Source organism: Astatotilapia calliptera, chromosome 3 (genome assembly GCF_964374335.1).
Source record: "Astatotilapia calliptera chromosome 3, fAstCal68.1, whole genome shotgun sequence".
In the NCBI taxonomy this organism is placed as follows: Eukaryota; Metazoa; Chordata; class Actinopteri; order Cichliformes; family Cichlidae; genus Astatotilapia; species Astatotilapia calliptera.
The window spans coordinates 48,789,061-48,849,081 of record NC_137424.1 but is presented as its reverse complement, the minus strand read 5'-3'; the positions used below and the strand labels follow the sequence as shown (position 1 = coordinate 48,849,081).

The window sequence follows — 60,021 nt, the reverse complement described above, 5'->3', positions numbered from 1 at the left end:
ATCTGGAGAAATAAAATGATGTGAAGAATCATACTTTAACACATATCTGAAATAAACATGTTTTTTTTTTCTTGGAGAGAAACACGGTCATATTCAGTGTTGGAATTGGAGGGAATTCACCATTTGGGCCCTTTAACACAGACGTAACTATGATCTACGATCACACATTTGTAAATATTGGAAATGCCTACAGCCCAGTTACAGGTAAGATTCTTCTTCACAGTTTTGTGTTAGTGAAGTAAATAAAGCCAAAAAAATGTGTCATGTGATGATGCATGTTTACATTCAGTAATAACATTTGCAGATTCGTAATACTGAAACTTTTTTGATAATTTGGAAAAAATGAAAGAGATTTAAAGATATTACAAGTGTTCAACTGAGGTGTTTCTTGCATTTATACGTGTAAAACTTGCTTCTTCAGAAAATGACAAAAAATTAAAGGAGTTTACTTTTTTTTTCTCCAGGTGTCTTTACAGCACCTGTTTCAGGTGTGTACTTCTTTACCATTTTCTCTCTTTCTGGAGGTGAACATGCTATAAAGCTGCTGTTATACAAGAACAATGAGGTGATCTTACACATCCATGATCACCGGTCAACTGACATAGCTGATAATGGAGGAAATGCAGGATTCTATCAGCTGCAGCAGGGTGATACAGTGTATGTGCGTTTAAAGCAGGGTACACATGTCTATAAATCCAGAACAGGAACAACTTTCAGTGGATTTTTGGTCAAGCAAAACAGTTAAAAAGAGATGTACATTTCTTTGAAATTGTGTTTGGCTGCAGTGGTTCTTGTGTGTGCTCCAATAAAACACATTTAAATCATACCTACAGCTGAATATGGGGTTTACTTTTACTTTTGTGTTGTTAAACGATTTAGTGCTTATCAAACTAGTAAAAGACTCTTTAAATGTGGTGTGGAAATGCTAGTAAACTTGTTTTTGATGTATTTGTAACTAGTAGATGAACAATATTATGTTTGGAAACAGTTCACGGGGAATATTCAACATTCAATATTCAAGCCAACTGAGACATTTTTTCTACCAGTCTTTGAAACCAGGATTGAACTGAAACATTATTTTGTTCATCTCCGTCTCAGAGAAAACCAGCAACAACAACTTTGTACAACTCAAAGTTGAAACTCACACAGAAGCGAGGGAACTTCAGTGCAGTGTTACATGCAAATTTAACTTTGTATCTATAACCAGACCTCAACAAAAAAATTTAAATTTGTTTGTATAAATATGTTTTACAAACACAAATCTTTTTTTACAGACACACAAATTCTCATCTTTAGATGCACAAACATAAAATTTTCAAATATTTTGGTTTATAAGGTTGCAAAACAATTCACAACTATGCAGTCTGATTTACAAGTACAACATTTTTATGACCACAATTTGAGAGCATACACAATTGACTCTTGTGTTGTGAAATGCATTCTTGGATACCTTGCTGCCCCAAGTCTACACTACCACCAGTTCATAGCAGTCGGTTATCTAGGACCGACCTGTCTTGACTTACTTTGCACAATAACCAATCAGATGTTAGACAATCTGTAGTGGCAGTGTTAATCCCCCCCCCCCCCCCCCCCCCCCCGCTCTGAATTTGATGGGTGAGGCTGACAGATACAGGGTATTCATAAAGACAGCCGCAGGGACAAGTTCATTTTATTTAAATCACTGAATGACTGAAATGTGGGAAAAATCCACTACAGACAAGTCAATGCTGACAGGTTTTAATCATCCAGTCAGAAAAGATTAATCTAAAAGTCATCAACTGACTCCAACTGCCCTGATCTGATTTTAAAAAAGTTAAAAAAGTATTTTTTGGTGTTGAGAAAAACTTCGGACTGAAAATAAAATGTATTTCTATGGGTCAGTTAGAAGGTACTCACTCTACTTGGATTCACACGGTTCAAAAAGTTTAGGGTAGCATATTAGTTTGGATCACACACCCCCAACGTTCTGTAATGTTACTGATCAGCTCCACATTTATTGTGTATAGTTTTAGTTGCATGTTTTCAGCAGTAAAGTGTTTACTTAAATTCAGTGCACATATCAAGATGGTGCTGTTTACACCATTCTTTTGGAGCATTTGAGATGTATTTTTTAGCATTCATTTTAAAACAGGTTTCACAAGAAAGTTGACTATGTCTATGACAGTGGAATATGTTGATTCTCTTTGTCTATCTGATAACGGAACACATATTAAGAATATGTGAGATATGTTTGGAAAAGCTATGTACACAGTTGTAATACTGTAGAGTAACAAAACTCCTAAACACAAATTTAACAATATAGTGTATGCTGTAAAGCACAGGTGTCAAACTCAAGGCCCACGGGCCACATCTAGCTCGGCATACATTTATATCCAGCTCGCGAGATCATTTTATATAGATGTATTATTATTGTTATGCATGGCCCGGCGATATGAGGCGCTAATAACACACAAACTACAGATCCCATAATGCAGCCCTGCAGCCTCCTTGCCAAACGCTAGGCTGCCTGGGAATATTCCTGCGTCAGTCAAGTCAAACTTCTGTTATTGCAAAACTAGCCCCTCACAATGGCAAAGAGAAAAGTTGAGTCTGAAAACAGAGCCTTTCAGCACCACTGGGAGACTGAAAATAAGTTTACAGACATTGATGGTAAACCCGTGTGTCTTATTAGTGGAGCTAATGTGGCTGTAATTAAGGAATTTAATTTAAGATGGCACTACGAGACAAAACATCACGATAAGCTGAAAAACCTAAATGCAGAGCAAAAACTACAGAAAGTGGAAGAGCTAAAGAACAATCTAACATTTCAGCAGACGTTTTTCACCAGGGCAAAGTCACAAAGTGAAGCTGTTGTGAAAGCTGAAGAGCTGCATGATGAAGCTGTGCGACGTCTTGTGTCCAGACCAAACACGGATTTTGGCAAATGTGAGGCTGAGCAGAAACGTATGTCAAAGTGTAACCGACATGAAACTACTCCCATGGGGCTTAAATTTTGGACTCTCCACCATTTGACCCTAGAACTGAAGAAGCTTCTCCGATGAGAGGTGAAACATCTTCAACGAACTTAAACAAGTCCAGATGCTTTTCTTTCCAAGCTCCATAAACTACGATGACCTGGATGTCTGAGAACCTTCATGTTACATTTGTTGCAATTTCTGCTCCCCTCATTGTCAGAGCACTCTTAAAAAACAATGTCAATGAGACTTTTTAATTAGATAAATAAAGGATATATGAAAGTCACTTCATCAAAATACTGATTGAGGCTTCAGCCTTGTGACAGGAAGGTTACTTGTGGCCCAAGAAACAGGTGTGTCAGCTACAGCCTTGAGAAAACAACTCTGCCTGGAGGTGGGCCCATGCAGCGGGAACAGCCAGCCCACGACTACACCAGTAGAGAGAAAGCACGAGACTTAATTTAGATGAGGAGGGGAACTCCCGGAAGTCCTGTGAACTTAAATATTCATTAACTTTAAAGTTGCCAATGAAACAGAAGCACACCTTATTAATAACAATATAAACCACTACCGTAACCAACAACAATAGTAATAAAAATCTTAAATCTTATTTTTAAGACTTCATAGCTTAACAGACAACCTTCCAACTGTGTGTCATCTACCTAGACATGTAAATGCATTCCTTCACTGCATTCAGCCAAATTATGAAGTCTGGTTCTTCTAGTTTTTTGTCATGGTCCTGCGTCCATGACTCACTGATTTGTGTTTGTGTTCTTTATTGTTATTATTTTCATTATTATTCGTGGGCTGTTTTGGGATGGTTTGTGTTTTGGGATTTTAGATACTGGGTTCTGGGTTTGTGCTCCCTCTATTGGTCCCTGGTGTTAGTGTTCCCCTGTCCCGTCAGGATAATCACGTCCAGCTGTGTCTCCCACCTGTGTGTGATTTCCCAGTGTCTCTCTGTGTACTTATAGTGTGTGTTTGCCTCTGTTCCTCGTCGCGTCGTCTGTGTTCATACCCTGTGAAATTCCCTGCGTGCTCTCCCTGCTGTTCTCCCTTCATGTTCAGGGCCCTATTTCAGGAAGCCGGTTTAGAAAACTCAGAGTGAAAAACGATACTCAGGGTTGAGTAACCCCGAACTGTCCAACTCGGAATATTCGGTTTCAGAAAGGCTGATAACAAGTAGTTCAATCAACGCGGAGTTGCTTTAACCCCAAGTTAAGCGCGCGCACGAGGATACATAAAGCCCTGATTAGTGGAGCACAGATTAAGTGAGTCACCATGGAGACGGAGGGAAAGAAGGCGTGGTCAATGTATTTTACAGCGCTTGACGCCGAAATTCTGATGGCAGCATATGCCGATAACATGCAAATTTTGCGGGAAAAAAGTAACACAGCCTCAGCTGCAAAAGAAAGGGAGCATGCATGGCAAAACATAGCCGACAGAGTCAATGCGTGAGTGCTAATTTAAACATTGATCTAGGGATTTCCACCCATTTAACACGTTATTTTATTATATTTTATTTTATTTTGTATTTTATACATTTTATTTTGTGATGTGATTTGAGCGCAGGTGCAACCCAACAGGCCCCAAACGTTCCTGGCAGCAAGTAAAAATGAAATATAAAAATATAGTCCAAACAGGTAAGGTGTAATTGTATTATGAGCCATAGTGCTTGGTCTGTTTGTCCAATGTAAATCAATTGCAGTTAGAGGCTACATTAATTTTCTTTCTGTAAGCACTTATTGAAATTATCTGAGCACATTACAAGTACATATCTGCTTACTCTGTATGCTCAAATGTGACCCGTTATGGCCACTAGAAAAAAAAACGGAGGCCCGAAAAACAGGTGGGGGTCCTCCACCACCACCACTCACAGAGGCTGAGCAGTTGGCTTCCACATTTGTGATAATGTTGGCAGCATCACATATGATCTTCACAGTGCAGAGAACACAAATTAGCATCCATTACTATAATGAAATGATTTGTTAGTTTGAAATGCTACAGGGAACTATGTACCTGTACATTAATGCTGTGGAAAGACTTCCTGTTCACATAGTCTCCTTCATTTACTGAAGGAGCAATGATTGGAATGTGAGTGCCATCTATACAGCCAATCACGCCTGGGAACCCTGAAAATAAATGTAAAATTTAAGTAGTAGTTCAAATATCACCACATCATGAATTAAGTTTCGTTCATCCTGATACCTGCAATTTTGTGGCATCCCTCTTTGATAAATCTTGTGGGTCTATGACCGGGGAACACCACAGACGAGTACAGGAGACGTTTCAGTGCAACTGTAACATTCCTGACTGCCCGACAGACGGTAGCCTTGGAAACGTGCTCAGCGTCATCAATATTATACAGAAAGCTCCCGTTTGCAAAAAACTGAAGTGCAATACAAATAATATGTACAGAACTGAGAGAATGTCCGCGATGTGTCACATGAGCAATATTAGGCCTGAGGATGTTATTCAAATAAATTAGAGATTGTGCTGAAAAACGGTAACGTTCACACAGAAAATCATCAGGAAATGATAAAATGTCCAAACGCGCTCTAATCACTCTCTACCGGCGGAGAGCTCTGCGGAGAATTTGGGCTTCAACATCTACTGGCTCTTCAAGGAAGGGGCACGCCATGTCTGACACTTCCTACAGTCAGGTTTCCGCTTTGGTTTCCCCAGATTCCGGGACTTTGTTTTCTGGGGCTATTCAGAGCGGGATGGGAGACTGTATGGATCGCTTACCTACCTTCGTGGTAACGGATCCCTTCCAAGTGGGCGTCTACAAACCCTCTGCAAAACTGACAGACTGTGTCTCTGCCGCTCCTTCTGAGCCAGGACTTTATCGCCATTCTCCGGCTCAGTTCTGTGTCCAGCCACAAGCTTCCCAGTCTGTAGCTCAACCGTTAGCCTCCCTAAGGGCACAATTACCTGTTCTGCCGCCGCTCCAGTTAGCCACTCAGCCACCACCACCGCTAGCATCGCTACAACCCATAGTTCAGTTAATGGCTGAGTCACAATTTTCACACTGCTTTTCCACCGCTGTTTCTGAGCAGGGAGACAAACTGTTTCACAACGGACCTGTTCCTCAAAAGCTGGCAACATTAGAGACTGTTGCTCACTCCGGGGCTTCCCCAGAGGCAGGGTTACAGCCCTCAGCTTACTTTGGACCCCTGGAGGCCAAGATGCCAGCTGTGAATTGCACCGGGCTGTCACTGCCTGAGCAGGGTCAGGGCTCTGCACAGCTGCGGCCCTCCTTCTGTGTGCCAGAGGCCCATGTGCCTACTGGTATTGTTTCACGCGTGCCAGAGGCCCGCGAGCCTGCTGGTTTTGTTTTGGGTGTGCCAGGGGCCCCGGTGCCCGCTGGTTCTGCGGCTGTTTTCGCTGGGGGGCCCGAGGAGCCCGTCCAGCCTCCTGCTTCGCCGGCTGGGGGGCCCGAGGAGCCTGTCCAGCCTCATGCCACGTCGGCTGCCACGTCGGCTGGGGGGCCCGAGGAGCCCGTCCAGCCACCTGTGGCTGCTTGACCACCTGTGGCTGCTTCACCACCTGTGGCTGACCACTGACCTGAGCCGTGACATTTTTATCTTTTATTCTTTTAAATCACACGTCAACTACACGAAGTGTAGGTAAGTAAGTAAGTAAGTAAAATTTATTTATATAGCGCTTTTCACAGATAAAAATCTATGGTAACCAAGGTGTTGGTTACGGTAAAGCATGTGACAATAGAAGCTGAGCATATATCATATTCTTTTTCAAAGGTGAGAAACAAAGATTGATTTTTCTTCAAAAGATTTTTTTTCTCATTAAATACACTCAACAAAAATATAAACGCAACACCTTTGTTACTGCTCCCATTCCCCATGGGATGGACGTAGAGACTTAAAATTCATTCCAGATACACAATATAACCATCCCTCCCACACAGTGGTCACAAATCAGTCCAAATGTGTGGTAGTGGGCACATCTGCTATATTGAGATAATCCATCCCACCTCACAGGTGTGCCACCTCACAGGTGTGCCACATCAGGATGCTGATCTGCAGCTGTCGTTTCAAGCTCCATCCCCTAGAGGGAGCGACAAAATGGCCACCAGCACAGCATACAGTAAGTAACCCACACAACCCTGTAGTTCATGCCGCCCTGCCCAGGGAAGGCCCGGAGGGCTAACGGGGGAGGGGCCAAAGGCAACTACACCCGCCATGCACGGCAGCATCCAACTGCGGGCAAGGGGTCAAAAATGCCGGGAGGCAGGGCTCATTTACTCACTGCCTGCAACCAGGCCAACCAGGCAGCAGCAGCACCTTAACTGCTGAGGCTGCATGATAGCAACAACCTTGAGGTCCACTCTACTAGATGGGACCTTAGGAAGGGCTAATTCCCACACCCGGCATGCTCCAATCACCAACAGGTAGCCGGCACTAGACACAACTTGAATTCCCCCTTCACTGTTTCTAAGCTTCTGCGTCACAGTGCTGACAGGTAAAAGAATATGCTTGGAACTCTGACACATCTCCCCAATGTAGCCGAGCTACGAGCCAAGCCCTGCTGGTCACGTTAACCCGCAAGCTGCGGGCGACACGCCAGACAGGCTAACCGGTTGGATTAACGATAGGCCGGCACAAACCGTAGCCTGTCTATTATGTTTATTCCCCACAATGTTAAGCAGGCCAACAGCGAACACTTGGAACGCTGAAGCCGTATCCCTGGTGTGTGAACACACATAGCAGCCGAGCTGCACACTCACACACACACACAACACAAGTGGAGATCAAACGATCACCCGCGTCACGTCTGCACAGCTGTTTTATATGTAAGCTGTGGGGTGTAGCCGGGTGTGCCGGAGTGTCTTAAAGAAATATCCACACGCCACGACCAAGAGGGGTCGTTCCCCGTACATATGGAATATGTAACGGTGTGGAGAGATAGTCTCCATATGCTAGAGAAGATCAGCAAACACACAAACTGTGTGTGATACTTTTTTAAAGCAGGAACGTTTTCCAACATGTCCAGATATGTAACTTACATCTTTATGATTCATTTTAGAGTTTCTAAAATCAGATCGTGGATCAGTGAGTGTGCTGCTGATAATTCTGTGTTTTCCAAAAGTTTCATGAAAGTATCAGATTAGTTGAGGTTAAACTGGTTAGTTTGCAGGGCTGTGGTGAAGGTTACAGAGGTGCTCGGTGCAGAGTGTGGTCAGTGTTAGAGTGCACCAAGGTTAGCAGACGTCAAAGTCAATTTATGCCGATCCTTAAGTTCTCTTTTGAATGCTGGAGTTACAGAGTGCAGGCTTTGGATATCAGCCAAAGAGCTCATGTAACATCTGTTTATATGTTGTTGAACTGAGTGGTGACTGTGACGTGACATCAGCTGATCACAGCTGCAAAGGAAACTCCCAAAACAAATGACTGTGTGACTGAGTCTTTCCTAGGGCTGGGTATCGTCACTGATTTCTAGAATCGATTCAATTCCGATTCACAAGGTCCCGAATCGATTCGATCCACGATTCGATTCGATTCGATTTAAATCTGGGAAATTTTGACAGTCAGAAATATTATAGTTCAGATCAGTACATTTACATATTTTTGTATCAATAAAAAGGAAGCTGACACACGCAAGACTTTATCAAAGGTGTGAGCATTACAGCAGATGCCTTTGTGTCAAAGCAGCTGAAGATAAAACACAGAAAAACATGAAGGTGATTTTCCTGGCCTGGGATTTTATAAAAATATTCTGCAGTACATCAAAAACGAAAGAAAACCATTAATCAACATATGAACATTACCTCTGACGTTACAGCGATTTTATTAGAGACACGGTTAAGCGTTTTGCATTTTGAATAATTTTAAAAAGTTTAAATTTGTTACTGTCATATTCCCATATATCATTGTGATGTTGTTTATTCTATTACTCTTGTTCTCTTCTGCTTGTTTTCTTTTTTTCTTTCTCAACAGGTGATCGATATATGCATTTTTTTTCCTGCCCATTCTGTTGGTTTTTGTTTTTTGCCCTTCTCCCCCGTCCCTCTTCTCAGCTGTTTCTCTTTCCCTCTTTCTTTCTCCCCTTCTTTCCTCCAGTCAAGTCTGTCCCGTATTCAGCAAGTGAAAATAAAATAAACAAAAGGTGAATCAAATGGACCATTATGGCAAGGCTGGGATGGTCAATTTGGTAAAGTAAATCCGTTGGGCATCTTTCTTTGCCTTTAGACAACAATTCTGATGGCAAAAGAGCCAAACGGGACAGGCAAAAAAAAAAAAAATTGTTCAGTATTGAACAGCAGAAATGAGGTTTTCTTTTCGGAAGAATGTAAAAGGGAAAAAAAACAGTGGCCGACAGCACTGTAAGCAACAGTAGACTTGTGCGTAACAAGCAAGCGAATAATGAAGAAAGGGAAACTGTTCTTGAAGTTCAGAGAGAGAGAGAGAGTAAGAGAGAGGGAGAGAGAGAGAGCTGTGCATCATGGTCGAAGCAAAACAGTAAAAGTCAGAGTGAATTCATGACGATGTTTATGTGAAGCGTTTGGATCTTCTTTTGCTCTTGGTTCGGTCAATATTGTTTGGAGAGACATCAAACTAACAGCTTTAGAATCAGCGCATAAAGGGCGTGAACACAAAGCGCGGACCCGCCGACAGATCAGAATCAGCGAGCTGTCGGCTTTCAGCCCCGACCGTGAGAAAGGCGACATCTAACTGATTCTGATCCGCAGGTCGCGCTGTGTGTTTAAGTCTATGTGCAGAATCCCTGTACCTGCTCTCATTTAATGTCTTAACTGTTTGGTGGTTCTTGAAATTTTGTGAGATGTCACCAGAGATTCTGGCATTTCGGGCAAAATAAATTTATATTAAAAAAATCGATTCTGGATTTTAATGAATCGATTTTACGTTATCCAAGCCAGAATCGATTTTAATCGATGAATCGATTATAAAAACCCACCCCTAGTCTTTCCCATCATGTGTTCATTAATGAGCCTTACAGAGGTGCGTAGTTGTATTTATTAGCAGCAGGTTCCCCGTTTAAAGTCTTTATGCTAAGCTAACCATCTTCTGACATGAATGGACAGAATAAGGTCAATATTTTCATGTGACAGCAAATCTTTGACAAATCAATGCCCCCAAAGAACGATGACTTTATACTCTTGGATGAAATTAAATTACTGTGATATCTGGTTTGATTGTTGTGCAGAAAACTCTGTACTTTGCAGTTCAGCAATTTGTGCAACAGCTTGTTGTTTTTAAATGTTAAAATAAGTGAGGAAATATTTAAAAATATCTCTAGTGCACATAAATATTACACTTCACCTTCATCATCATATTACGCCTCAACAAAGTATAAACTTGCAGCAGTGACTCACTCTGATACAGAGGATGCAGCTGTCAGCACCCACTGGTCGGTGATCAGAGACCCTGCAGAAAAAGTGTCTACAGCAGTGAACCAGGGCCAACTTCCTGGTGCAGCATCACAAACTCCTGTGATGCTGCTGCTGTTCACAGCACTGCTGCCACATGCTGACAAAGAAGAGAGAGCACAGCTAAACAGATCAGCCAGCACATTAAAACCACTCAGATAGATAAAACTAATCAACACTCTGCTGGGAGATCCTGAGCAGTGACATTCATGTAGATGTTATTTTAACATTAGACTGTGGTTTACATGTGATCCACAGATGTTCCTCCTCTGTCTCAGAAAACTGGACGATTTTACAGAACAAAATCACAGTTTACAGAGAAAACAGAGTCTGAAACAAATGTGGACATCAGAGTTTTATATGTGCTCATTACTGTACAGCTTACAGAAGGAAGACAAGGTTCAAATGTCTTTGGATGCTTACTGGGCTGCTGTGAGTGACAACCTGAAAATGAAAAAACACAGATAAACCTGTTAAACCTGTGAAAGTAAGCACTGATTGTTTTTTCCAACTCGAAGAACCTATCATGCTAAACACAACACTTTTAAGGGGGAGAGGATTGTAGATCTTTAGGTTTAGTTTCTATATTTAAAGCAGCTTTTAAGAAAATCTGCATCTTTGCTGAGACAAAATCCAACTCTGTCATTGATGATGTTGATAATTTTGACAGAAAACCTTTAAACATTATCCTACAAGTTCATCTTCAAGTGACATGTCTTTGCTTTAAAGAAAGAAAACAACCAATCAAACCATTTTCTCACCTTTGCAGAAGAAAATGATCACCACAGTGAAGCAGCACAAACTGTTGGAGAGCCATGGTTAACTGCACCTGTTTCAGGTCATCTTAGTTATTATACCAAGCTAAACGTGAGTGTCTTCAGTTTGCGCACAGCTGCTTAACATTACTAGCACAGTCACCAGTGACCAGTTAGTTAAGTTAAAGCCACGAGTGAGACCGCAAACATGCCCACGTTTGCAGCAGAGGATCAGTGGACCGTCGTCGGACGACGTAAAGACCGGAGAGGAGGCCGCGACTTCACGAGCGACCGGAGAGGAGGCCGCGACTTCACGAGCGGCCGGAGATCACCCCGACGGACCAGCTACCCGTCCCGCAATAGACGCCGGACCTACGCATCGGTGGTCAGAGGACGTGACCACCGTGAGGATGAGAGAGAAATCTCTCACACATGGCAACGGAACCGGGTGAGAGAGCGGAGATCACCCCGACGGACTAGCTACCCGTCCCGCAACGGACGCCGGACCTACGCATCGGTGATCGGAGGACGTGACCACCGTGATGAGAGAGAAATCCCCCACACATGGCAACGGAATCGGGTGAGAGAGCGGAGATCACCCCGACGGACTAGCTACCCGTCCCGCAACGGATGCCGGACCTACGCATCGGTGATCGGAGGACGTGACCACCGTGATGAGAGAGAAATCCCCCACACATGGCAACGGAATCGGGTGAGAGAGCGGAGATCACCCCGACGGACCAGCTACCCATCCCGCAATGGACGCCGGACCTACGCATCAGTGGTCAGAGGACGTGACCACCGTGAGGATGAGAGAGAAATCCCTCACACATGGCAACGGAACCGGGGGAGAGAACGGCCGGCTGCGGACCGCTATGCTGTCCGTCACCGAGATCGGACTGAACGAGAGCGGCGGTTTGAACGGAGTCCAGCCCAGGACAGACGGTATGTAAAACACGCCAGATCCGAACGATCTGAGCCTCCCAAAAACAAAATACCGTCTGATGACCCGGATTTTTCTAACAAAGTCCGGATTATTCATAGACTCATTAAATCAGTCCACCACCTTAAAAATGTCTCAAGAGACGCATATCCGCCCTCTTTGAACAAAATAGCCCAGAACTTGATGACTGTTATTAAGCCAGCTGTCCCCAGTAAACGGACACAGACCCTTATTGAGGAGAATGCTGATAACTGGGCGCACACTACGGTTTCAATCCTCCGGGAACATTATTCTGAGGCCATGGAGAAGGAGTTAAAAAGCCTTTTTGAGTTCCCCAAGCAGGACTGGAGAGGACCCTTTGAAGTGGCGACATCCTAGGCCAAACGTAACCTGGGCCGCCGCCTCCAGCCTGAGTCGTTAGAACAGACCGAGGCAGTCATCGTGGCGAGACTGGCAGACACCAGATCGGCAGGGCGGGGCCATACAGCCGGCGAGCCGAGACGACAACCAGAGGCGAGTGAGGACCTGATACAGCTCGACCCTGTCGAACCTCCGGTGGAGGTGTTGCAGCCAGCTCCTTCCCACACGCGACCTGCCGCACCACAGCCCAGCACCAGCCGGGCCATTAAAGTTGCTGCGCAGATCCATGCTCCACCTGCAGCGAGCGCTGTAACCGTGGTGACAGCGACGACCATGACGGACCCCATCAGAGGTGACTGGTCACCCCTCATAGAGAGGCTGGTGGAGGAGGACGGTGACCTGAGGCCCACCACCACCCCTCAGGAAGATTCTCCTGAACCAGAACCCGAACCAACGTCACCTAAAGACCAGAGAGTGAGAAGGGTCCTCGACGCTCTCCACGTGACCTCCACTGGGGAGAAGTCACCTCCACCCACTCAGCCTCCACAGCCTTCGGAGGACATGGAGATCGAGGTAATGGACCTCACACAGGGGGAATTCACCCCCACCAAATCCAAGGGAGGTAGAAGAACAGCGCCCAAACCCCCGACAGCTTCACACTCCAGCCTGCCACGCACCACTCAGGATAGACTGAAATCCTGCGTGCAGACCCGCCTCCAAACGAGGAGAATTGAGGAATCCTCCTTGTCTCCTCCCTCTTCACCAGGTTCACCTATTCAGCAAACGCACCCTCCAACGAGACACCCGAACACGCAGAAGAAACTGCAAGACTGGAGTCTTCACATCAGAGAAACATCACTCATCATGGGTGACTCGAATGTGAGCATACTCCCATCCTTTTCAGCACCAGGAATACAAATTGACAGTTTTCCCGGGGCGAAATGGTGCCACACACAAGCCCTTTTGGAAAAAGCGACCTGCGACGAAGATTTGGAAACACTGGTGTTATCTTTTGGCCTAAACAATAGGTCACAAAGAGACAAAGACACACCGGTCACAGAGCTGAAAAAGGCACTGCAGACAGCCCAGGAAAGATTTCATGAGGCTGACATCTACATTCCAGCTATTAACTTCTCCTCAGCTCTGCCCCGGAATGAGCAGGAAACACTGCTGCACTTGAACACTTTTATTGCAGGTCTGGACGAACACATACCTACTCTTCCTGCTTCAATGTTCCACACAGAAAAGGACAATATCCACTGGACTGATAAGACAGCGAAGTGTATGTTGGAGCATTGGAGTAACTATGTAAATGTGGTGTCCCCATGAACCCAGCCAACAGGGAGGGGGTAAGTTGTGACAATTGCAACAGTGTCATTAATTTATCTAAACACTTTCAGCCTTCCACTGCTCAGCGGACCCTTTTAAGTAGGGGCCTTAATTTTATTCCCACAAAAGGTCACAATAAAAATTTCCTATTACAATGTAGATACGACATTCAACAATACCACAGAAGGGTCAAATTGGCTATACATTATGGGGATAAGTCTGATACAGAACCCCAACCCTTCACTCCCAAATCTGATTGGTCTCCTCCCTTGGGCCAGCTTCCACATGAGGTGTCCACCTTGGTGAAAGCTGATTATGAATATTTTGATAATCATTTCCATATTGACCGCATCAAACCTAACTTAAAGGGAGAAGAAACCAAAGCTCTAAAAGAACTAAGCGAAAACAAACAAATAATTATAAAACCGGCAGACAAAGGAAGTGCTGTGGTCATCCTGGACAGAGATCAATATTTACAGGAGGGCTACAGACAACTAAATGATACAACATACTACTCAAAATTGAAGAAACCCATCTATTTGGACACACTGCCTATTGTGGAGAAAATAATTAATAATCTTTATCAAAAGAAATTCATTAATATGAAACAAAAAAACTATGAGCCAAGAGGAAGGCTGTTTTATTTGCTACCCAAAATCCACAAAGACCCGGCAAAGTGGTCTGTACCATTCCAGGTGCCCCCCGGGCGTCCCATCGTATCTGACTGTGAAAGTGAAACATACCACACAGCAGAATACCTGGACTTTTTCCTAAATCCCTTGTCCACAAAGCATGACAGTTATATTAAAGATACATATGACTTTGTGGAGAAGGTGAAACAGGCAGAGGTACCCCCAGACTCATTTCTCTTCTCGATTGACATTGACAGCCTTTACACCAATATTGACATTAAGGAGGGAATGAACTCCATTAGGAATATTTTCCATAAATATCCAGAAAAGAAAAGGCCAGAAAAAGAATTATTACAATTATTGGAAATCAATCTCACGAGAAATGACTTTGAGTTCAACGGGGACTTCTTTTTACAAATAAAAGGGACAGCCATGGGCAAGAAATTTGCCCCAGCATATGCCAACATATTCATGGCTGAATGGGAAACTGCAGCCCTGGCAAAATGTATTAAAAAACCACTGTATTACTACAGGTTTCTTGACGACATTTGGGGAGTATGGCCTCATTCTGAACAAGATTTTGAAACGTTTCTAAGCACCCTGAATGATCACAATGACTCAATTAAACTTAAATCCACAATTAGCAACTCCACAATTGACTTCTTGGACACAACCACTTTTAAAGGCCCAAATTTTTCACAGACCCACAAATTGGACATCAAAGTATTTTTCAAACCTACGGACACACATGCATTGTTGTTTAAAACAAGCTTCCACCCGAAACATACCTTTGCTGGTCTAATTAAGTCCCAATTATTGCGGTTTCACAGAATTTGCACCCAGCGGATTGATTTCAGAGCAGCGACCAAAATTCTATTTGCTGCTCTCGCCACTAGAGGGTACTGTTGCTCTTTCCTTAGGAAATGCTTTAAATCATTCCTACAGACTAAACCCATTGATTTAACCCCCATTCTACCAGTTATTTTGACATATGCCCCATCAACGTGCAAACTAATCAGAGTGATTAAGAACAACTTTCAAGATCTTGTCCAGAAAACCCAATTACTGGGTGATTATAAGGTGATAGCTGCCTTTAGGAGGAATAAAAACCTGAGGGATTTCCTCATTAAGGCAAAACTTTCACCTCTCTCTGAGCCCAAACTCAGAGACCAGGGACAATTTTTTAAGCACCAAACATGGTTGCGCAGCTTCTCAAATGGAAATGTATTCCACTCACAATGTAACGGTACTCCACGCTCCAGGAACTGTATTTATGTGATTACTTGCAGCGAATGTGGCATCCAATATGTTGGTGAGACAGGCAACACACTTCTGACCAGATTCACCCAGCACAGGTATAATGTGTTAAGGAAAAAGAACACACACACATATTTGGTGAAACACTTCACCCATGCTCTTAGCATTGTGGAGGACAAAGGATTCAAAAGATTTGTTAAATCATTAAATTCTAGCTATGTTCTCCCCACTAAAAGGTCATAAAAGCAGTGAAAATTTAGTTTTTACAGAATAAAATGTGAACAGGCAGGACTGAGGCTCAAAGCCTCAGTGTGTAGCTGTCCATACCTCAACGTTACAAAAGCACAACCACTGTCCACACCCCAACCACACCTCACCTCACAGTAAATGATCATTTCCATTTTAAGCATTTCCAAACGATCATTTCCCATACTGCCACTATAAATATACACAGTATACTGCCATCACTACAATATACATGTTTTACACACTCCTTTTGTTGTTGACATTTACAGGCTGTGTGCAAAAGGCCACACTCTTCAAATTCATGCCAGCTATTATTTTTACGTCCAGTAGGTGTCCTGCTAGAGCAAATGAAGCTTCATGAAGCTTCGCGTTGGGGTGAACCAATTGGATGAAAAGCTTCAGTGCTTCATGGGGCTTCATCTGCCCATCACTAATTAGAACCATTAGAGCAGGGGTGTCGAACTCCGGGCCTCGAGGGCCGGTGTCCTGCAGGTTTTAGATCTCACCCTGGGTCATCACACCTGAGTTCATTACCAGGCCTCTGCAAGACATGTTGAGGAGGTCATTTAGCCCTTTAAATCAGCTGTGTTGGATTAAGGACACATCTAAAACCTGCAGGACACCGGCCCTCGAGGCCTGGAGTTCGACACCTGTGCATTAGAGCATGCTGTATGTTACAGGTCCTGCCAACCTCACTCACAACCATTCAGGGTGCTCACCAGCTCCTGTGCTGGCCTCACTGGCTTTTAAATTTCTTATGTTTGTTTTTAAATGCCTTCACAATCTGTGTAAACGTTATAAAAATGCATTTTGGGTCCATCTACACATACTAGCCTCCGGGTTCGACAGACACAAGCTGCAAAGAGGCGTGTAGGACTGCAACTCTTCTTCACTGTCACAAATTTGCTTGAAAGCCACAAAGGAGCAACGCTGCTTTCAGTTAATACAGCTACAGATGCTCAGGCAAGAATTTTATTCATTGATTTGACTTTAAAACAATGAGGACATACATTTTATTGCAGTAATTAATTATTAACTGGATCCGAGACTTTCTTACTGATCATCCACAGAAGTCAGTTTGTATGAATCATGTTTTATCTGATGAAATCCTTGTTAGTACTGCAGCGTGTGTTAAGGGTGTGTCTAATTAACAAGTTGAGCTTTATTAAAACTTGAGGGTACTAACAAAGATCACAAGAGGAAACAAGAAGTTATCAATAGGTTTTCAATGAAATTTGCTACACAGATCAGCAAAAACACCACTGTGTGTTAGAACAGGAACAGGAAGTGATACTGTACCACAGAGAGAGCCAACACCAAGTGACAGCACCATCCACTTTTTCCATGTGCTCTGGTGGAATACTGACCTAATGAGGTCCCTGCCAGTGTGGTCAGACTGGACTTCCATCCGGCTAATAAAATTGGACCAGTAGTAGGGTGACCATATTTTGTTTTTTTTAAAAAGAGGACACTTAGGGGGGGGGTAATAAAGATAATAATAAAGAACGATTAGACTGCTAGCATAATTGACAGGTTTTTGACAGGGCTCCCACACAAATGCAAACCAGAGGATGAAGCATCGCCAAAGACTAGAAAATGTGGTAAAGCATTTCTTCCCTTTAGCTTCAACTGCACAACTGCCAAATCTGGGTGTAACAGATCATTGTTTACAACTAGCCCTGTTACAGAAACCAGTTTCTGTCATGGTCCCTGTGTTTTCCCGGCCAGCCCTGCTAGGCTACATATGTTTTTGTTTTGTTTTCATTTTCCCTTCCTCCTGCTCCTGCAGCAGTCGGCCGGGGCGGAGCTCTCTTTGGGCTCCTGGCATGCGCACCTGCCACTATTCAATCACCTGTAGCTTATCACCACTCTCCTGTTTCCTCGCAATCTGGGGAATTGAGCGTGAGTGAGCTGCGAGCAAGAGCAGAGTGTGAGGAGCGGCTGAGACCCCGTGTGTTTGGACCTGTGGAAGCCCTTCCCCAATCCCTCACTTTTGTAAATAGCACCTGGTGTTTAATAAAATGAAAAGACTGAACGCAACCCGCTGCCTGCGCTTGAGTCCAACCCGCTAGCCCCGACAGTTTCAGCTTAAACAGTTTTTTCCCTCCCATAAAAAGATCTCAAAACTTTAACCGTTGTAAAAGCTGGTCCTCACTCAGCAGGTTTCCTCCCACTCGAAGCACCAGACTCTTTGTTCCACTGACTGAAGTGTGGAGTCATCCTGCAGCCGCTCTTCTCTCACCTGTTGGGACTCGTCCTGAATTATTATAGCTTTTATCCCACAGTTTCACTCACACTGCATATCTCACACATACGCGTGAATGTTGTGAACAACCTGTTCAGCACTCTGAGAGTCACCTCACACATTTTTAAAGCTGCCTTTCCTTCGCGTTTCTCTGTTTATGTGTGTTTGTGTGTGTTTTATTTTTACCTTTGTTGCGATCCTACGGACTCTTTCTCAAACCTCCACAACACGGCCCGCCACAGTTTTCCAACCCAATTCTCATGTGTTCTCACATTAACAACAACAGCCTTCATTTTTCCTCCATGCTCTCTTCTCCCCACTACTCACAGCTTCTGTCTCTCTCCTGCGGTTCACAGTTGTGGGATGTCAGAGTCCAGTGGGCCGTTCTTCTTTGCCTTTTGTCTTTCACTTTCACTCTTTCCAGTCTCTTCCTTTGCCATTTCAACTCCCAGTATGGCAAATGTGAAACTCACAGTCTTCTCAAGCCCATTCACACACAATGATGTCGCAGGTGAACCTCCCAGCTTGTGATCAGGAGCGCATGCTTCCATGGTATTTATACATGATGCTGAACCCTTTAGGGTGTAGCCTAGCAGGGTTTAGGGTTTAGGGCAGTGTTGCTGTCTGTTCACCTTGTTGACTCTTGATGTTGACGCTGTTGCTCTCGAACTGCATTTGGTCTTCAGGAAGAGATTGATTGTGCTCGAAGCTTGTTCTTCAGGTTAAGATGTAAATGGAGTGAAGCTGTGTAATATTCAGCCAAAACACGGCTGGATGCGGTTCCAATTATGTTAAGCTATCATTTTGCTCCGGCCGCTGTGCTTGTGGAGGACATTGATCCAGTTCTGTAGCCACCTGTACAAACACACTAAAACATTTATTTAATATCATTTTCATCACTACTTATTATCACTTTCCCTCTCTTATTTTCTATCCACATTTTAACACATCACTCTCTGTTATACACACACCCACGGCATGTCTAATCACCCACACTTCTCTTCACTGCATTCCTCAGTTTCTACACACTTCATTCTGCATGTATTCTTTCCCACATTTCTGAAAGAAAATAAACAAATAAATAAAAAAAAATCATACAATCAAAACCTGGATTTGCCTGGACCACCTGGAGGGATGCCTCCCACGGCCTCACTGGCTGTACTGCTGGGTTCAGCTTTGTGGACAAGCGCGTTCACTGTCCGGCCTTTTCCTTCTGGTGCAAAAGTGTTAAACACCATAAACTAAGGACAGAGTCCTTCCCACAACAGTCCTGAAATCAGATGTTGTATTCCTGAGGTTTCCCTCCCAGTGGCCCATCCAAAACAAAAAACAAAACTAAACAAAACAAAAAAACTACAAACAAAAAGCTCTTATCCATGTCAACATCTCTTTCTATCACACAACCATCTTCCACACACTTGGAGTTTTCAACCAGACCACGTAGAGGAATGCCTCCCACAGCTCCAGTAACCGTTTTGCTGAGTTCAGCATCCTTTGTACGAACAAGCGTGTCCGCTGTTCAGCCTTTCTGCCTTTTTTCACTGGTGCAAAAGTGCTAAAATACCGTACACTAGAACGCCCAAATTATTGAACTTCTAAGATCCTGCACTTACTACCGCAACAAGGTGCAATTTCTCAGATTAGGATATCCAAATTCGTTGAGTTTCTAGGACCCTGCATCTACTTGTTGCAATAATAAGGAACCGAGACTTTTCCCGTCGGTCTGGTTAAAAATCCTGCCCAAATCAAAGCAGCTCACCATTGCAAATCCTTTGCAGTCCATCTCTTGGTTCTCTTAAAAATTCCTGAATGTGTGAGTCGCCGAAACACACCCCGCAGTTCCCCCTTTTTGAAAACAACGGTGGGACTGAGGCAATTTTACCTCAGGATGGCCAGTCACAGCGTGCTCATGATTCAGCGAAACTCACCGGAGGAACCCTGCTCGACAACGCCAAATTGTTGTGGAAAATTTAACAATAACCTGCAACACAGCCAGTGAGCTTAATTTGAAGTGGGTTTAATAAACACTGCAATGTGGAGAGAGCATCCCAGTGAAACACCAGGACCATCTCTAAATTGTGGCTACCGCCCTTACATCTTATATACAGACACACAGACAAAGAACATAGCACAAACTCACATGTTGGCCCCTCTCACACGGGGGCTATACCTTCTCCCTCACAGAGAGAATTATGACCTTGTTTTCTGCTTAGCCGTCACCTAAGGATTTACATCCCTGATAAGCAGAAGGAGTCCCACTATCTGTGTCTCCCATTACAATGGCCTCACTGTCTTAACTTTCCACATGCATGTAAACTGGTCTCAGGAGCGCTCTTACTATGGTAAAGTGAGAAAGTGATATTACTTTAACTAATGTGATATGATTAAATATGTGATTAATACATGACAAAAGAAATCTGCCACCACATTCCCTAAACGACAGCCAATCAGAACAGTCCAAGGGAAGGCAGACGTATATAAGACAAAAGACATTAAGACTAGCTTTAAAGGAAATATTTAAAAATATGTATATAAATGCTGCTCATCCAAGTTTTAGTTGTGGCTGTCATGGTCCTGGGTCGGTGACCCAGCGCTTTTAGTTTATTATCATTTTCTAGTTTATTATTATGATGATGATGATTATTATTGTTTGAGTTCTATGTGTTATATTCGGTCTGCCTTTGAGTCTGCGTCTGTGTCTCTGTCTGTCTATGGTGTCAACCCATCTGTTTGTGAAGCTGTCTGTTTAGTTCTGTGTCTTGTTTGGTTCCCCGTGTTTGAGTTTCCTGCTTTATTGTGAAGGTCTCTGTCTGATGTGAGTGTGTTCACTTTACATTTCCCCTGTCCCGTCAGCTCCGATTCCTCCCAGCTGTGTTGCCCTCCTGTCTCTCATCCCCTGATTACTGGTGTGTGTATTTAAGTGTGTTCTCCTGCCTGTTGCCGGTTCGTCTGTGTTACTCCGTGTCCTGCTCGTCGTCTGCCTCTCTGCGTCTCATCCCTTTGTCGTATGCTCCCAGGTCTGTTATTTTAGTTCTCCCAGTTTAGGTGTTTTCAGTTATTTGTTATACCCCACTGCTTGTTTGCCACTACACCTTTGTAAATAAACCTCACCAGCATTTCATCCACTGCCTGCATCTTGGGTCCTTCATCCAACTCCACACGGCTCGCCTCGGCAGCCGTGACAGTGACAGTGTTTCCCAGATGTTTTTGTTTTGTTTCTTTGTCTTTTGTTTGTTTGTTTGTTTGTTTCTTTGGGGGGGTGGGGAGGGGTGTTCGTTTGTTGTTAAATTGGAAGGAATGGTTGTGCTACAGACCATAAGCTGATTATTGATAGATGATGTATCTTCTTTGGAAAAAAAAACAAAACAAAAACAACAGAGCGACGGTAGAGAAATAATAGCTACAGATTATAGATAGAATGATTTCTCATGATCAAACTGACTTTTTCGGGTCCTTAAAAAGTTATTTTAAAAAAAAAAAAAGTTATATTTTGTCCATTTGCCATTATAGGCATAAAAAAGTACCTAATTCAAAGGATGAATCAGTGTAGTGTCTACACCAGGGGTGGGGAACTCCAGGCCTCATGGGCCGGTGTCCTGCAGGTTTTGGATCTCACCCTGGGTCAGCACACCTGAATCAGATGATTAGTTCATTACCTGGAGAACTTCAAGACATGTTGAGGAGATTATTCAGCCATTTAAAATCAACTGTGTTGGATCAAAGATGCATCTAAAACCTGGAGGACAGTGACCTTTGAGAACTAACGTTCCCCCACCCCTGGTGGACACATACCAAAAACAGATGAAATCTTTGGTGCCCGCTTTGTAACTTTCAGTACTATGGAGATCATTTAAAGATTATGGGAGGCTTCATACAATTCACACTAACAGCTAATATTACAACAAAGAACCAATTTAAAAATTTATCTTAAACAAAAGATAGCTGTGCTGTGTTGGATTTAAAGTAAAGAACAGTGTAGGTTACAGTGTAGCAGAGGTCAATGTGAAATAAAGCTGATGATACTTAAAAGAAAGTGTATGGATATTTAAAGTAACAGCAATGGTTCACATTCCTGTATAATAAAGACTAACAGGATGTTCATAATTATTAAGTGGTCTGCCATGCTGTCCCAACGTGTGACATGTCCTAAACAAGTTTGGTGCCTCAAAAGTGAAACTGAAAGGTTAAAGAAAGAGAGACAAATAGAAAAGCATCCTTTATAATTTACTTAAGCATGTAACACAGCTTATAACAGAGGAAAATGCAGTGTTCCTGCAGCTGCAGCAAGACAAGCAAATTTATGCCGCTGTATGCATAACTCATAGTCACTGGGTCTTACAGACATGCTCTGCAAACCCCCCCCCCCCAAATATTTGTTGGTATTAACAGCTGAAAGACAAGAAAAGCTGACAACTGTTTTATAATTGTTTTACATGTGCTTAAAAATGGATTCCAGATAGAAGCCAGACTGGCTATAGCACAGCACTTGGAGAACAAGACTGAATCCCAGTAATGACGACTTCCCAATTACAACAAAAATGCGTAAGATTCACTCTTTATGTTAATTGTGTTGAAATATTTAACCAAATTGACAAAGAATAAAGCCAACATTCTAAAAATGAAAACAATGACTGACAATAATGACTCTGAACATTTACTCACATTATTTGAACAGGAACTCACTGTTACATTTAATAAACAGGAAGACAGATACTCAGAGTTGCACCATTCAGCAAGCTCTGTAGGATACATTTATTCATTTATTTGATTGAGATTATACTTGAAAAGCCCGATTGACTAATTAGTACATCAAATAGTGCAAAACTGTGGCTACATGCAGGGCATATTGCTTGGCATTTGCTGTTGGTATCTCTCAAAATGCACAGGGCGGCAGCGGTTTTCAACATTATTGCAGGCTACAATCACAGGCTTTTGATGTGATATCACATTAAGTTCACAACCATTTACAAACTGGATGTCATGTACCAGTATGTTTGAACTACTGATACACAAGTTATCTGGGAAGGCATTAATTAGACGTCGACCATTTCGGCTGCAGATCCTATCGATATTCACCCGATCTCTGCTCTCGATGAAGGACTGCACTGGAGTTCTGCACCAGAGGTCTTTCTTTTTCAAATATCTGTTAAATCAGTATTCCATTTCACAGTAATCAAGATACATTACACATTACTCATTAAACATCTTCACGTGACCTAGTTAAATCGCAAATCAGTTATCCTCTTGATGACAACAAAAATAATAATAATCATCATCATCACGTTATTTTTTTTTTAGCTGTCTCCATATTATATTAATTTGCTCCTTACAAGGAGGGAACTATTAATTTTTAACTCACTTCTCCCACTCTCTTGGAAGACTTCGGTTAAATTCATCTTGAAGGATGTGTCTTCTGATAAATTCGTCATATTTACTTTGGAGGCTTGTGCCTTGACAAGGTAAAGAGTTCGTAGTGCCCAGATGGACAAGGGCTACAGTGACCATGGCAGTCAAGACAGCAAAGTTCATTTTGTCTACAGTGAAAGAAAGAAAACAACATTGACCGAGTAATGTGTTTAAAATCAATTTAGCTGGGATGATGAACAGCAGTACTAGTTTGTGTTATTCTGTTACCATAGACATCTGATATTATCATTATTATTTGTATATTGAGACAAACACGCAGGGCTGATGAAAACTGAACTTTTGTAATAACTGAGTCAGTCATTTTTCCTTTTCCATATTTGCTTTTTATTATTCTTGTAAAGTATGACAGCACTTCCAACTGTTCCTAATGACGACACACATTTAGAAAATAAAAAAAAATTATTTCACACTCGCACAGACAGACAAATCATAAACAACATTAAATGAATATGTAGAGCAACAGAATAAGAGACAGAACAGTTGGCTTACCTTTCTTTGATGTGGCGTTGGGGAAATGAAGTGGAGGTGTAGTCAGTTAAAACTCCATTTCTTTTTTCCTCTTTTATAACCTCACAACCAAATAGCCTCCCTAAACAACAGCCAATCAGAACAGTCCAAGGGAAGGCAGACGTATATAAGACAAAAGTCATTAAGACAAGCTGTAAAGGAAATATTTTAAAAATATATATAAATGCTGCGTATCCAAGTTTTAGTTGTGGCAGTGTTTCCCAGATGTGTTTTTGTTTTGTTTGTTTTTCTAATTGGGGGGGGGGGGGGGGGGATTTGTTTGTCTTTAAATTGGAAGGAATGTTTGTGCTACAGACCAAAGGCTGATTATTGATAGAGGACGTATCTTCTTTAAAAAAAGAAAGCAAAAAAAAAAAAAAGCAGAGCAACGTTAGAGAAATAATAGCTACAAATTATGGAAAGAATGATTTCTCATGATCAAAGTGACTTCTTCAGTTCCTTAAAAAGTGTTATATTATATATATATATATATATATATCCATCCATCCATTCGCTTCCGCTTATCCTTTTCGGGGTCGCGGGGGGCGCTGGAGCCTATCCCAGCTGTCATAGGGCGAGAGGCGGGGTACACCCTGGACAGGTCGCCAGTCTGTCGCAGGGCCAACACACAGGGACAGACAACCATTCACACTCACATTCACTCGCACATTCACACCTAGTGGCAATTTGGATTATCCAATTAACCTATCCCCACAAGTTGCATGTCTTTGGACGGTGGGAGGAAGCCGGAGTACCCGGAGAGAACCCACGCAAACACGGGGAGAACATGCAAACTCCACACAGAAAGACCCCGGCCTGATGGTGGAATTGAACTCAGGACCTTCTTGCTGTGCGGCAACAGTGCTAACCACCGTGCCACCGTGCTGCCCTATATATATATTAATATATATAATTTTATCTTTAGACACTTCTTTATTGGCATCCTGTTTAAAAAATAATAATGATTACACCACATTATCAATAGTTAATCTAAAAAAGAACATAAGATGACAAATGGTATTAAGTAACAAAAATTGTAAATAACTACTTGTATTATAACAACCCTAAACAACAAACAGAACATTTTTCTCTAAGTAGAAAAAAATGGTCTCTGTTTAAGCTGTTTCACCACCAGTATAACCCACTGGAATCGTGTCTAGTAGATGGTTTACATTTCAGCTGTTTGTTTTGGCTGCTAAAATACTTTGCTTGCTCTTTGTTATAGTAAAAGTTTGTTGATATAACTTAAAGTTCATGGTCACTGATCATGATAGAAGACTCTGACACAGAAACTGAATTTCTGCAGAAGGGAGATAATTTATATGACTGAAGGGTACCAATTATATTTTTAATTATTAAATCTAAAGTTTTACTCAGTTGTTGTAAGACATAATTTAGTTAGTTAGTTAGTTCACTCTTGACAACATGGCAACCCAAATTACATTTATGCAATAACTGATTTGATTCTTGTCTGCAGAAATCCATATGCTTTCATTTTTGGCTTTGTGTAATTGTATGGTGTTATGTTGAAATGGTTCAAAATTCTGCTCTGCTGCACATAATGTAGTTTCATAAGTTGAAAGGGATATTAATAATTAACAGTTGATCATGAATAACATAAATGCAGCCATGTGAATTATTAATAATAACGGATGAGGGCAGTGAGTAACACAAAATCAAGTTTACAAAGTTCAATTTTGCCATTTTATTGTTTATTTCTCACTTCTGTGACCTGAAATACAGAGATCAGAAGAACCAGACTGTTGTGTCTCAGAGCTACGATGTTTTAACTATGAACTCAGTGCAAGACAATATGTACACACACACACACACACACACACACACACACACACACACACACACACACACACACACACACACACACACATATGTACAGACTACATATGATTTGTCTTCAGTGGTCAGAATGTCTGATGATCTTTGGCCTATTTGTGGAAGAAGAAGTCCAGGCTGTGTGTCGTCTTACAAGTTTTAAAATCAGACCTTGGGACAGTACATTTCACATGTTTTTTCATATTATGAAATGTGCTGCAAAACAAACTAAGGCAAACCAACCGTGTCATGTAAAGGTTTAATGAGAGCACTGCTGTGCTGTGTTGGATTTAAAGTAAAGAACAGTGTAGGTTACAGTGTAGCAGAGGTCAATGTGAAATAAAGCTGATGATACTTAAAAGAAAGTGTATGTCTATTTAAAGTAACAGCAATGGTTCATGTTATAATTATAATAGTCCATGCTTTTATTAGTAAACATGTCACTCTTTCTTCATAGATTTCTTTCATTGATCTTAGTTGACATAGTTAAATAACAAATACTTAGAAAAATGTTTTTTTTAAAAAGTACACGTCTAGATGTTAATAATTAATAGCTGATCATGAGATGACATATAAAAACCAATGCAGATCATTCGTCAGAATTGTGTCGAGTGGTGAAATTGGATCATTTGGACGATGAATCTCAGCAGTTTATTGTTGATTTTGTTGTTTTGTGATCTGATTTTGGCCCAGGATACTATCGAAACACAATCACATTCATGCGTTCACACATGTAATAACGCCAACGAGTTTGGTGCAATGAGAGAAAAAATACATTCTTTGGAAATCAAGGTGATGAACATTGAAAACAGGCTGACAGGCTACGGAAGTCTCATTCTGCAGCTGGAACAAAAGGGTAAAGAACAAAACTCAAGCAGAAGTGTATTTTTGTGATGTTACACTTTTTTTTTTTTAGAAAAAAAATGGTGTGAAGAGTCATACTTTAACATTTTTACACTTTTAGTCTGAAATAAGCTTTTCTTTTTTTCCCTAGAGAGAAACATTGTCATATTAACCCTTTAAAGCCGGTCGGAGCGGGCACGCTCCGTTTTGCGCAACTACTTTTAAATCCTGGTACCACTGCAACCATGTAAGCTAGCGCAATAATTATTTTTGCATATGAAACCGGAGAAGTTGTACTTACATCTTATGCCATCAGCTTGTCCTAGGTCACGGTTTCCTTCCACATATAGCTTTGCAAAAACTGCATAAAAAGCACTTGCAGCAACAAAAACATAATATTCCAGAAACACTCTTTGCCGATCCGATCAGCTGTTCATAACACTTCCTGCTTTGGAATAGACGTCAGCGCGAATTTTTGCATGTCCGCCATTACCTGTCCGAAGCTGAAAGTGACGTAATTTTCGTGGAAATGTAGTTTTTTACCATCGGGGCCTCATGAGCCTATACTGGTGTTTTTAAAAGGTATCTTTATGAGTTTCTGTGTCGTTTCTGGGATGCTTAGAACTTAAATTGCACTGCTGGAAATTGTTTATTTTGATGCATATGCTGCTTTTTTTGCAAATTTGCATTATTATATTTATTTTCGTTTTTCTTACAGTATATAAAAATTGGTGTATTTCAGAAATAAAACTATGAAGACATTCAAAATAAATTTCCTGTGGTGGGAAACTATTTTGTGCAACTTTTTTGTATTTACAGTTTTGAGGGATAAACCTCTTAAATTTCTCTAACTAGAAATATATGTTAAAAAACAAAAATGATTTTCATTTTTTTTTGTAGTTTATTGCACTTTTTGCAATTTATGTAATTACCATGCACCTAATGCATACATATTATTAAAATTTAGGCTGTAATGGTTGTATTGATGTATAGCGACTTGAAATGCTCCCAAAAATGGCACCACACCATGTCCGCTCTGGCGGACTTGGTTCTATGGTAGGTCTTAAAGGGCTAAGTGCTGGAATTGGGGGAGGTTCACCATTGGGTCCCTTTAACACAGACCAAACTATAATCTACGATAGAGTGTTTGTAAACACTGGAAATGCCTACAACGAACTCACAGGTAAGATTCTTCTTGATGTTTGTGTAAGTGAAGTAAATAAAGACAAAAAAGAAAAATGCATTGTGTGGTTTTGCATGTTTGTGGTCAGTAATAAGAAATTTAGTTTCACATTTGCAGATTCTGAAAAAGAAAACAGATTTAAAGATATTATAAATGTTTAAGAACAATGAGGTGATACTGCACATCCATGATCACCAGTCAGCTGACACGGCTGATAATGGAGGAAATGCAGTGTTCCTGCAGCTGCAGCAAGGTGATAGAGTCTATGTGCGCTTAAAGGCAAATACACACGTCTATAGATCCAGCACATTAACAAATTTCAGTGGATTTTTGGTCAAAAAAAAAAAAACAATTAAAAATAGATGCACATGACTTTGAAATTGTATTTAGCTGCAGTGTTTCTTGTGTGTGCTCCAATAAAACACATTTAAATCATACCTACGGTGGTGTTTACTTCACTTTTGTGTTGGTAAACGATTTAATGCTGGTCAAAATATTAAAAGACTGTTTAAATGTGTACAAGTACAAACTTAGTCTCTAATTTATTTTTAGTTAGTGGAAGAACAGCATTATGTCTGGAAACAGTTCACGGTAAAGATTCATAAATTCATTTTTCCTATCTCTGAAACCAGGATAAAACTGAAACATGATTTGGTGTGTCTCTGTCTCAGAGGAAAACCAGTAATAACTCAAAGTAACGAGATGCAATCATGCTTCGATTACACCTACAAAAGTGGCTGTTGACCTATTAGAGTTGCCAGAAAATGGTAACTCCAAGATTATTGTAAAAAAAGAGCAGTAGTAAATAGAGATGGACCGATCCAATCGGATATCGGAGAGAAATAAAAAATGTAATCCGATCCATTAAATATATATCGGATTCATATCGGTATTGGCCGATATCCAAATTTATGATATCGGTATCGGACATAAAAAAGTGGTATCGTGCCATCTTTAGTAATAAAGATGGTTGACAGACTGGTTCAGTATACCTGCTGCTGCCTGTAGTGCATCTTTCAGCAATATGGAGAGCATTGCATTAACGCCAGTAGCATGATTTATGCTGCTCCACAATGAAACGCTACAATGTGGAGGCAGGATGGTGTGTTTTGTGTCCATTTTGACTAGGAGCAAAAATAAAATTTTAACAGCTCAATTAAGAATAATAGTCTATCTGACATTAATAAATATGTGATTAATTCTTAATTGTTTCAGATCACAAAGGGTTTAAAACAAAACAAAACAAACACACTTGGTTTTCACAGAAAAACATCTGTTATCACATAGTCATTTACCTAAGAAATCAAAACATAAGAGCCTTCATGATTCTAATTTATTTTGTATTTTAAGTCGGTGCTGTTGGGTTCTTGGGCATTCGAGCGCAGAGGTTCCTAAAACAACAACTGACTGATCTCAAGAAAAGATTAATGGTTCATGTGTGTCATGCAAAGTGCCCTTCTTCCAGTAGAGGGAACGATTCATCCACCAGTATTTAAAACTCCAACCACTGAGATTTCCACTCAGAAACAACATGCTCTAAAATCTACAAACATGTGACTAATATATGTGTATTACACAGCCACAAAGCAGTATCTTTGAAGGTGCTTGTTATGTATTAAAGGAGAAATCCAGCCACCCCCTGGCCACAAGCGATTGCACTACTAATTAGGGTAATAGGCTGGAATGATTTGAGTTATTAGAATAGCCTGATTATAAAAAAAAAACAAAACCTTTGTTTCAATACTTTGTTTAAGTCACTGCTCTATATTTCACCATGTCGCCTTGTAAATGTGAGCATTTCACCCACAGCTACAATTAAAAACAGACCTGCAATAGAAATTTTATCTTGTAGCGTGCCCGTGAATAGATAGAAGATGTCATAATAGACATTATGTCCATGCAGCCTCCAAAGAAACTGATAACACAACAGCAACAGTGAAAATTATGCTTTCATAGTTTCATGTGAATCCAGTGAGACGGAAGTAAATATATATATATATATATGTAGTCGGATGGTAACAAAGAGAGGGAAGGTAGTCAGAACTGAGGGGATTGAACTACCAGAAGGCAACATTGCAGACATAGAGGACAGTTACAAGTACCTGGGAATCCCGCAGGCAAATGGGAACCATGAAGAGACCGCTAGAAAGGCTGCAACCACCAAGTACCTGCAGAGGGTCAGGCAAGTCCTGAGGAGTCAGCTGAATGGTAAGAACAAGATCCGGGCCATCAACACGTACGCCCTACCCGTGATCAGGTACCCTGCTGGGGTAATAGGCTGGCCAAAGGAGGAGATAGAAGCCACTGACATAAAGACAAGAAAGCTCCTTACCATGCATGGAGGGTTTCACCCCAAGTCCAGCACCCTGAGGCTGTACGCTAAGCGGAAGGAAGGGGGCCGGGGACTGGTGAGTGTCAGCACCACAGTCCAGGATGAGACAACGAACATCCAAGAATACATTGGGAAGATGGCCCCAACTGACCGAGTGCTCAGTGAATACCTCAGGCAGCAGAAACCCAAGAAAGAGGAGGGAGACGAGGAACCATCATGGAAGGACAGGCCCCTGCACGGTATGTACCACCGGCAGATAGAGGAGGTGGCTGATATCCAGAAATCCTACCAGTGGCTGGACAAAGCTGGACTGAAAGACAGCACAGAGGCACTAATCATGGCAGCACAAGAACAAGCTCTGAGCACAAGATCCATAGAGGCTGGGGTCTATCACACCAGGCAAGACCCCAGGTGCAGGCTGCGTAAAGATGCCCCAGAGACAATCCAGCACATAACAGCAGGGTGCAAGATGCTACCAGGCAAGGCATACATGGAACGCCATAACCAAGTGGCCGGCATAGTGTACAGGAACATCTGTGCCGAGTATAACCTGGAAGTCCCGAGGTCAAAATGGGAGATGCCCCCAAGGGTGGTGGAGAATGACCGAGCTAAGATCCTGTGGGACTTCCAGATACAGACGGACAAAATGGTGGTGGCTAACCAACCGGACATAGTGGTGGTAGACAAACAGAAGAAGACGGCCGTAGTGATCGATGTAGCGGTTCCAAATGACAGCAACATCAGGAAGAAGGAACACGAGAAGCTCGAGAAATACCGAGGGCTCAGAGAAGAGCTCGAGAGGATGTGGAGGGTGAAGGTAAAGGTGGTCCCCGTGGTAATCGGAGCACTAGGTGCGGTGACTCCCAAGCTAGGCGAGTGGCTCCAGCAGATCCCGGGAATAACATCGGAGATCTCTGTCCAGAAGAGCGCAGTCCTGGGAACAGCTAAGATACTGCGCAGGACCCTCAAGCTCCCAGGCCTCTGGTAGAGGACCCGAGCTTGAAGGATAAACCGCCCGCAGGGGCGTGCTGGGTGTTTTTTTTAATTTATATATATATATATATATATATATATATATATAAATACGTTTTTTGCTTGTGTGTTTGACTTGGCTGGAGTATTGTAGGCAACCCATTGGGTGTGTGGACACACACATTTGTGAATGCAATAACTTTAGAACGACACAACATAGGATTTTGAAATTCATACCACAGGTGCATCTACTATGAGGCTGGGAGGTACCACTTTACTGGAAGCAGTAGACCAGGGTCCTTCATGAAACCACCTGTTTAATCAAATACTAAATAGGTCATGAAGGGTTAGCAACTCACATCCACACTGATGTTATTAAAGTAATGGTTAACTTAGAGTTTTGCTTCATGATAGAGAAGTCAAAGGAAACCACAGATATGAAATGGTTCTCACTGATGTAAGAGAAACAATTAATAGATTTAACATGACAATGGCAGAGTGAAGCTGTTTGTTTACTATATATGTAGTTATACTTATTTGCACACAAATAGTTCATAGTTCACCAGTTCATAGCAATCAGTTATCTAGGATCGACCTGTCTTGACTTACTTTGCACAGTAATGAATCAGATGTTAGTCAAGCTGGAGTGGCAGTTCGAACCCCGCCCCCTAGTGGGATGGATGAGACTGTCATGGTCCTGGGTCGCTGACCCAGCGTTTCTGAGTTTATTGTCATGATTTTCTAGTTTCTTCTAGTTTCTATTATTCCTACCGGTGTTCTCCTGTGCTCTGTCTGTGTCTCTGAGTTTGTGTTTGTAAAACAGTTTGTGAGCTTCCTGTTTTACTTTGAAGTTCTGTGTCTCGTCGTGTCTAATTAGGTCCAGCTGTGTTCCCCTCTAGTGTGTCATTCCCTTGTTACCTTGTTTGTATTTATACTGTGTGCCTGCCTGTGTTCCTTGTCAGTTCGTCTGTGTTATTTTGTGTTTCTACGTAGTTTCAGTCGTGTGATTTTAGCCAAAAAGTGTTTACTTAAATTCAGTGCACATATCATTTTGGTGCTGATTACACCATTCTTTTGGAACATTTGAGATTTATGCTTTTAGAATTCATTTTGAAGCAAGTTTCACAAGAAAATTGGCTATCAGACAAGGCTATTGTCTATGAGAGTGGAATGTGTTAATTCTCTTTTTCTATCTGATAACAGAACACATATTAAGAATATGTGAGATATGTTTGGAAAAAGTATGTACACAGTATTAATACTGTAAAGTAACAAAGGAGTGCATATGTGTAAATTGCAATAAAAAATGGAAGGACATACGTTGTCGTTAAATTTATTTAGGAGTGTTTAGTTCAGTCACAGAACTCCTAAACACAAACTTAACAATGCTGTAGGAATGCTAAATCCTCTATAATGGAAAGATCAAACAACCACTTCATAAACGCAAGGCATGAGACAAGACTCAGCTGTCCATCTGCAAGGACAAAGGTCAATCTTTTGAGGATTAAAATATTCACATTTTGGACAGAGAAGACAGATGGTTTGAAAGAGGAGTAAAAGAAGCCATTTAACGCCCACTCACTTCCTGAGCAATTTGATCTCTGGAAATTACATGACAGGAATTACATCACTATGAGTTCAACCAAAAATTTGACTGATTGTGACCTACAGCCGTTTTCACACCTTGGCTCATGTGATTAAGTAGAGGATCATTAGGGGGCCCATGTCCCTCTTGGGGGACAGTCCCATAGGGCTTAAATCTTGGACTCTCCACCATTTGACCTTAGAACTGAAGAAGCTTCTCAGATGAGAGGTGAAACGTCTTCAAGCAACTTAAAGAAATCCAGACGCTTTTCTTTCCGATCTCCTTAGATTACAATGACTTGGATGACTGAGAACCTTCACAGATAATTTAAATTTGTTGCAATTTCTGATCCCCTCATTGTCAGAGCTCTCTTAAAAAATTAATGTCAATGATGCTTTTTATAAAAGATTAATAAAGGATATATAATAAAAGTCACTTTGCCAAAAAACTGATTTAAGCTTCAACCTGAAGGTTGTTTGTAGCTCAGGAAAGAAGTGTGACAGCTACAGCCTTAAGAAAACAGAAGCTCTGCCTGGAGGCGGGGCGGGAACAGCCAGCCCACAAATACACCAGTAGATCGGAAGCAAGAGGCTAAATTTAGATGTAGGGGGAAACTCACGGAAGTCCTGGAAACTTAACTATTCATTGACTTTAAAGTTACCAATGAATAAGAAGCAGACCTGAATGATAACAACAAAAACCACTACCATAGCCAACCAGAACAAAGATAGTAATAAAAAGTTAATTAAATCTTATTCTTAAGACTTCTTAATCTCAATCATAGCTTACCAGGTTACCTTCCAACTGTGTCTCAGTTGTCTAGACATGTAAATGCATTCCTTCACTGCATTTAGACAAAGTATGACATCTGGTTCTTCTGGTTTTATCTTTTATTAAATACCTCATCAACTACACAAAGTGTAGGCGTTGATTACCGTAAAACGTGATCACAGAAGCTGAGCATATTCTTTTGTCTTTTAAAGTCTAAGACAATGACTGTAGTTGTTAGCAATGGAGCTCCAACAGCTTGTGTGCTGGTTCAGTGTGATGATCGTACTCTTTTTCAAAGGTGAGAAAAAAAGATTGGTTTTTCTCATTACATAGTTTGTTTCTGGAGCAGATGTAAAAGAATAATTAGAGGCACAAATGTAAACTACACTGTATAGTAAAGTATATTATATAGTATAATATTTATTCCGATACTGTATTATTCTCATAAGTATCCAATGTTATAATATTAACAAACCAAATTAATTAAACTCAATCACTGATTAAAATCTGCATTTCACAAGCCTAGAGACTTCTGTAAGTATCATTGTGTTTGACTCTGTTCAGCCAGTCTTTCTTTCCTTAAAGGTTTTATATACAAGGTTAAAATTTCAGTTTAAAACGGACTAGCTGTGTAGGTTATTTTTTGCAGTGTTCATGTTGACAATGATCACTCTCAGTACTACTTGAGCAAATACACTGAAAAAAAAACCTGCTAGATGAACATTGCAAAGATATGTATATCAGTTACATGCAATTAATTTGTATATCGTCAACCTTAGTGTCTTATGTTATTACTGCTCACAATTTTTTCGTAACATGAACATGATTTTTTATGTTGTTCTTATGCCTTTTACTCCTGTCAAATATCTATAGAAACCATCTGTTTATTGGAAATTAAATGGTTATGTAAAATGTAAAGGTTTTTTTAATGCTAATTGTATTTGACTACCATTTGTTAGATTGACAAGATTATTTTATGCTAAGTATATTTTAATTTCTAACTAATTACTGTATATACATATATAAACACATACACACAAACAATTTAGTGTTCAATAAATAAAACTAAGTTAAGGTTGATCTCACTGTATGTACTATACATTTTCTTTTCAATCCGAGCAATAAGCTAAAATAATAGCTTTATTCAAAACTAACAATGAACAATGAACTGTATTTTTAAAACTAATATTGTAGTTTATGAGTCATCTGTTTAAAGTGCGTCTCTTGAAAAACATTCCATAATGTTCCTCAGAAAGAATCTTACGACGTCACAGCTATGTAAAAAACAAATATGTTTTTAAATGTAAGAGTCATAAGGAACTATAGCAACAGGAACATATTTATTTAAATGTAACAAGGAAGAGCCTTAAAATAACATTTTAAATCACAAGCTCAAAACCAAGTGACCTAAACTGGTTAGTATTGGCTTGCATCTATCGCTAAAACATCATAATAACTCATACTAGACTATGCAATCTGTTTGTAGAAGTGCACCCTGCAATTGAAAATGGCCTCTTGGTAACCTGACCAGAAAAAAACCCAAACTATGTGTCACCAAGAAAAATAGACTGATGCTCTTTATGTAGTGTATTAGGGCTGTCAGCATTATTAATCAGCATTAATGCTGCCCTAATACACTGCAATAACTTGTGCTAGGGAAAACATCACAGAACAACCAAAATTACCATGACCATGTCCAATGAGCTTGCAAATTGTTTGTCATCTATATATCTGTTTCAATGACTCAGACCAAGCTTGTGACCACCTGAGATCAGTTGACACCTTCAAAATTACTGTGGTGAATCAAGATGTCAAATAATGCAGTGATCATTTTGCAATTGCCTCAAAGTAGAGGGTGTGGTACACTCAGCCTCAAGGTGATGAGAAAAAAAAATGAGAATGGACTCAATGTTTAGCACCTCCATTGTCGAAGTTGCAGCACTGAGCTGCAACCACAAGGTGGTTGGTGCCTGTTGTGGTGGTTATACCCGAACCAAATGGTGAACACCAGAGGTGAAGGGAGTAACTAGACTGAAGAAGGAGTCCTATGGGGCTTGATTAGCTTGTGGGACTACAGAAGCAATTGATAGGTACCGACAGGCCATGCAGAACACAACTGGGGCAGTGGCTGAAGCGAAAACAAGGATGTGATAGTTGTGGCATATGTGTTAGAACAGTGAACCTGGAGGTGGTGATGCAAGTTCTTTTGAAATTACCTTTTTAAAATAAAGAGAGCGTTTTCTCTTTATAAATACTGCTTTGTAACATCAAAAGTTATTACAGTGGCTTGCAAAAGTATTCGCCCCCCTTGAAATTTTCCACATTTTGTCACATTACAGCCACAAACATGAATCAATTTTATTGGAATCCCAAGTGAAAGACCAACACAAAGTGGTGTACACGGGAGAAGTGGAACGAAAATCATACATGATTCCAAACATTTTTTCTACAAATAAATAACTGAAAAGTGGGGTGTGTATGTTAATGTATTAACCCCTTTTAAATAGATGCTTGGGGTACACAATGCATAACAATACAACTTTAAGAGGTCCTGCCCAAATAACCATGTGTGATATGAAGATATGTCTTTATCTGAACTAAACTTTTTTTTGTCTTTCATTTCTGCTTTTCAGGTTGTGCTTCAAAGCTGCCCGGTGAGCAAACAAAAGCTCTGTCTTTGTTAACTTTCATGGTTTTTTTGGAACACGTTTCCAGATGTCAGCTCTACAGCAACAAGAGAAAAATACTAAATACCATAATCGGTTGCATTCTATAATAGAGCCAGTGACTTAGTATGCAATAACTCCTAAATTTACAATGCATGTGTTATGTAATTTTCCTGAGATTAGCATGCAATTTTAACACTAAGCACTAAGAGGCAATGAGTTTTAACAAAAAAAAAGTATAAGTTTTTGAGCAGAAATTTTTAGTAGTGTTATAGCCTACTGTAAATAATTTTAAGTTGTGAGTAATTTTCAAGCATTATTTTTTACTTTTTTTCTTCTCTAATCCAGCTCTCCCATCAGCAGTACAATATTTTTCATAAAAATAATGCAACAATGTATACGCTTATCAATAATGTGTAATAACATTTCTTTGAGAAAGCTTTCTTTGTTCTTTTTATGTTTTGTGTCTTATGGTTCTTACTTCTGTGTGGGCAACTATGCTTCAGTATGAAAAGCATGGTATGTTGTATCCACCACATTTCTTTTATGTTCTTTGTTCTTGTTTTTTTAGATGGAGCCAAAATCATTTTAACTGGATCTGGATCGACTCGATGCTCTGGAAGAGTAGAAATTTATCACAATAATAACTGGGTGTCAGTTTCTGATTATAACTGGGACTTAAATGATGCAGAGGTGGTTTGCAGACAATTAAACTGTGGGACGGCACTAGAAGCTCCTCGATCAGCTCACTTTCGTGCAGAAACTGAAAAGATTTGGCTTGATAATGTCAACTGTTCAGGAAACGAAAGTTCTCTAAATGAGTGTCAACACAGTGAATTTGGAAGACACAAATGTGGATATGATCGGAGTGCTGGTGTGATTTGTTCAGGCGAGAAAACATTTAGATAATGAAGACATTATAAGTCATTCTGTTCTTGTGTGCCACAAATGAAATCTCTCCTATAAAATGTAATGAACATATAAAATAATGGTTATGCCCTTTGTCTGATAGATCTTATCAGGTTAGCTGGGTCTGGATCAACTCGATGCTCTGGCAGAGTAGAAATTTATCACAATAACATCTGGGGAAGAGTCTCTGATGGTGGCTGGGACTTAAATGATGCAGAGGTGGTTTGCGGACAATTAAACTGTGGGACGGCACTGGAAGTTCCTCATTCAGCTCACTTTGGTGCAGGAACTGGACGGATTTGGCTTGATAATGTGGGCTGTTCAGGTACTGAAAGTTCTCTAACTGAATGTAAACACAGTGGATTTGGATCACACAGCTGTGGACAAGGTCAGGATGCTGGTGTCATCTGTTCAGGTAATAAAACTGTTAGATATTGATAACATCATAAGTCATTCTGTTCTTGTGTGTCATATATAAAATCATTCCTATATAATGTAAAGAACATATCAAAACATTTTTATGCCCTATGTTTAATAGATCTGATCAGATTGGCTGGCTCTGGATCGACTCGATGCTCTGGCAGAGTAGAAATTTATCATAAATATATCTGGGGAACAGTCTCTGATTATAACTGGGACCTAAATGATGCTGATGTGGTTTGCAGACAGATAAACTGTGGATCGGCAGTAGATGCTCTTCAACTTGCATACTTTGGTGAAGGAACTGGACAGATTTGGCTCAGTGATGTGACCTGTTCGGGAAATGAAAGTTCTTTAACTGAATGTGAACACTCTGGATGGGGAAACTACTACTCTGGACATTACTACGATGTTGGTGTAATCTGTTCAGGTGACAAAATGAGAACACTTTTAGATATGTAACAATTTGCTTCATAGTCTGTTCAGTGTCATACATTAAAAAAAACAAAAAAACAAGGCACATGTAAGGCACATATATCAAAATGATGGTTTCTTTTGTGACTTATGCTCAAAAGGTCCAATCAGATTAGCTGGATCGACTCGATGTTCTGGCAGAGTAGAAATTTTTCACAATAAAATCTGGGGAACAGTCTGTGATAATGGCTGGGACCTAAATGATGCTGAAGTTGTCTGCAGAGAGTTAAACTGTGGGATGGCACTAGAGGCTCCTCGATCAGCTCACTTTGGTGCAGGAACTGGACAGATTTGGCTTGATGATGTGGCCTGTTCAGGAAAAGAAGGTTCTTTAACTGAGTGTCAACACGGTGGATTTGGAGTAAATACCTGTAAACACGGTGAAGATGCTGGTGTGATCTGTTCAGGTGAGATACATTTGGATCTTCTCAATGTCTAGTAATGCCATGTAAATGTAACTTTTCTGTTTTAGAGCTTTTTCATCCATTCATTGGTGTGTTTTAGATTACGTTCATTGTGAGGAGTCAAATTGAGCTGTACAGTAACCATACTCTGTAGGATTTCGGTAATGAAGTGTTCCATCATTCTCTGTAAATGCAGTTGCGATTCAGAGAGACATAGATTAATTTAGGGGCTTAAAAAAATTAAAGAAACCATACATTTGCTTTCACATCGAGGCTCTCTCTTCACTCAGTTATGTACAGTATAACACTTTTAGACACCCCTAGAGTCGATGGCACTATACCCTAGGCAACAGATCAGGGTTCTGCCCAATGTGAAGGCCAAGCCTGAGAAGGAGATGGAAAAGATAGATAAGAGATACACTTTTATTAGTCCCACACATGGGAAATTTGTTGTGTTACACCAGAAAATGGACAGTGCAAAGTTGCAGCAGTAAAAATGAGGAAAAACCATATACTATAATAAGATAAAAATAATAACTTACTATATAAATCTCATGGTCCTAGGTTGGTGACCCATTTTTTTGAGTATTGTACTTTTATTTCCTCATGTTTTGACTAAAAGTGTTTTGCTTTCTGTTTTGTATTTCTAGCTCTAGTCCTTTGTTCTTTGTTCCCAGGTTTTGTTTCCGTGTTCCCTTTGCTCAGTGTCAAGTTCATGCCTCTGTGCCTGTTGTGTGTTTCCTGTTTTACTTTCGAAGTCTGTGTCTTATGTCAGTGTTTCTGGTTTTACGTCCCTTGTCTCATTAAGTCTGATTTCTCCCAGCTGTGTTTCCCTCCTGTCTCCCATTCCCTGATTACTAGTGTTTATTTAAGCCCTGTGTTTTCCTTGCACTGTGTCATGTCATTCCCTCACCGTGCTGTGTTTTGCCTCCGTGTTTCTAGTAATGTTCTAGCTTTCTGTCTCTTGGTTTCTTTTCTAGTTTCTCAGTTTTTAAGTTGGATATTCATGTTTTTAGTTTAGTTCCCGGGTATTTCATGTTTGTATGTTCTCCAGCAATAAAGCTGCCTCCTTTAGTTAATCACTCAATTTCTGAGTCCTACATTTGGGTCTGAGTCCTACACCTCCTGCCTGTTACTCACCTTGACAATACAATAGAATAAAATACTATATACAACAGAATACTATGTTGTCAGAAAAATTGCACTCAGTGGTATTGCACGTGTATGTCTGTCTGTGCATATGTGGTAATCTGTAAAGTCTCTTGTTATGGAGTCCAACAGCAGTAGGAAGGAAAGACCTGCGGAGTCTCTCTGTCCCACACCGTGGGTGCCGCAGCCTGACCCTGAAGGAGCTGCTCAGTGCTGTCAGAGTCTCCTGCATGGGGTGGGAGATGTTGTCCAACAGGGATGACAGCTTAGCCACCATTCTCCTCTCACTCACCACCTCCACTTGGTCCAGAGGGCATCCTAGAACAGAGCTGGCCCTCCAGATCAGCCTGTTCAGTCTCTTCCTGTCTCCAGCTGAGATGGTGCCGTCCCAGCAGACCACATGTTAAAACATGGCCAAGGCCAACACAGAGTCATAGAAGGTCTTCAGCAGCGGGTCCTTCACTCCTAAAGACCTGAGTCTCTGCAGCAGGTACAGCCTGCTCTGCCCTTTCCTGTAGAGAGCATCTGAATCATGAGTCCAGTCCAGTTCATTGTTCAGATGAACCCAAGGTACCTGTAGCTGTCCAGAGCCTCAATGTCCATACCTTTTGTGTTTAGTATAGTGGAGGATGTTTGTGCCTGCAGAAGTCTACCACCAGCTCCTTGGTTTTTTTCAGTGTTGATCTGGAGGTTGTTCTGCTGGCACCAGTCCACAAAGCCTTGGGTCAGTTCTCTGTAATCCTTGTCTTGCCCATCAGTGATGAGGCCGACTATTGCAAAGTCATCAGAGAACTTCTGCAGGAAGCACTGGGTGAAGTTGTGAGAGAAGTCTACAGTGTAGATGGTAAAGAGGAACAGAGCCAGAACCATTTCCCGTGGGGCCCCCCGTACTGCTGATGACCCAGTCCTGAGTTCTCACATACTGTGGTCGGTCAGTGAGGTAGTCTAGTATGCGAGGTGATGGTCCACTCCTGTGTTCTCCAGATTCTCCTTCATGACTGTGGGAAGAATGGTGTTGAAGGCACTGGAGAAATTGGAGAACAGGATTCTCACAGTGGTCCCAGCGGTCTCCAGGTGAGAAAGGGAATGATGTAGGAGGTGAATGATGGCATCATCTACTCCAATTCCAAGCTGATAGGCAAACTGAAGTGGGTCCAGTGATGAGCTCATTAGGGTATTGGCTTTAATCCTGCTCAGTTCTCTCGTAACCTGGATGGTTGAGAGAGACAAGCTGGAGCCGTGTGCTGGATGTGTATTGGCTACTGTGGCAGCCCCCCCCCCCCCCCCCCCCCCCCCAGGCAGAGTTCTATTCTTTGTGGCGCAAGATGGTTCTAAGGCCTCTCCAGAATTTGCTAACATCGTTCTACTGAATCTGGTTCTCCATCTTCTGCCTGTAGCTGTCCTTCCCATTCCTGATCAGTCCTTTTAGCTCTCTCTATTCCTTTTTCCGTTGCTCCTTGTCTTCAGAAGTGAAGGCTCTCCTCTTCTGCTTCAGAACGGCTTTTATTTCTCGGGTGATCAAAGGTTTGTGTTTGGAAAAACACTGCACGGTGGGTACGGTGTTATCCATGCATAAGTTAATGTAATCCATAATGCAGGTCGCAAGGCTGTCAATGTCCTCCCAGTGGTCGTCACAGAGCATCTCCCAAACAGTGGACTCAAAACAGTTCTTAACCCTCTGGGGTCGAGGGACGCACCGGCGCCTAAAAATCACATGACCAATTTCAGACAACACAGCTACAAGATGTAGCGACTCTGAGTCTCCATTTCAACTTGGGTCGAAAGTGCGGACTTCAAACTATATACCAGTTTTTGAATTGTGTCGATGGGCGACATAAAACCAGAGTTATGATAAAAAATACACGCATTGTTTTTTTTCTGAACAAAACAGTGGTGTTTACAGCGGGAAGAACGGTAAAAACTGTGTTTTCTACAGATGGCGCTAACAAACACTCTCTGCTTGCGATTGAGAAGGGGAAGTTTTAGGAAGGACACAGAAATGAATAGAGCTTCTGTAACAGGCTGCCACACAAGAGGTGCGCTGGAGTTGAAAAACAAACAAACAAACAAACAAGAAAATTCAGACAAATCTGAGTAAAGTGACATGGAAGAAATGGGATGATACTAGAGACAAGGCTCTGCCCAACACCTCAGGGAAGTAGACACCAGCTAATCTGTCTTCCTAATGGTCTGAAGTGCCCAATATACCCTGAAGATCCGGAACAGAGCAGAGAGCAGCCTGGCAGAGAGCTAACATGTGGTCTAACCCAGAGGAAAGACACTGAGCCCAGCAAATACATGGAGCTCGTTAATCCACCTGTTTTAACCGTCAGTGTTATCTCATTCGAAATAATATTGTAAACTCGGGTAACTGTATGTTGGGTCTGTGTTTCCACAAGCCCCACTAGTCTAGAGACTTATTCTCGTTAACGACAAAAACAAGATGAACATCTTTTACTTGCTAACAAGGGAGGCCCCAGCCGGTGTCTCAGAAAGCACTCTGAATCCTGTTTTCCCAACGACGGCCTCCGCTTGCTGCCTTTTGTTGGGAAAACAGTTCACACAATACACATCACAGCAAAGCACCTCCCACATGGTTCTAAGACAAGGCACTATGTGTGTGTATGTGTAAACATCTGTATGCATGTGAGAGTGTGTGTGTGTGTGTGTGTGTGTGCGTGTGTGAGAATGTGTGCGTGTGTGTTTGAGTGAGTGTGTGAGAATGTGTGTGTCTCTGTATGCATGACTTCCTGCTCACCAAAATAATCATAAAAGCAGGAAGCAACATCACAAGAAACAGATCTTCCAGATCCAGAGAACATATCTGCAATAAAAGCCTCTCCAGCCAGTGGTCCGAGACAAAGGAATGTCTTGATCCTATAGATTGAACTCAGACCTTAAAAATTTAAGAAGCACAATGACAACATTCAACAATTAGACTTTACACTGTGCTTGGACATTAAAAGTATTGCATGAACTATCCCAACCTTATCTTTGTGTTTTGTTTTCAGCTGTACCAATGATCTTAACTGGATCTGGATCGAGTCGATGCTCTGGGAGAGTAGAAATTTATCACAATAACATACGGGGAACGGTTTGTGATAATGGCTGGGACTTAAATGATGCAGAGGTGGTTTGCAGACAGTTAAACTGTGGGACGGCACTGGAAGCTCCTCATTCAGCTCACTTTGGTGCAGGAACTGGACAGATTTGGCTTGATAATGTGGGCTGTTCAGGTACTGAAACCTCTCTCACTAAGTGTCGACACAGTGGATTTGGATCACACAGCTGTGGACATGGTCAGGATGCTGGTGTGATCTGTTCAGGTGAGAAAACTGTTAAATATTCAAGACATTATAGATCAGCCTATTCTTGTGTGTCATATGAGAAATCTTTTATATATAATAAAATTAACATATCAAAATTTTGTTATGTCCTTTGTCTGATAGATCTGATCAGATTAGCTGGCTTTGGATCAACTCGATGCTCTGGCAGAGTAGAAGTTTATCACAATAACATCTGGGGAACAGTCTCTGATTTTAACTGGGACCTAAACGATGCTGATGTGGTTTGCAGACAGATAAACTGTGGGTCAGCACTAGAGGTTCCACGACTTGCTTATTTTGGTGAAGGATTGGGACCGATTTGGCTTGGTGATGTGACCTGTTCAGGAAATGAAAGTTCTCTAACTGAATGTCAACACTCTGGATGGGGAAACTACTACAGTGAACATCACTACGATGTTAGTGTCATTTGTTCAGGTGAGACAACTTATAGATAGAGAACAATTTCCTCATGGTGTCTTTAGTGTCATACATATATGTGGAAGGTCTATCCTTCACATAGAGCCACATAGATCTCCGATGTTGTTTCTGGGATCAGCTGGAGCCACTTGCAAAGCTTGGGAGTCACTGCACCTAGTGCTTGAAGTTATATGTATGTGTATATTTAATATAAGTTAAATATATTAAAAAAGTAGTTTGTCTTGTGACTTATGCTTAAAAGGTCCAATCAGATTAGCTGGATTAACTTGATGCAGAGTAGAAATTTATCACAATAACATCTGGGGAACAGTCTTTGATGACAGCTGGAACTTAAATGATGCAGATATTTAAACTGTGGGACAGCACTAGAGGCTCCTCATTCAGCCCACGTTGCTGCAGGAACACACCCTCATTGCTTCTATCATTAGAAGGGAGCTGTGGTGATCAGTGTTGGGAAGGTTACTTTTAAAATGTATTCCATTACAGAATACAGAATACATGCTCCAAAATGTATTCTGTAACATATTCCGTTACGTTACTCAATGACAGTAACGTATTCTGAATACTTTGGATTACTTAATATATTATCATGCTTTTTACAACAACGTGAATGTACTATTGCTGTGTGATTTATTACTATTACTGAAGGTCCGCGACACGGACTACACTGCCCATGATGCTACATTCTTTAGAGCTATGCTTGTAGCATTCTGCCTGTTAGCTTAGCACAACAACAACAACAACGAAAAGGCGCTCTCTCACCCAGGAAACACACAGTCACAGAGAGAGAGAGAGAGCGTCGCCCTGTAACCACGGCAACCGTAACGCTGCCGCCTGGAACAACAGAACGTAGCTGTCAAACAAAACCCAAACAGTCCTGACCCGCGACAAAATGAAACAGGAAAGTACCGCAGTGTAATCCATTTATTTCAACAAAGTAACTGTATTCTGAATACCACCTTTTTAAACGGTAACTGTAACGGAATACAGTTACTCATATTTTGTATTTTAAATACGTAAGGGCGGTACATGTATTCCGTTACTCCCCAACACTGGTGGTGATGTCAGTGTTTGTGTACAATATGACCAATGACTAGAGTGAAATGGGCCTATTACAGTTATCTATGGTTTATCCCCTTTGGGTTTTCATCAGGAGGGACATTCAGCATAAAACTCAGCTAAACAAAACATGACGAGCTACCCACTGTGGCGACTCCTTGTGACATGGAAAAGTAGTTTTTACAGTTAGCTGTGATCTTTTGTTTTGCCAGCATGCGGCAGGGCTGTGGAAAGCACAGAAAGTTGGCCCTGGCAGGTCACTATAAGCCACAATGGAGAGTTTCGGTGTGGGGGGTCCTTAATCACCAACCAGTGGGTGCTGACAGCTGCTTCCTGCATATCACAGTAAGTCACTGTTGCCAATTTAAATTTCTGTGTGATGATGTTGCAAATGACCATTACTCCTCAGTTTACAACTAGCTTAACCTCTTAAGCTCCAACGCCCCCTGATACTGGGGCAAAAGGCAGGAGATCAGGTAGGCTTGGGGCTTAAGAGGTTAAGATTTACAGGTTATCATTCTACTTATTTTCTGAAGGTCAGGAGTTTTTAATATCTTAAAAAAATTATTCTACAGAAATACATTTCCAGAAACAATTTTTTAGGGCAACAAGAATCGTTGGACCCTCAGTGTGACGTGGCAGACCACGTGAGTTCACTATTGTGATGGGATCAAGCAGATCGCTTCTGGAGGTTGTCCAAATCTGAGATGTAACTGCTGTCCAAAATGTTTAGCATAAAGACATACAATGGGGAAAGGCTAGCCTAGCTGTTTGTTAATAATAATAATAATAATAATAATAATAATAATAATAATAATAATTTCACAGATATCTTTAAATCATTATCCCTGCCAATAATTAACCCCAAACACAGAAACACACACACAAGGAGAAAAAAGAGCTTTGAAAGTAATGATTCCATTTTTGCACAATAAATCACTGATGTGTCCATTTTCAAGATCACATGAACAGTACCTGGTTTGAAATGTGATCTTGACCAAATCAAGCTAATAGAAAAGAAAAAAAAACAACAAACCATTCTTTTTCACAATTTTTAAATTTAGTAACCTGACAGAGGTCCATCTCGGCTGCCACAACCAGTCAGATTTATGCTCCAGCAAAATGTCTCGAACATTAGAAGACATCATCTGCCATCCTGATTTCAACAACAACACACATGAGAACGACATTTGTCTTCTGAAGCTGTCAGTTCCTGTGACTTTCACAGACTACATTCAGCCAGTCTGCTTAGCCTCATCAAAAAGCACTTTCCACAGTGGGACAAGCAGCTGGATTACTGATATATGTGAAAATGGTAAGTATATAAAATATTTTTTAATTTTCTAGGAATGTACAGGTTTTTTTTTTAAAGCTCTTCTATTTCTTTTTACAATTCGGTAACGATTCCTTCCTGAACATCCTGCGTGAAGTAAATGTACCAGTAGTGGGAAACAATGAGTGTCAGTGCTACTATGAAGGTGACAAAGTGATCATGGAGAACATGATCTGTGCTGGGCTCAGCGCTGGAGAGAAGGATTCATGTCAGGTGATCCCAAAGATTCATGTATAATGTCACTCCTTGATTAGTGCTGTGAGAATTATGTGTTACTTTCATATTGGATTGTTTTTTCTGTTATTGTATCGACCTTACTGATATTATAGACTGTTAGCTTTCACGACTCAACCAAGATGATTTATTACTCAATCGAGTTTCAGCACAGTTGGATATGCAAAAAATATCTTATCGAAACTTCTGGGAAATTTTTTATCAGTGACATCATAGTCGTAAATGCACTTGAGTGCCTAAGTGCAACAGGTCAACCACAAAAACACAAAAAAACCCACAAACCCCCCCACAAAAACAAGCTTTAAAATTAATTCTCAGTGGGGACTAGTAAGGCGCTTCAGTGTCTGTTTAGCTTTTTCTGTCCTTGAAGAAGCCTCCTCTTAACATATAAGCGAATCAAAAATATATTTGTGATTGTTTGATAGCTATCCAGTTGCAGCTTGTAGAAATCGTTCACACTTACTTAGAGACTCTCCTTTCATTTTTAGATGGGCTGACTGTTTCATTTTGTTACTGTCTTTGTGACTGTTAAAGTTAATTACAGACTCATAAATAAAATAATAGCTTAGATTGAGGTAAGCAAACTGCATTTTAGGTTAGCGTTCATAATATTCATGCTTTAGCAGGATCAACACAGAAACAGGTGTAACTAAAAGGTATTTCTCTGCCTTCAGAACTTTGATCTTTCTTTTCTCACAGGGTAACTTAGGGGGACAACTAATGACAAAGAGAGGCTTTGAATGGCTCCAGAGTGGAGTTGTGACTTTTAATGATGACTGTGCAAGACCTGCAGTCTTCACTCGTGTGTCAGAGTACCAAAATTGGATCAAGGACACCGTCACTGGCACTCAACCAAACTTTGTTACCTTCACCTCGTTGGGCCCTGACAGTGACTTTTATTTCACCTGTCCAACATCATCAACTCTTCCTGTCCCCACCACTGTCTCTACTGCTGTCCCCACCGCTGTCTCTACTCCTGTCCCCACCACTGTCCCAACTACTGCCCACACTACTGTCCATTCTAGTGTCCCCACTGCTGTCCCTTCTAGTATCCCCACAACTGACCCTACTGCTGCTTATTCTACTGCTGTCCCCAACACTGTCCCTTCCACCTTCCCCACCACTATCCCTACTCCTGCCCCCAGCACTGTCCCTACTGCCGTTTCCCCCAGTGTCCCTTCCACTGTCTCCACCACAATTCCCACAATTGTCCCTACAGCTGTCCTTACAACTGCACCTTGTACTGTCCCCACCGCTGTCCCTTCTAGTAACCCCACCACTGATTTTCCTACTGTCCCTACTGCTGTCCCCACCACTGCCCTTCCTACTATTTCCACTATTGTCCCTACTGCTGTTCTCACCACTGTCCCTACTCCAGCCCCCAGCACTGACCCCACCATCTCCCCTAGTCCTATCCCAACTAGCCCCACCATCTCCACTACTCCTATCCCAACCACTTTCCCCACCACTGTCCCTCCTGCTGTCCCTTCTACTGTCCCTTCTACTATCCCCACTGTTTCTTCTACTTCTGTCCCCATGACCAACCCTACTGCTGTTTCCCCTATTGTCTCCTCCACTGATCACACCACTGTTCTCACCATTCTCCCTACTGCTTTCCCCGCCACTGTCGATCTGACTGTGTCCACCACAGTCCCCACCACTGCCCTTCCTACTATTCCGACCATTCTCCCTACTGCTTTCCCCACCACTGTCCCTGCTACTGTCCCCACAACTGTCCCTACTCCTGCCATCAGCATTGTCCCTCCTACTGTCCCTTCTACTATCCCCAGTGCTTCTTCTATTTCTGTCCCCACGACCGACCCTACTGCTGTTTCCCCTATTGTCTCCTCTACTGTCCCCACCACTGTTCCCACCATTCTCCCTACTCCAGCCCCCAGCACAGTCCCTTCTACGGGCCCCACGACATTCCCTACTGCTGTTTCCACAATTGTCCTTTCCACTGTCTCCACCACAGTTCCCACAGTTGTTCCTACTGCTGTCCTTACAACTTCCCCTTCTACTGTGCCCACCACTGTCCCAACTACTGCCCCCACTGCTGTCCACACTGCTGTGCCCACCACTGTCCCTACTGCTTTCCCCCCCATTCTCTCCTCCACTTTCCCCACTACTGTTCCCACCATTCTCCCTACTGCTTTCCCCGCCACTGTCCATCCGACTGTGTCCACCACTGCCCTACCTACTGTCACTACTCCTAGCCACACCACCTCCACTACTCCTATCCCAACCACTGTCCCCACCACTGTTACTACTCCTAGCCACACCACCTCCACTACTCCTATCCCAACCACTGTCCCCACCACTGTTACTACTCCTAGCCACAACACCTCCCCTACTCCTATCCCAACCACTGTCCCCACCACTGTTACTACTCCTAGCCACACCACCTCCCCTACTCCTATCCCAACCACTGTCCCCACCACTGTTACTACTCCTAGCCACACCACCTCCCCTACTCCTATCCCAACCACTGTCCCCACCACTGTCACTACTCCTAGCCACACCACCTCCACTACTCCTATCCCAACCACTGTCCCCACCACTGTTACTACTCCTAGCCACACCACCTCCCCTACTCCTATCCCAACCACTGTCCCCACCACTGTTACTACTCCTAGCCACACCACCTCCCCTAGTCCTATCCCAATCACTGTCCCCACCAATGTCCCTTCTACTATTCCTGCTGCTTCTTCTACTTCTCTACCCAGGACTGACCCTACTGCTGTTTCCCCTATTGTCCCTTCAACTGTCCCCACCACTGTTTCCACCACTGCACTTCCTACTGTTCCCACTACTGCCCTTACTGCTGTTTCCCCCATTGTCCCTTCCACGGTTTCAACAATTGTCCCTACCACTGTCCCTTCTAGTAACCCCACCACTGCTATTCCTACTGTCCCCACCGCTGTACCCACTGCTGCTTCTTCTACTGCTTTCCCCACCACTGTCCATCCGACTGTGCCCACCACTGCCCTTCCTACTACACCCACCATTTTCCCTACAGCTGTCCCCACCACTGTCCCCACTGCTGTCCCCGCCACTACCTCCACCACAGGTAACAGTAAAATTGATAGTGGTGAAAACCTGGTCCACTTCACTCACTTCACCTCTCTCTGTGTTCTTCTTGTGTTGCTCCATGTATTCGTTGGACTGGTTGAATATAACTAAACACATTTACTTAAGTCTTGTACCTGAATACACACTTTAAATACTTTTACTTCAATAGTAATTTAGTACTTTCCTTTTACGTCATTTTTTATATTTGAGGGGAATTGCATCTTTCTCTCCAATATATTTATGAGACAATGATTCAACATTTTGAAACAAAATGATCTAAATTTGAAAATGGAAAATATTTTGCCGTTTCGAGTTTCTCAAATTACAGTGATGGGTAAATGGGTTTGTTTTTATATGGCACTTTTCTCCTCATAGCACTCAAAGCAACTTGCCACTATGCCATAGTTACCCTACCAGCATGCTATACATTTTCTATGTAACTGCTTCCATCACATGCTCTTGCTCAAGGATATTTGGCATGCATATTTGCAGTGTAAGGTTTTAATTACACTGATTAATCTTTTAAGCTCTTAATTTAATAAATTAAAAACATATTATTTATTAGATCAAGTATTTCTTTCTTTTTGTTTAGTTTAGTTTTTCTTTTGTTGTTGTCTTGCAGCAGAAATTTTCATCTACAAGTCTCAGAACTTTAACAAAGTGTTTTTCTTTTTCTGTGAACTGAATGAGGATGTTTTAAGAATTATAATGCCTAAGTTTATACTGTACACAAGGTTTCTGGAAATACTCCCATAAAAATAAACCCACACATTGTTTCGATTACTAGAAATGACTTACTAGAAATGAATTACTAGGCTTGTTCAACCTGTGACACTGCTCATAAGGCAGGAAGAAAAAAGTCTGTCGAGTTATGAATGATCATTTCCTCATTGTTAAAGATGACATGACATGACTCATTTTCTCTTGACATTTCCTTCACGATGAACATAGAAAAGAAAAGAAAACAAACAGCAACTGAAAGCCATTGCTGTAAAGACGTGGCAGAGTATTACAAAGAAGGAAACCCAGCCTCTGGTGATGTCCATGATTTTAAGGCTTCAGGCTTTCATTGAAAATGAACATTTTATTTTAAATTATTGAATTTGTCAAATTACTTTTGAACCCCTGGAGTGAATGAATCGTGTTAAAAAGTGCTTTAGTTCCTCACATTTTTATTCTTGATTTTAAATCCACTGAATCAAAGCTGAGAATCTGTCCTTCAACTGAATCTGAATCGTTTCATTTAAAAAATAACTGTTTACAAAGCCAAAATTTGAAAATAAGTTCTCTCTGTCTCAGCATTTATGGAACTACATGTAAAAATGTGTGTCCATCTTCAGGGGTATTGTTGCATCAGCAACTGAAGACCAAGAGAAAAATCTGGAGGTTAGTTCATGACATATAATTGCTAAAAAATGCTATTTGTTTTCAGTCAGATTAATATTATTTGTTTAGTATTGTAATTTATTTGATGATCTGGAACATGTAAGTGTGACAGATATGCAAAAAAAAGAATAAAAAAGAATAAAAAAAGAAACCAGGAAGACAGAAAACAGTTCTTCACAGCACCGCATACTAATTTACAAGGGTGTGTGTGTTTCTACTTACAAAGAAATGAACTGTATTTAATAAGTATGGCGGTTTCATTTTAATAGATAAAGAAAAAAAAGACTCATTATGCAAAAGTTACAAATCAGTTTGCATTTAATTGAGTAAAATAAGTATTTGATCCTCTGCAACCCAGCCAGAATCAATCAATTAAAACACACATGTTTGGGCACCTTTCTCACAGAGAGAGGGAGAGTTGAGTTATGAAACAACAAATCTTTGTATGAGAAAACAGTCTAAATTCTGATCTAATCTAACAAAGGGGGTTCTAACAGCAGTTTAACATTTTGGATCCGTCCAAAAACAATTACCAGAAGTCCCGTCGCTCCACAATAGTCAACTTAGGCAGGTTTTACTTTTGATCCAATTAAATAATTAAAAAATAATGACACCAAAATTAAAATTGAATGGATGATTTTTAGAGCTGTTTTCATCGTTTCAATATAGTCTATAGTCTCCTGGATGTATAAATTGTATTTTACAAAATATTTCTCCTGTGTCAGTGTTTGAAATTTGTTATGATGTCTGAAATGCTGTTTCATGCATAAAAAAGAACAATGTTTAAATACAAATAAATATATTCAACTACAAAGATCTCTGTGTGTGTGTGCTATTTTTGTCAGCACTTACATTACTCAATTTCCAAAAACACACGGTAAAATGAGTGAAATTTTCACCTCTGCAGGTGATGTTTGAATCGCTGTCAGTGCCCGGTGAAGTGAAGGTCACAAAGCCTGGTAGTTTCCCAATGAAAATGTCACTTATCCATTTCTAGTACAGAAATCAATCTGGACACATGAGCGTGGATTTGAATCAATGGTACGTGTGAGTACAAGAAAACAATGATTGGAATACAATGTGCTTAAGTTTGCTCAGATGATAGGGTCCAGCTGAAGATCAGAGGAATAGGAAAGGATTTTTCAATGTGTGTGTTTTAAATAAATTCTTCCAGTATCCATTGCAGGTGACCATTTTAAGATAAAGTATTTCTTTCTTTTTGTTTAGTTTTTCTTTTGTTGGTGTCTTGCAGTAGAAATTTTCATCCAGATCCACTCAAAGTCACAGAGCTTTTAAAAAGTGTTTTTCTTTTCCTGTGAACTGAATGAGGATGTTTTAAGAATTATAATGCCTAAGTTTATGCTGTACAGAAGGTTTCCGGAAACACTCCTATATAAATAAACCCACACGTTGTTTTGATTACTAGAAATGACTTACAGACTTGTTCAACTTGTGACGCTGCTCATAAGGCAGGATGAAAAAAGGCTGGCTGTGTTATGAATGATCCTTTTCTTCATCGTCTTTAAAGATTTAATTACACTGCTCATTTTCTCTTAACACTTTCTTGACAATGACCCAAAACATACAACCAAAGCAACCAAGGACATTATTAAAGCAAAGAAGTGGAATATTCTTGAATGGCTAACACCTGATTTTAACCCAACTGTTTGGTTTTGCTTAATTCGCCTTATAATCGCGTACTCCTTATGGTCCAAATAATATGGTAAGGTATCTTTCTTTTATAAATGTGCTCCAAATAAAGAACTTTGTGTTGACAAGATTGTTAGTTAATCATTTATAAATCAATATTGTCTGTATGGACAGCATTTTTTAAAGTAAACATGTACAGCTGCGGTGTTAAGCGATGGGGTTGAAAAATTTGGGTGCAGCTAACTTTTGTGCTGGTGCAGCTAAGAAAAAAAGTTAGGCGCACCAGTGCAACTGTGGCAAAAAGTTAGGCTAGAGCCCTGCACTGAGGTAACTTATCAGACCTTTTTGCATTTTTTAGCTTTTTGAACTGAGAAGATGGGCTAAACACTGATGGAGCTTCGTTTCAGGTGAATGCATGAAGTGGATATTAATGTTGTTGATTTGTCAATTAATCAATCAAATCTGATTAAATGTGGCAAACATCTTCAATGACAAATTTTTCTTCATGGTAAATGTGACAAAAAACTGTAAAAAACATTCTAAAAATATCAAATGTAATAAAGGTTGAATGAAAGTCATAACTCCGTTTAATTAAGTGCCCCTAAATATCAGTTTATATTTAGCTGATTGACCTGCTGAACAAAGACATTTTATTGTGTTTTCACCCTACTGTCAGTTTTTGAAAGGAAATTGTTTTATAAAAAAAATATCAAAATGTATCAAATTAAATAGCAATGAACCAGCTCTGTCAACCCATGAGAACCAGTATGCCACAATATTAAATATAAGTACAATTACAGAAAAAAAAAAATTGACTAAAAGTAATATATTATTTTCATGGTCTTCAACAAGAGATTGCAAATAAACAAATAGTTTTAGTTAGCTGCCATGAATCCTTCCCTCTCAGTTTGAGTCCAGAATACAAAAAATCAAACTGAATTGAAATTCTAGAACTAGATCCAGACCTTAAACAAACAAAAGATCACTGTAATAACAAAGAACATCAAGCAATAATTAGTAAGACAAAATAACAACCTGACATTAAAACTGTGCTCTTTTGTGCATATAACATATAAAAATAGTAAAATAAAAATTTGATGACCTTAAATTACAAAAAAAATTAAAACAAAATTCTAGATAGTGACTATAAAAACGACTGACAAAGAACAGTCACAGGAATCACAGCTGGTTTATTTAATGTTTAATTTGGTGTGTGTGGGAAGATGTTCGCATGTGGAGTTTAAAAACAGCCTCATTTTGCAGTGGAAAAAAATTGTTGTACTGCTACCTTTTGCGTCAATAGTTAGGGGGCAACAATTTTACGGCATGTTTTGCAAATGAGCACATTTTGTTCAACGTCCTCCTTGTGAAATCCTATTGACAGTAGTGTTCTTCCCTTGCTTGTCTTAAACTCCCGCTATTATCATGTTTTTCCCTAACTGGTATTTTATAAACACATTCTCAACACTGTGTAGAACATTTTCAAGTTGGAAAATGTCCAGTTGGAAAAATTTCCACTAGATTGAAGCCAACAAAATAACCATGCTACAAACGAGATATCATCAGGATGCTACAACACAGAGCGAACACCATCCCCACAGACCCAGCCAGAGAAGCAGAAGAACATCACATCAATACGGCCCTGAGTAAGTGTGATTATTCCAGCTGGATATTTTCAAAACTGCAAGGCACCCAAAGAATGATGGTGATCCAGGAGAGAAGGAGGACTGCTGCCTAAGAGAAAACCCTTACTAATGTCTTATCAGAATCAGAATCAGAAAAGTTTCTATTTTTAAAGGTTGAGCAGATTTACAATATTAGGAAATTGCTGCTGTACTTAAACTTTAAACTGTAAAACACACTTTAAGACAAACACTTAAAAAAAAACTAAACATAAAATTTAAAAAGCAGATTGATATATACATGAATGCAGGTGATGATCAGTGCAAAAACGCCAGCACAGCTGAAACAGACGTCAGCGCGAATCGCATGTCCGCCATTACCTGCCCGAAACCGGAAGTGTCGCCATTTTTGCAGAAATCTGTGGTGTTTTTAAAAGTCATGTTTGATTTTATGCTTTTATTTATAGTTTATGCTTAGAACTCAAATTGCACTGCTGGAAATTGTTTATTTTGATGCACATGCTGTTTCTTTGCAAATTTGCATTATAATACTTTTTTTCTTCGTTTTTCCTGCAATATATAAAAATTGGTGTATCTCAAAAATAAAGCTATGAAAACACTCAAAATAAATTTCCTGTCGTTGGAAACTATTTTGTGCAACTTTTTTCTATTTACAGTTTTGAGGAATAAACCTCTGAAATTAAATTAAACCAGAAATATATGTAAAAAACCAAAAACAATTTTCAATTTTTTTGTTGTTTATTTATTTATTTATTTTTGCAATTTATTATACACTTAATGCATATATATAATTAAAGTTTGGGCTATAATGGTTGTATTGATGTATAGCAACTTGAAATGCTCCCAAAAATGGCACTACAGCATGTAAAAATATAAAGATAAGCTCTGGCAGACTTGGTTCTATGGTAGGTCTTAAAGGGTTGAAGAATTTGAAAAAAGCATGTACAAACTGACATTAGTCTTTAATAGGGCGTGTCAAAATTGAGAGCAAACAAAAAACTGCAGTATAACGCCCCCTGGCTATTACTTTGGTAATTGAGTGGTAATACATTACAAGCTTACAATATAATACAAAACGTTCTTCTGCCTTGTTAATCTTTGATTAACACTTTATCATCGAGCTATAATATAAAGTACTACCGAAATGATAAATCTGTTTAACATAATAAATACAGTGTGAAGCTGCTTGCTGAGCACAGAAACATTTTCATAGTTCATTCTTAATTGGAACATGTGTGAATGAGTGTGAAAACAATGAAAAATTAATAGAATAAGAACTCAATCGCAGGCAAAAATTAAGACTGGTTCCTTTACTCACAACTATAAATTGAAGTATCCTCAATGTCGAGAGCTATTAATGAATAATCCTTCTTAATAAATAATAAAATATTTATTTTACAGACACTGATAGAAGGCAAGACATAAGATATTTAAGCAATGCATTTTTTTTACTCTGAAGGTAACGTGGAAGATGTGTTAATCTTTATTTCAGCAATGAATGACTTTGACTTTGACTTTTGACTTTGAATAAATTATGAATTGTGCTAGAGAGTCTTCAATTTGTTCTAATGAACTCACTATACATGTAGGTTTAAAAAGGAGAGAAATGTTCATGCCTGTCTGAGAAAAGTGTATAAAGTATAGTGAGGGGTTTTACAGCCTTAAAACATCTATAATATTTGTAAAAATAAAATAAAGGTGACTACTTCACAGATTTCACCTATCGTGGGTTATTTTTAGAATGTAACAAACAAGGGACATAGTGATTATAGCATAACACCCTTCAAAGATGATGAGTTGAAACTTTTGCAACAGATTAATTCGTTTGATAATGAAAACCTATTCTACTGCAATACTGACAATTCTTGCAGGATTGCAGGGTATATTGCTTGGGGTTTGGTGCTCATATTTCTGAAAATGAACTGGGAGGCACTTGTTTCCAACCTTATCGCACGCAACAATAACAGGCCTCTGGGCTCGAGTAACATTAATTTTACGACCCTTGTTGGTTTTCTTAATTGTGACCTCATAAATCAGCATTTCTGAGTTGCTGATACACAAGTTGCCTGCGTAGGTAACTGAGTCAGCCAAGCGACGACCATCACTGCTGCAGATCCTGTCGACATTCCACTCACTGTCACTGATGAAGGACTGCACTGGAGTTCGGCACCAGAGGCCTTCCTTTTTCAAATACCTGTGGAATAAATCAAGATTCCATTGCACAATAATAATAATAATTATAATAATCATCATCATCATCATCATCATTACTATTATAGTTATTATTATTATTATTATTACATAGTAGAGAGTAAGTCAGAGTAAGCAAACAAAGTGTAGAGAAATAGAAGAATCAAATGAACTTCACACAGTTTCAGGCTTTTTTGTGTTTAACTTACCTTTTCCAAGCATCTAGAGAATTTCTGTCAAAGCTGTCATGGAGGATGTGATTTTTGACAAATTTGTTGTATTTGTATTCTGAGCTTTTGTTGTAACAGGGGAATGTTGGATATTCAGTCATGTTGATGGCCCAGGGGAAAAAGGATGCAGTGAAGATGATGGCAGTCAAAATGTTTATGCTCATTTTACTTGTACTGAAAGAAAGAAAGCACCCAAAACACAGATAGTTACATAAGAGTGGTATTTTTAAAAATCTTTGTAGCATTTTAAGATCACATTGTAATATTAGCATTGTAATGTGCCACATTAAGTCAAAGCAAAATTTCCAGGGTCAACAATGATCATGTTATCACAATGCACACTGCTGAACCAATGCATATGGAGGCCTAGTCACAGAGCACAGCATTATCAATACTGTGAGGCAAGGACTTGGATGTGTAGTTGGCAGGGCTGGACTGGGACAAAATATCGGCCCGGGCATTTTGCCTAGAGACCGGCCCACCAGGTACTATAGGAAAAGCCATAAAGCCTTTGAATGAAAACAAACGCTGTTGTGACAGCATTTGTTTTCATTGTGTGATGTATGTATGATTTCTATACATTTTACATCAGATAAAAAACTTTGGTTGTAAGATTCAGATAATTATTTAATAAAAGCTAGACATTTTAATAAGAAAGAAAAGTATTTCTTTGTGCCCCCCTTTCCCTGTTAATGCCCTACCTGGCCCCTGGCAAAACTTTGCTAGACCCGCCCCTGCACAGTTACCAGCTGTCAGCTACATAAAAAATGATCCTGGTGTTATTTGTCTCTCAGAAACAGTTCATAACTTCCCTTCAACTCATTCATGTCACCTAAAAGGTAAACCTGTTTCTCCATCACAGCTCTGATGATTCATTAAGGACATCTCCTGGTTTCATCTTCATTTTTTCCCTCTCACCACATATACAAACCGACATCATGACCAGCAGGTTTACAGCTGTGGCTCCAGCAAACATCAGCTGATACTAGAAATTAATATTAAATAAATTCTAACAACAGCTGATCAAACTTAAATGCTCTACTGTTGTTTAGCGCGACATCCGCTGGTTTCCTCTATCTGGCGCAAAGTGGGCGATAAATAAACAAGAGAGAAAAGCCGATCAGCTGATCACTGATCAGTTTCATGATTGAAGTAGCAACAGGAGAGAGAGGGGAGAGAATGAGAGAATAAGAGGCAGTTGACAGCGTAAAGAAACAGAATAACCGCAGCTTTGTGTCTTTTTCATCCTAGCTGAGGTCCGCGACAAACTGTTCCATTTCAGCTCAATACAAAACGCGTAATATTTTCTCTGAATGCCGGACGATTCTGTTTTTTACGGGACGGTTGGCAACTCTACTAACTAACCTTATTAATAAATTTCACTATCAGTAACATCATAGCACCCACCCAGCTGTATAGAAACTCCGTCATGCTAGCTAGTACACAGTATGAGTTATTGTGACTAACTGTAAAAAGTCAGCACAACGAAAATAAACTAAACTTGGTTTATCTGACCCAGATTTTCACTTTCACTTTGGAACAGTTTTTCAAACATGAATAGACGTTCAGTAAACATTTTAACCGACAGCCATTCAGTATCAAAATGTTTGCTGTCTTGTGTTACAGACGAGAAGTTAGCCTTTAAAAGCTAGACACGTTACCCCCCCCCCCCCCCCACTCGTGAAAATGACAAGGATAAGTGGAAGAGGATGGATAAAAGTCTTTTATTTCATTTTGTTGATTATAAGGATAATATAAGTCATTGTCAAACATAAGCTTTCATTTGCTAAAAAAAACAGATGGTTTGAAAGAGGAGTGGAAGAAGCCATCTATGTCCACTCTGAACAACCAACTTTGAACAGAGGCGGTGGCTTAATACACCAAATGTCTGCCATCTACGATCCAGTTTGAAGGTCCCTTCCCAGACGCCTTGATGCCAACTGCCATCCTGCGCGATTTGACCTCAGTAAATTGCATGATAGGGTAGAACTAGGTTTCACAGTGGGTTCACCCAAAACCTTGGCTGATTGTGTTCTACACCTATTTTCACACCTTGGCGCCGGTGATTTGGTAGGAGATCAATAGGGGGCCCATGTCCCTCTTGGGAACACTCCCATAGGGCTTAAAGTCTGGGACTCTCCACCAGTGGCTGTATAACTGAAGAAGCTTCTCAGATGAGAGGTGAAACGTCTTCAAGCAACCTAAAAAAGGATTTTAAATTTGATCCTGGATTTAACAGGGAGCCATTGAGGAGAAGCCAATAATGGAGAAAAAACAATTAGATGTGGGTTTACTGTATGCTGGAGGCTTATGTTTAGAACCACTGTCTATGCTAACTTCACCCATACTGTCTGCCGAGGCCGATTTAGTAAGCTACATGATTTTGCAAGTTTATCCATCCATCAATCCATTTTCTCTCACTTATCCAGGCCTCATCTCCAGTCTTATTCTTTATGCTGGCATTGTGTTTCTTAATAGTAAACCTAGCAAACCATTTATGCAGATCCACCTATCAGCTTTTGCATTTGTGTTTTTCATGTATTTTATATGAAACACTTCTGCTTTATAAATAAACTAACAGAAAGATGACAAAAGGCCGTAAACTGGTAAAATTGCAAACATTTGCGTAATAATTAAAATTGTTTTCTTACCTGTTCAATCAGATAGATGCTATTTATTGTCAGCGTAACTGTTGTAGTACGAGGAGATATGAAGTTTTACTTTCTGACAAAAGTTCAGAAATGCTTCTGCTTTTTAAACCTGCTCTCGTCTTATCTATGCTAGCACACAACCAGTCATCACAAGAGCAAGCAGCCACTCACAGTTCTGCAATCTTACCACTCAGTATATAGCATGTGATGATGATCATTATCAGTAAATTAGTGTGAAGTAGGCCAACACGTGACTACGTCTTGACCAAAACTGACAGCACCCAATAGCGGGAATGCTATTTGTGTAAAAAAAAGAGTTCAGTCTAGTGAGAACACATTGTAAGCGTGAAATTAGTTGTTATCATGCATGTTATCCACACATATAGTTATTATAGCTTTATTTTATACAAATGACTAAAAAGCCATAATGCCGATACAGTTTTCTTGTAATATGTTGTTTCTGGACAAACAACATATTACAACTCGATGTAAACTGTAATATCACTGGCTTGGAAAAGCAAACAGACACAACAGTCCCGATAAGGTGACAAGAAAACCAAAAAAACAAAAGAAAAAAAACCCCAGACTAATTATTTCAGATCTTTCTTATTTTTCATTACCAGTAAATTAGCGTGCAGGGAAACATGGGGCCATTTCCTGATACAAATTGGGTGTCGGAAAATGATCAGTGCTATTTGTGTATATGAAGAAGTGCAATCTTGTAGTGTACGTGTGAAATTTGCTATCTGGGTCACTGTGGGTGAAGCATAACACAGAAAAATAGGAAGCAGCTAGCCTTTGCTTATCATGAGGTAGTTGCTTGTGCGCATGTGTCAACAAGCAGGCAGCTTGTTTCAGTTACTCCTGCTGTCAAAACTCCCCTGTTTTGCTCTTTCTTGGGTGGTGCATGAGTGAGGGCCATTTTCTTGTTTCGTTCAATCCTTGCCTAGACTTAGAACGTAACAGTACTTAAGAGTGTAGTCTGCATTTTTGTAATTTTGCACATTTAATCATCACTTGTTTTTGTTGTGTTTGGTGGTTGTAGATATGGTTTATCTACAACCACCGAATTTATACCAAATTTCCCAGAGGAACCCACCCGAGGGATTAATAAAGTTTTATCTTATCTTATCTTATCTCTTAGTATTTAGCTGAGATTTCTGTGGCTACTACACGTGTTGATATTTGTCATGATGATATTTGTT

At 40.6% G+C, this 60,021-nt stretch overlaps 2 protein-coding genes and 3 long non-coding RNA genes across 6 annotated transcripts; 2 read left to right on the top strand and 3 right to left on the bottom strand.

Moving 5' to 3' along the window:
* Positions 1-10,100: 10,100 nt before the first annotated feature.
* Positions 10,101-11,210, bottom strand: LOC145425463 (uncharacterized). The gene is made up of 3 exons (XR_013906153.1): positions 11,124-11,210; positions 10,748-10,806; positions 10,101-10,462 (listed from the first exon to the last, which is right to left on the bottom strand). It is a non-coding gene; the product is annotated as an uncharacterized LOC145425463 (long non-coding RNA).
* An 11,122-nt stretch (positions 11,211-22,332) lies between these two features.
* On the bottom strand, positions 22,333-24,227 carry LOC113012950 (uncharacterized). Of its 2 annotated transcripts, none has more exons than XR_003270778.2 (3): positions 24,046-24,227; positions 23,489-23,663; positions 22,333-23,272 (listed from the first exon to the last, which is right to left on the bottom strand). It is a non-coding gene; the product is annotated as an uncharacterized LOC113012950 (long non-coding RNA). The 2 variants fall into 2 exon arrangements; XR_013906150.1 differs by lacking the exon at positions 24,046-24,227 and adding an exon at positions 23,764-23,977.
* A 13,029-nt stretch (positions 24,228-37,256) lies between these two features.
* LOC113013932 (scavenger receptor cysteine-rich domain-containing protein DMBT1-like) lies at positions 37,257-45,776 on the top strand (the record flags this gene model as incomplete). Its single annotated transcript, XM_080295625.1, has 10 exons — positions 37,257-37,572; positions 37,696-38,007; positions 38,153-38,489; positions 39,106-39,132; positions 40,589-40,678; positions 41,072-41,154; positions 42,616-42,930; positions 43,054-43,365; positions 44,640-44,772; positions 45,492-45,776. Coding segments are annotated over 10 exons (2,208 nt in total), but the record flags the coding sequence as incomplete, so codon positions are not given.
* An 86-nt stretch (positions 45,777-45,862) lies between these two features.
* LOC113019146 (uncharacterized) lies at positions 45,863-51,266 on the top strand. Its single transcript, XM_026162690.2, has 2 exons — positions 45,863-45,973; positions 46,694-51,266. Exons 1-2 carry the CDS (start codon positions 45,920-45,922, stop codon positions 49,175-49,177), a joined length of 2,538 nt encoding a protein of 845 aa, XP_026018475.2. The 5' UTR covers positions 45,863-45,919; the 3' UTR covers positions 49,178-51,266.
* Positions 51,267-54,464: 3,198 nt separating this feature from the next.
* On the bottom strand, positions 54,465-59,778 carry LOC145425462 (uncharacterized). Its single transcript, XR_013906152.1, has 3 exons — positions 58,817-59,778; positions 56,145-56,339; positions 54,465-55,939 (listed from the first exon to the last, which is right to left on the bottom strand). It is a non-coding gene; the product is annotated as an uncharacterized LOC145425462 (long non-coding RNA).
* Between the last annotated feature and the right edge of the window lie 243 nt (positions 59,779-60,021).

Bases quoted from the DNA above. Each gene is read 5' to 3' on its own strand.
- LOC113019146 (XM_026162690.2), top strand. From the start codon at position 45,920: ATGGAGAACATGATCTGTGCTGGGCTCAGCGCTGGAGAGAAGGATTCA. The intron at 45,974-46,693 runs GTGATCCCAAAG...CTTTTCTCACAG, and splicing joins GAGAGAAGGATTCATGTCAG to GGTAACTTAGGGGGACAACT.